Genomic DNA, 72,089 nt, shown 5'->3' on the forward strand with positions numbered 1-72,089 from the left:
ACTCCCACTGTCCACTCACTTCTCAGATAGTTATAGAGGAACACCCTGTGGAGCACCCATGATTAGAGTAACACTGCAGACTCCACTCTCTTTCTCACAGAGGCAACAGGCCACAAGGGTGGAAAAGGGAGAGGCATTTCAGGCTTCCTGCAGAGAGGAGGACAGGTGGTTACAGCACTGTCTAGGGACCTCGGACAGCAATTGAGGGCTGATTATGGTTAGCGCACAGGATACCCTGGGAGGACAGTTTGGGAGGGAGGACAGACCTGTAGTGCTGCTTACACTTGTCCTCTTTGGGATCAGAGTTTCCTTTCTTCGCTCCTGGCAGGTGCTGCTGAGCAAGGTGTGAAAAACAGCCCAGCCTAATCTGATTGAGTTGGGCCAAGCGTAGCTCACTGAAAATGAGAACTACAGTGAGAAGGAATTGGTCTGGGTCTGTTGGTTTCTGAGGAGGACATGGAGCACTTTAAAGGGAGAAAGACTCTCAGACTTGGGGACTCCTGCAACCCAGAGGCATGCAGAAGAGTGGGGTGAGGGAGAATGGGAAGCTTTCCTGGGGTGCATTGTGCACAGAGCTGTCCCTGACAGGCCCTGGGAGGTTTTGCGGCCTGCAAGGAGCAAGGATGGTTGGTGATTTTTCTAAAGCAGGGCTGGTACTGAACTGAGCTCAAGGTCTACTTAGAGATCTTGTGCCACCTCCACCTCCAATGACCTCACCAGCTCTGGGATCAACCTGAAAATCAAGGGCAGATACCCTCTCTGGTGGAATTCTAAGGCAGGCCTGTTTCTGGCTCATGGAAGGTGTCCTTAGCTCCACTTAGGGCTCCAGTCCTGCAAAGCACCTGCCCTTCACTTCCCCTTCCCTTTACCTCTTCTATTTCTCTCAGTTTTCATTTCTACTCTTAAATCTATAGTTCTTTGAAACATTAATTTCTAAGATAATTTTAATTTTAAGTTAAGATTTCATTAGTTTCCACATGTTCAGTTGAGTCACATGTAAGCACATCATCAACTGGTACAGTCTTCACATCTGTCGAGTTCCAGCTTTCTGCTCAGTGTTGGACCCATCCATACCCCTGTTCTCTCCTGCTAGTCACCACCCAATGCTCACCTTTCTCTCACTGTGATTTACTACCCTGGGTCTTTCATATCAGTGCATCAGATTCTGTTTGGCCAAACATTCCTGGAGGAGACTGCCTGCTATTGCTCTTTGATAGAAGAGAAAATCCTAGAGAAACAAAGTCTACAGGGAAAACTTAGAGACCATTGTGTATGTATTCATCTTTTCATGTCAGAAAAAGTTTTCCATGATTTCAGTGATACAAAGGGAGCTACCAAGGGCTGATTCATTGCATTTGAAAAACAACAATAATGCAAAAACCACAACAGGAAACTTTTCTTTACAACCAATAGTCACATAAATGGTTTCTATTACAAGTGTGAAAGAGGTCTCATGAGTCCATTTTGTGAGGGAAATGACAAATTTTTCTAACTCAGAGAATCACCAGACATGACTAACAAGCACAGAAAACACTGAGCCTCCCAAACTTGATTCATGCAGACACACATCCCTGAGATGTGCTGTTTCCCCATCCACTGGAATCTTTTAAGGCAGGTGCTGAACAAAAATGGGGAGAACATGGGGGGCTGAACACAGTCCTGTCCTGCAGCTCCCATCAGAGCTCTACACAGACTTCTCTAGAACACCTAGGAGGAAGAATAGAGTTTCCGGCCACAGAATGCTGCAAAATATTCAAGTGTTTGATTCACAGTCCTGTCTGAAGCAGGAAGGAACTGGGACCCTCCCTAGACTCCATTTAAAGCATGCCCAGGAGAGCTGTCTGGAGGATGCTGTTCACTGCAGCTGGGTGAAACCCTGCCCTGGCCCCAGACCCACAGAGGTGCAGGGCTAAGAATGACAAACTCATGGCACAACAACTTTTCCCCAGGGCCAGCCAGTGCTCTGGGCATCTCCAATCTGGCACCTCCCAAAGCCAGGGACAACACTGGGAAAGGGCATTTGGATGCCTGGGTGGCCAGTCAGGTGAGGGGCCGCCCTACCTGGCACAGCTGTTCAAAGTGTGTCCCTCTGCAGCTAAATCTCCAGCAGATCCCACTCATTGCCTTTGTCAGCTCTGGCATCAAGGACGTCACACAGAAGCACAGCAACACACTTTAAGTTTACTCAAACTAAATCATTTAGCTTCCCTTCTAGAAATGACTGAAAATGCACACATCTGGAAAATCAAGGCCAAGAACTTTACTCTGCATTTTGTAGAAATAAACTGACCCTTTACAAGACATGGTGGTAATTCCCCTTGGTGGGTCTGCTATAGCAGAAATGTGGACTCTCATGAATACAGATTTCATAGCTGCAATAGAAAAATTGCAAATAAATGATGCATGTATGTGACTTTCTGTTTGAATTGCACTGAAGGAAGGGGGATCCAGGCAGCAACTAGGTTTACTGAGCTTCTTCAGTAAACCCAGGGCAAAATCCACCACATGATTCCATCACGCAATTGTGAAAGCTCAACAACTTGGTTCTTGCTTTTTGCTGTTATTGTTTGACAACTTTGAGGTGTTTCTATCTGTGCCAGCCATCTGTGCTTCTCTTAGATTCTGCCCCCAGGGTGTAGATCAGACTATGTGTTTACAAGAAAGTTCCATCATGATTTCAGGACCAGTGGCAGCCTCTCATGTACTGGAAAGAATTTTTCAAGTTTGGCCATAAGAAACCTGATACAATGTGCTTGAGAGGAATTGAGATTGTTTGATATAAATGCAGGAAATTCATTTTGTCTGTGACAGCCTCAGCTGGTCCTGAAGCCCATAATTTTGAGGTAAAAAAAGATATGAGTTGGGGTATTGGAAGGCACAGTAATGTCCCCAAGTTCAGTTTCTCCTTTGGTTCACTCTTTCTACTAAGCTGCAAAATGGATTCTGAGTGTTCAAACACATAGGGTATGAACTGCAGTAGAAATCTGTAAAAACTTCAGTTAACTGGGGAATGAAAAGACAAGGAAAGTTTTTTGGCAAAATACACCTCTAAATATATCCTTAAAGCATCAAAGAAACCAAGAAGAAGACAAAGATGAAGAGGAAGAAGAAGAAGAAGAAGAAGAAGAAGAAGAAGAAGAAGAAGAAGAAGAAGAAGAAGAAGAAGAAGAAGAAGAAGAAGAAGAAGAAGAAGAACAAGAAGAAGAACAAGAACAAGAACAAGAACAAGAAGAACAAGAACAAGAAGAACAAGGAGAAGCAGAAGGAGAAGAAGAAGAAGGAGAAGAGGAAGAAGAAGAAGAAGAAGAAGAAGAAGAAGAAGAAGAAGAAGAAGAAGAAGAAGAAGAAGAAGAAGAAGAAGAAAAGGAGAAGAAAAGGAGAAGGAGAAGGAGTAGAAAAAGAAGAAGGAAAAGAAAGAAAAACAAAAAGTAATGCCAATGTGTGGGGTTTTGTCTCCAATGTCTCAGCCTCATTTACAAAGGAAAGAATCAAAATTTGCAGAATGGAAGTGTCGCTGTGGAAAATGGACTTTGCCCAAAGGCACTGAAGGAGTGTCTGGTCCACTATGAATGTCCAATCCATGGCAGAGCCTGGAACCTGGTGGAGGCTGAGGCCATGACCCAGGAGTTGAGGCCCCTGGGGCTGAGGTGGCAGAGTCTTTGCTGCACCCTCATGGTTCTGCCTTATTGGGCCTTCAGGGCTGCAGCATGGATGCGGTAGTGGAAAAGGGTGTAAGGGAGGAAGTGTTGGGCTCCTCTGCATGCTGCACACTCCCTGCTTGGCCTGAGCACAGGAAGATTTCAGTCCTCCTTGATGGAAAAAGAGACTCTGAAGAAGATTCTGGGTGTCCTGTACAAGACACAGATGGGCACAGTGACTTCTTAGGTAGGGAGGGCAGGACACCCACCACAGCAGGATTCAAATGGCTTTATGTGTTGGGGGTTTAAAAGTTAGTCATGAATGATGTGTTGCTTTTCTGAATAAAAAGACTCCTTATTTTATATATCTATAAAGTGAAGCTTGAATGTGCTTCTATATGCTTATCCTACATTACACATAAAAGAAAATTAAATCATCCATTTCCACTCACCTATTCAAGAAAATACCAACTATTTATTCTGAACTGAATTGAACAGAAGAGAAGCAATATTGAATGGAGCACCATAAACAATGCAATGGAAAATAAAATGGAAAAACCATAAAGGCATCCCTCCCAGGAGGAGAGGTCTGCCATTGACCAGCTCCTCTCTCCTGTCCTCACCTGCTGTGCAGGCCTGTGTCTCTTCACTGCTGGGTGGAGAGAAAGCCAGGACAAAAGCTCTCTTCCATCTCAGGAAAGATCAGGGACATGGCCTAGGACATGGCCTTCTTTTAGCATTTTCAGTGGCTGTAATTTATAATTAACTCAGCAGCTGTGCTGTGGAACATTCATGGTATCTAATTGTCCACATTTTACCTGATTAAGAAGAGAATATGGTGTCTGTAAATCTCATTTTTATAATGACCCTTAGGAGTGGAATTTCCAGGTTAAATATATATAAGATGAAATTGAGGGTCACAGATTTTTCACCTGAAGCCTCAGCATAGAGTTAGAGCCTGGTAGAAGATGACTGAGTCTGCTCACATCTCTGTGGAAATCTGAAGTCAGAGAGATGGTCCAGGCAGAGGTTCAGGGCACCGTGGCTCCTAGCAGGAACCATGGCTAAAAAATGCCCAGGTCCAGGCTGCCTCCTCCATCAGTGAGTTCTCAGGAAAGCATCACACACTGCACACTGGACAGGGGAGAGCTGGAATGGTTCCAGAGCTCCTTCCTACATGCCTGTCTCACTCAGGGGAGCTCTGGATAAGAAGGCCAGTCTGTTACAGACCCCAACATGACTGAATGTTTTCCACCCAGGTGCAGATGTGAACTGCCACATGTGGACTCACCATAGCTATGGAGCAGGACAGATGTTTACAGGGAGCAGATCAGGAGATGGGGACACTGCAGGCAGGTCAGGGTATGAAGCCTTAAATAAGAGACCAGGCCCTCACCAGCCCCAGTTTCCTCCAGCAGTAACCAAACCCTGCAAGAGTGTGCATTAAAAACTGAGTAACTGAAAGGAGTTACTCACAAAATTTCATATTATAGAGATAGTTTGAAGATACAAAAGTAAATGTTAGCATCCGTAAGTAAAATGAAATGTGACCCTTAATGGATATGTGGTGAGAATTGATGTCCCGGAGCCACACGCATCAGAATGAAATAGTCTGATGAACAGAGCAATAAGGAGTACAGGCAACATGTAAACATCACAGCTGCTTAATAACAACAACAAAGAGCCGGTATAATAAGTGCGCTGGTGAATTTTATCCAGTATATAATAAAGAATAAATACTGATCATTTTTCAATTCTTTCATCAAGTTGAAGGAAAAACCACCACCAACTTCTTTTAAGTGCCAAGTCATGCTGAGAATGAAGCCACACAATAATATGTTAAAAATAAATGAAAACACTCTGTTGGCTACTATTCCTAACAAATATACACAAAAGTGTTCAGCTAAATATTTGCCATGTTAACTCACTAGCATATTCAAAATTAACCAACATGATCAACACTGGGCTCAACCTCAGTAGGGGAAGAATGGTCCATCTCACAAAAACTATTAAGTGTCACTTGTCACCTTCACAGCATAAGGTACAGCTAACCCCTGAAGAGATTTGGAAAAATAGCTTTGAGAACCACAAAAGTTCTTTCATGATAAAAATCATTCATAGACTATATGTAGAAGGAATGGACCTCAGCACAGCACGACAAGCCCATCATTGACATGGGGCTCAGAGGCTGACAAGCTGCAAGCTTAGCTTCTAGGGTCAGGATGAAGACAAGGCTTGCAATTCTTTTTAACATACAGTACTCAAAGTCCTGGCCATAGAACTTAACCCAGAAAGAGAAAGCAAAGCCTTCCAAATCAGAAAGGAAGAATTAAGTGTTGTCTCAGTTTTCCTGAGGGTGCAGCATTCTATATAAGAATTTAAACTCCATTGACAGCCTTATAGAACAAATTCATAAATCACTTAAATTTCAGGATACTTGAGCAACATGCCCTAATCAATTCATTAGTATGTACTACAAACAAATTGTAGCCTCAAATACAAAGAACACAATTCATTTCACAAATAATCAAAAATAACTAATGATTAGGTTTAATTTAAGCAAACTCACCTCTTCTTGGAAAATTGTAGAAATTAATGCAATAAGTAGAAGAACATTAACAGAAGAAAAGCCATACTGTGATGAGGGATGGGAAGAATTCATGTTATAATGTACATGCTATCCAGAGCAACCAGGTGTTTCAGTGCCATTCCTGTCAAAGTATCAGTGCCATTTTCCTAGAAACATAAAAATAAAATATGAAAATTCACAAGGAATTACAAAGAGTCTTCCTATAGCCATAGAAAGAACATTAAAAGTAGAGGCATCAAAAATACTAGTTGCCAGGTATTATAAAGTAACAGTAGTCAAAAGGGTTTTACACTGGAAGAAAAGGACACAGACTAAAACTGCTAGCCCAGATGCATAGCAAGTGACAAAGTCACTAGGAATTTTATTTTATTTCTTCTTTCCATTCCTTTCCTTTCCTTTCCTTTCCTTTCCTTTCCTTCCTTTACTTTCCTTATCTTTCCTTTTCTTTCCTTTCTTTTTGTTCCCTATTTTTTCATTTTCTTTTTATAGGCAGGGTCTCCCTGTGTCATTGTAGCCTGAGCCAAACTCAGAGTGTGTTGCAGGCTTGTGTGGAACTCCCAGGAAACCTGCTGCCTCAGCCACTTGAGTACAGGCACTACAGGCATATTTGCAATTCCTTGCTCAGCCAATAAGGTTTTAAAAATATTATGATGCGACCGGGTCTGGTGGTGTGGCTTGTAATCCTAGCAGTCTGGAAGGCTGAGTCAGGAGCATCGCAAATTTAAGGTGAGCGCCAGCAATTTAGCCATTTATTAAGGACCTGGCTCAAAACAAGAAAAGTGTTAAAAGGTGAAGACAAAGAAGCCAATGCAAAGCTCTGTATTCAAGTCCTAGAATTTGCACAACAACAACAAAAAAAACCTTGCAATTGACACCAGGAGGGTAAATAAATTTTTACACTGGCCTGGCCTTCTGGAGGGGAGTGTGCCCCAAGTAGCTTTAACTTTCACAGCTTTCCTGGGGTTTGACTTCAAACAATCATCAAATTCCATGAGGGATCAAAGAAAAAGAGAATGTGCTTCAAAGACACCAAGCCTCAATCCTAGTGCAGAAGGCATTTGGAGTAATCTTGTGAAGTGCCTGCTGACCACAGCTAGAAAAGCAGAGAATCTACTAACAGTGTTAATGGGATTTTAAGTCTTACTCACTGTGAAAGAAGCTGCAGGCTAGGAAGGTGGAAGACAGCTTAACTAGAGTGACTCCTTCTAAAAAGTGTCTGAAGACCAAAGCCAAACATTTTATTGCATGGATACACAACATTGCTACTAATTGCCAACTCAGGATAATATACACCTGTAATGCCAGCACCCTGGGAGGGTGAGGAATGATGAGGAAAGGTTTAAGCCTAGCCTGGGACATTTAGAAAATTAGTGAGACCATGTCTTAAAATTTGTACCAAACCAAAGCTTTTACAAATGTATGAAAATATTGATCTTTAAGAAATCTCAGAAGTGACTGAACAAGGTACATTAATCACTATTAATCTATACTTATTTTATCTCTTTATAGACTTAAAAAGTGTATCTTTATATGATTCTTACTATTATTTCAAAATAAAATAGAAGTCCTTTGCTCAAATTTTGGTACTAAATATAAATTTAGGACATAAAAAAAAACCCCAGAATGATCAAAATCTCTTCATACTGAACTATCTAAATCCTAAAAGGATATATTTAGCAGCATATCTGCAGTCATCTAAGTAAAAAGCATTTAAAAATTTAAAGAGTACAAACACCAGGAAGCACATCAATGTCTCCATGATGGTAAACCTTATGCTAGGTGTGCTGACTAAAGTACACATGCAAGAGAACCTCACAAAGATTTCTGACTATAAAGTCCATTTTTGACTTTTCATTTTTATCATTTTTTTGTTCTGTTTCTTCTTTCCTTTTTTCTTCAGACAGGGTTTTGCTATGCAGTTCAGTCTGGCCTTGATCTTCCCTTGTGGCCCAGGATGATCTAAAACTCACCACAAACTTCCTGCCTCAGCCTTCGGAGGCCTGGAATGACAGGTGTGCAACAACATTCCTGACTGTGTTTTCTGCTTTAAATTTTCTCCAAAACAAAACTCCTCAAAGTTTTTGATATTTTCAAAGTTAATCTGGTTGGTTATACAAAACCAAATCAGAAAGTACTGAAAACACCCTGAAGGACTTCCAAAATCCTCACCAACATATAACATAATATAACATAACAGAGCATAATATAGTATAGCAAAATAACACAAAACAAAATAAAAAAGGAACCACATAACTCTGCCTTAAACATCTGCTTCCAAAGATACAGCAAGAATTTCTAAGTTATCCATACACCAGCAATATGATGCATTTTCTTTGAAGTAAATGTCGGTATCCACTCAAATGCTTGTGTAAGAATGAGTGTGGCAGCTTCCTTTTGAAGTCCAACCCAAAACCATAAAAAATGGCCATCACAAGATAGGTGACAGGTGCATGTGCTTGGTTCAGCCACATAATAATGGGTGGTGGCAGCACAGAGAGAGCCCAGTATGGAAACACTGCTTCAAGGAGACCAACCAAAGAGTATTACAACTGAAAAGGCTCAGCACCATCACCTCTAGGAAAGGGAAACTACCCATCAGGGACAAAAAACCCATGGTCTGATTGGGATGTGAAGAAAGGAAGTGACAGCAGCAGCTAGGAGACAAGTTCCCAAGGAGTGATGCACATGTGTCCTTCAGCAGTACGGGGTGATGATGTCATCTCCCCTTTTACTCACCACCTGCTGTCCCCCCTCCCTGGAGGTCAGAGTTTGGAGCACTACAGTGTATAGCTGAGTTGAACATCTAAGGATGAATAAATAATCATTCCTAAGCACGTGAGAGTAAAACTGGCTATGAATCCTCCTCCCCTGGATATATGGGGTTTATAACATGAGACCTTCACATTGTTTGGTAAAATTATTATGAGTATTCTGCTTCCTAATGGAAGTAAAATGCAACTAACATAAGCCCAAGAAAGGAAGTCATCCTAACATTTGACAAATCATTAACAGAAGACAATGAGTCTTTCATCCTCCAAAACAATGGATCCTTTGGATGGACATTTGTGTTTGGCACCCAGCCTGACACATCTGAAGCATCTACATGTTTGCTGCATTAAAATCTTCGAAGTGCAGCAAAGTCTAAATGTATACACAGTTTTCTAGCATTCTAACTTCTTGTTTCTAAGGAGGACATAGATTTGTTCCACAACAAAAAGAAAGGTGATATCACAGAGGAAGGCCAAACTGTGGACCCCAGTGCATAACCTCACTTCCTTGGCGATAGGTCCAAACAGAACTCTGAAGGCTCAGGTCACCAGGCACCTTGGTCTGGTGACAGTTGGTCTTTACAGACAGTTGGCTCAAGACAGTGAGCAGGGAAATGTTATGCTGCTTTCCCAGGACACAAGATCCCAGTCTCAGGATCATGCATAGGTAGACAATGTGGGAATGGCTGAAAAAATGGGTCACTCATCCCAGAGCCTTCAGGTTGATTGCGGGCAAATGCCAAATGACAAGGGTTTAAAGAACAGGGCTCACTGTCCCCAGCCTTCTGGCACCCAGAGGCAGGAGAGAGACCAGGACAGGTGTCACTAGACTCAGCCACAAGCCACTCAGACTCACTGAGTCCAGCAGAGTAACATTAAGGCCTGACCACCACTGTGAATCCCACTACACAATTCCTGCCCTAAGTCAAGTGTGACTGGGTCTGACATGCCCTGAGGGCAGATCCTCATGGGCAGGTGCAAGTGCTGGGAGGATGCAAGTCTGGACCACTGTCAGGTTCCCACCCAAGACCGGGCTGGCGGAGCACAAGGGCAGCACCCCTGTTTAACCCACAGTCTCCAGATTCATCTTCTGTCTTCCTGAGTAGAAATATGGGACATAGTGGTCTGTCTTACAGAAATATAAGATTATCTGTGTTCACAAAGCAAAACCGGTGTTGTCTCAGAAACTCAGAGCCTCTGGCTTCCTGCCAGAAGCTGTGCTCTGCCTCATCAGAGTGGCATATAGGACACTGGTCTAGAGGCAGTCACAAAGCTATGTGTTCCATGGCCTTGCAGCAGACTCTGGGAGCCACGACAGGTGCTGGCTCAAGCACAAAGTGTGTGTACAGAAAGGACTATAGAGACTCTCAGATGACAGAGAGTATCTTCGGGTCAGTGCTACACTGTACTTAACTGTCAGCATTTGCATGAAACTGTAGCAGGGTTACTGACCATCTGATTATCCATGGAAATTTTAAAAACGTTTTCTAAGGAAAGTAGAAAAAGAAACAGTTATGTACAGCTATGTTTCACTGCAGTACACTGACAGCTCTGAACCCAGCAGACAATGTCATGAGGCTGGTGATATGCACATCACCACCTCAATAAGGCCAAAGTTTCTACAAATGCTGGAGGTAAAATATGGAAATACTTTAACAACAAAAACAGTTGAAATAAAATATCCTGAATATGCACTTAATATACCAAATATAAACTAGGCCGGTGGCTCTTGTGTGGAGCCCAGTACCTGAGACACTAAGGAAGGAGAATTGTTTGAGACCACTCTGGGTTATAATGTGACCTCAAACCCAGCCTGAACTTCATAGCAACATGCGCCCTCAAAAAGATAAATACATCAAATCTAATGAACACAATAGTGTACTAGTGATGGCCTTGTGACATCAGCATCACTATCATATTTATACTGACCTGTAGTCTACTGGGAAAACTAAGTCACAGCCAACTTCACAATAAAATATAACACAGTTTATCAAATGGAGTACACTAGTGAGTATTTGTTGTTCGTCATTGGTATTTGGTGGTGATGGAGCAGTGCTTGCTGCTGCTCTTCACAGAAAAGTGAATATTGCTGCAGTTACAGGAATCTGCATGAATCACTGCAATATGTCCTTAACTCTTTGGGGAAGAGACCCACTGAAGGAGGCACTGCACTAATGAGAATTACTGATTTTAGTCTTTTGAATACTTTAAAAACTGACTTCAGTAGTAGTTGACCCACTTACCTACATTTCCACCCACAAGATTAAATAATTCCTTTTCTCCTGTAGTCTCCTGAATGTTCTTTAGATCTTATGGTGATTAGTTCTCTCTGCAATGAAATGATGTCCCTATTTGAATTTCTCTATTGGGCAAAAATGCTCAATAGTTCTTCAGGTATTTCTCGCAACTTGTACATATGCTGAAAAATGTGTGTTCCTTTCACGTTCCTATTGGTTTTACATGTAAGCTGTCAGGGAGTAACAGGCAAAATTTCTCTCATTCTGTAGTTTATTTCTTCATCCTTTTGGTTTGACTTTTTGTGGCACCTATGGTTATGCAGGAGGATTAAAATTTTACAAAGTCCTTTTTACTTGTTTTGTCACCCTATCTTATTTTCTACACAAAACAGCAGCAGTAGCATTAAGAAAAAATGTTTTTAATACTTCTACATTCTGAACATGGAATTTCTGGGTCTTTCATGTTTCACTATGTTTTACTCAAATAGAGGCATATTTGAGATTGCTGCACAAAATTACCAAAAAAGTACACTTCCTGAGTAAAAGAAAAATCACAATTTGCAGTAGTGATTCTTTTATCCTATCATACATTTATATTCTTGACCTCAACTTACTTGTTACCTTAAACTTCAAATGCAGGCATAAAAAAACTGTTTTACACTCTGCTAAACCATCTAGCAATTGCCTCCCAAAGTCAGCTTCAAAGCCATGATCATCCCATCTCATTCTCTCCTGATTCTTGAACTAAAGAAATCATCTTTAGCCTAATCTTTATAGTAACTCCTTACCAATGTAATTTTTTAAATACAAAATGATCAAAAATTGCATACTTTTTGTTAGGTTTTATAAAATAACAAGGAATATAAAAGTGACAATTCTACTGTATTCAATACAAGAATGAAGGGGTTAAATTGACAACTGCCCAAATGATGCTCAGGATGGTCACTGCATAAACAAATGTGTTTCCCAAGTGATTCTCCGGGATAACCGCTAGGTAGCCAACCGATAAAAGGACAACTACTGATGTGCAATTGTGAGTATTAAAAAATATTGATGTTGGGGAAGAAAGGGAGGAGATCTAAAGCATTGAGCTGCATCTGCAGAACTTGAAGATATATTTTGGGTCAAGGTCACACTAATTGTGTAGGTTGGACTCAACTTCCTCTTCCACTAATTCGAGCCCCCTGAGGTGTTAGGATTACAAGCATGCATCAACTGGACCAGCAAGATTTACTTTCATGGTAAAATGAGAAAGTGCATGTACTCAGGATATATTCTTATAGATTCAGTATTCTATTACTAGCTGTAATACAAACTCCAAATATTCCCCATTGATGGTATGCAGAAATATGCTTCAGGGGATCTGGCCACATGCTGTAGTGCATAGAGGCTGACAATGTACTTCACAGTGTCTTTTACTTTGTGAAGTATATCAGGTTCTTCAGGTACAAAATAGATATAGTTTTAGTGGTGATTACATAAGAGGTGAGTAATTTATTTTCCCAAGAATAATTGAGACTTGAGCAAGCTATTTTCACTGGATTAGGGGTATTTACTGCAATGTTCACTTGTGTTTTCATGACACCACATTTTTTAACAACATAATTCCTAAGCAGATTTTGTATTCAACAACACTGCGTTAAACACGTTACAAATTACATAAATGTTAAAATGGAAGTGAAAACCACAGGCCACAGGAAACCAACTGGGACTCATGGCCCAGTGTATGTGTTTAAAGATAATCACTACACACCACAAACGTCGTACACTGGTCCTTATAAATGAAGTGATATGCCATTATATAAATTCACAACTCAGTAAAACAGAACACAATCTGAATCTTAATTTAGCAAATTTACTTTTTACTGTGTTGACAGCTCAAAATTTAGGTTTCCCTTCATGCCATTACTTCAGTATTTTAGGAAAAAACTGTAATAATTACAAAATATATAATGCATTCACAGCATCAAGGAATAAAATAAAGGCATTTGCATGATATATCCAATAACAACATTTTCCCCCAAAACAACTCCATATTTAAGAAAAATTGATTTCAAAGTATGGTTACTCATAAATAATGCCAAATTTTATAATTTCTTGAGATATTGATATATATATTGTGATGTGATATTGGAGACAAGTTATCATTCTGTCAGTATGGAACAATCAGAAATTCACAATAGTATGGATTACATTTGGTACTTGTGGGGAAACCTTACTAGCAAATAAAGATGTAATATAAACATAACAAGTAAAATTCTGATGGGTAGAAAAACAAAGGTTTACTTAAATGACAAATATTGGCTCCACTGAGAAACAAAATCAGGCAAAATAATTTACATGGTATGATATCCAGTGATGTTAGGAAATCAGCAGATGTCTTGTCACAACTTGGAAAACATAACATTCATTAATGTACAAGTTATGTGAAAAGAACACAACTTTGTCAAAAACACATACTCCAAGCCTCTACAAATGTATGTCTTAATGCCAAATATTGCATCAACTTCAGAAACATCATTTATGAAAGAGAAAATGAAGCATGTGCATCAAAAGATTAAAACAATGCCATGTTAAAATTACAATTCCGAAAAAAAAATAAGAGACTAGACTAATATCACTCTGAACAGTGAATAATAGTATTGCTCAATTTTATATCATAGTGCTACAGAATTAGCATTGGGTTTCTTAGTGTCACTTCTTCTGCAGAGTATGTGGACATTTCATTATGCATTATATTATTTGTTATAATAAATAAGTTAGAAATTCTTCCCATATGTGAATCTCTATGTGTATAGCTATACTTTCTGTGTTATGGGGGAAAACAGATCAAAATAAGACAACAAAACAAATTCCTAGAAAGTCATGATATGAAAGAGACATATAAGACCACAATATTAGGTGATATACAGTACTTACTATGCTTTCTCTTGTTATTTTCAATAGAATTCTCCACATCATCAGGGACTATATAATTAATCATAGCATTATATAGCTATTTTTATAAAAACACAACTTTGAAGACGTTTTAGGATGTGACAGCAGTTAATAATCAAACCTGATGTAGAACCCGTGGTTTCTACCAGGACCAGCAAGTCAGGCCAAGGCACAGAATATCATCCAAGTCTGGAGGAACTCCCTTCCTCACCTGGGGACCAGATGGTTGCCGACTGTGACCAGTGAGTTCGGACCAGCGAGTCAGAACCAGGGAGTCGGGCCAAGGCACAGAATCCTTTTTCAGTCTGGGGAAACTCTCTTCCTCACCTGGGGATGAGCCCGCAGATTCCTGCCGGGACCAACGAGTGGGGCCGAGGAACAGATTCCAATTCCAGTCTGGGGGAACTCCCTACCTTGCCAACAAGTTCAACCGAGGCATGGAATCCCATCCAAATCTGGGTGAACTCGCTCCCTCATTTGGAACAAAATTTGAAGCTTGAAAATACAGCAAAATGACAAAATGAAAGACCAAAATGCAATTTCAAACATCCATCCCATCCCAAAAAAGCCTAGAAGCCATGTGCATAGAAGAAAACACATTCCACATAACTGAAATACCTGAAATAATAGTAACTGAAATAAAGAAGCAACTTTGGGAAGCATTAAAGAAATTCAAACTAGAAATAATCTCGTAGGTAAAAAAACAAATGTTAAAAGAAATGAAGGAGATTCTGAACACATCTAAGGAAGACACAGTTAAAAAATTGGAGGAACTAAACAAAAAGATAGAATCCCTGGATGAACTCTATAAGAAACAAAGAGAATACATAAAGCAGATGCAAAGTGATATACAGGAAATCAAAAACTCCACTCAAAGTTGTAAAAACTGCCTCAATGAATATGAAGATAGAATATCAGACCTTGAAGACAAGATTGTAGCCAGTGAACAAGAAAGGAAAGATCTTTTAAAAATGACAAGAAACCAGGAAATAACTATTGAACACCTGCAAAATGATGCAAAGTGGGACAACATAAGGTTGATAGGGATAAATGAAAAAGAAGGGGACAACGTAAAGGATGTCAAGAGGATATTTAGAGAAGTAATAGCTGAAAATTTCCCAAACACGAGATTGGAAACTGATATCAAGATCAATGAAGCATATAGAAATCCAAATAGCCATAACCAGAATAAATCTACACCCAGACATATAATAATGACCATCCCAGAAATTGAGCAAATGAATAGAATATTAAAAACTGTCAGAGAGAAGAGACAGATCACCCATAAGGGAAAATGTATCAGAATCACAGTAGACTTCTCAAAACAAACAATAAAGTCAAGAAGAGCATGCAGTGAAGTATTTCAGATCCTAAAGGAAAATGATTTCCAACCTAGACTGATGTACCCTGCAAAACTGTCCTTCAAAATCAATGGAGAAATAAGATACTTGTATGACAAAGAAAAGCTGAAAAACTTCATGATCACCAAGCCAACCTGGCAAAGAATACTGAAAGACAGCCTAGATACATTTAGGAAAAAACCACTAAACAAAACAGACAGTTAAAAAGAACAGAAAGATAAAGATGCAACAGCAGAAAGATAACATGTCAACAATAAACCAATATATAACAGTTCTAAACATTAATGTAAATGGTCTCAACGGGCCAGTTAAAAGAAATCAACTGGCCGAGTGGATTAAGAAACACAATCCAACCATATGCTGTCTACAAGAAACCCATCTAAACCCAAAAGTATATTCACAGACTGAAAGTCAAAGGATGGAAAACAATACTTCATGCAACAGGAACCAAAAAAAAGGGGGGGGGTAGCTATTCTGCTTGCAGACTATGTGAACTTCAAGCCAATAATGATCTGAAGGGATAAAGATGGTCACTACATACTGGTTAGGGGAAAACTCAAAGAGGAAGAGAAAACTATCTTAAATTTATATGCACCAAACTCCAGAGCATCCAGTTATATAAAACAAGTACTAACAAAAATGAAAAATCAAATTAGCATTAACACAATTCTAAAAGGAGATCTTAACAAACCATTGACACCAATGGACCCCCCACATCCAGACAGAAAATGACAAAGAAATGAAAGAACTGAATCGCACCTGTGAACAAATGGAATTAATACACATATACAGAGTATTCCACCCAACAACAAGAGCATACACATTCTTCTCAGTATTACATGGGTCATTCTCTAAAATAGACCATATATTAATTCACAGAGCATATTTAAATCAATGCAAAAGGGTTGAAATTATCCCTTACATGCTATCAGACCATAGCACTATAAAATTAGAAATTAATGATAAAAGATACTGCAAAAATACCACAAACACATGGAAACTGAATAACACTCTTGAGTAATCAGTGAGTCACAGAGGAGATTAAAGAAGAAATTAAACAATACCTACAAACAAATGGAAACACAAATACAACGTACCAGAATCTGTGTCATGCAATGAAAGCTGTCCTCTGAGGAAAATTTATTGCATGAATTCCCACATTAGGAAAACAGAACGAATGCAAATAAATAACCTTATTTTATACCTCAAACATCTAGAAAAAAGAAGAACAAGTCAAACCCAAAGCTAAAAGAAGAGAAGAAATTATAAAAATCAGAGCAGAAATCAATGCAATAAAGACTAAAAAAACAATCCAACAAATCAATGAATCAAAGACCTGGTTCTTTCAAAGAATAAATAAAATCGAAAAGCCCCTAGCCAACCTTATTTAAAAAATGGAATAAAAAGTTCAAATCCATTAAAATAAGGAATAAAAGATGTGAAATTACTACAGACCCTATTGAAATACAGAAGATCATCAACACCTATTTCGAAAACCTCTACCCTCAAAGGTTTTATAACACAGAAGAACTATACAGATTCCTAAAGCATATGAAGTACCAAAGCTAGGTCATGAAGATGTAAAACTACTGAATAACACAAATTCTATTAATGAAACTGAATACAAAATAAAATCATTACCTACAAAGAAGAGCCCAGGCCCAGACAGATTTACTAAAGAATTCTACAAGAAATACAAAGAAGACCTAATGCCAACACTCCTCAAAAAATCTTCACTGAAATGGAAAGGGAAGCAATCCTTCATAATTGTTCCTAGACGCAAATATTACTCTAGTACCAAAACCAGAGGAGGACCCAACTGAAAAAGAGAACTAGAGACCAATCTCCCTAATGAACATAGATGCAAAAATCCTCAATAAAATATTGGCAAATAGGATGCAGCAAATCAACGAGAAGATCATATACCATGACCAAGTGGGATTCATCCCAGGCATGCAGAGATTGTTTAATATATGTAAATCAATAAATGTAATACACCATATCAATAAAGCCAAAAGTTATAATCACATGATCATTACTACAGATGCAGAAAAAGCTTTTGATAGGGTCCAGCATACATTTATGATAAGAGCCTTGCAGAAAATTGGAATAGATGGTCCTTACCTCAATATAATAAATGCCGGCAATGACAAAACAACAGCCAGTACCATACTAAAAGGTGAAAAACTGAAGGCCTTTACTTTAAAATCGGGCAGAAGACAAGGATGTCCCTTATCACAGCTCCTATTTAATATAATACTGGAAATACTGGGCAGAGCAATTAGAAAAGAGAGAGAAATAACAGGTGTAAAGATATGAAAAGAAGAAGTTATATTATCATTACTTGCAGATGACATGATACTTTGTATAGAAGATCCCTGAAGCTCCATTGAAAGACTCCTAGATATAATAAATAAATTCAGTAATGTAGCTGGATACAGAATCAATACTCAAAAATCAATAGCATTCCTATGCACTAACACAAAATCACAGAGACAGAAATAAGACGCCACACCCTTCACGCTAGCAACCAAAAAAATGAAATATTTAGGAATTACTCTCATGAAAGAAGTGAAAGACCTATACAGGGAAAATTATAACACAATGAAAAATGAAATTGAAGATAATCTCAGAAAATGGAAAGACATCCCTTGCTCATGGATAGGAAGAATAAATATTGCGAAAATGGCCATTCTCCCAAAACTTTTATACAGATGCAATGCAATCCCGATAAAAATACCATCAACATACCTCATAGAACTTGAGAAACCACCCCTAAAATTCATCTGGAATGAGAAGAAACCTAGAATAGCAAAGACAGAGGCAGCAAAAGCAAGGCAGGAGGCACCATAATCCCTGACTTGAAGTTATACTACAAAGCAACTGTAGTGAAATCAGCATGGTACTGGAACCAAAACAGAGCCGAAGATCAGTGGAAGAGATGAGAAGATACAACCACCACTACAAACACACTAAACTACCTTATCTTTGATAAATGGGCCAAACATGTTCACTGGAAGAATGACATTCTCTTTAATAAATGGTGGTGAAAAACTGGCTCTCCATATGCCTAAAACTAAAACTAGACCCATGCCTATCACCAAGTACTAAAATAAAATCTAAATGGATCAAAGATCTAAATATTAAAACAGAAACACTAAATCTATTGGAAGACAAATTGGGTAAAAACCTTGAAGACATAGGAGTAGGTAGAGAATTGATGAACAGGACTCAAACTGCATGGGAAATTCTTCCCAGAATCAATAATTGGGATCACTTCTTATTAAAAAGTTTCTGCACATCAAAATAAATCTCCAGTATAGTTAAAAGAAAACCCACAAACTGGGAAAAGTCTTAGTGAACTGCCCCTCAGACAGAGGACTTCTGTCTAAAACATATAAAGAATTTTTTAAAATGAGACCACCAAAATTCAAAGACCCAATCCAAAAATGAGCATCTGAGATGAATAAACAATTTTGAGATAAAGAAATATAAATGAAAAATAAATACATGAAAAAATGTTCACCATCAATGGTCATTAGAGAAATGCAAATTAAAACCACACTGAGATTACATCTCACTCCTGAAAGAATGGCCAAGATAAAGAAAACCATCAACAACAAATGTTGGAGATGCTGTTGGGACAAAGGAACTCTCCTGCACTGTTGATGGGAGTGACTGGTACAACCATTGTGTAGGTCAGTCTAGAGATTTCTCAGAATGCTGTGACTGGAAGTACCTTTTGACCCAGCTATTCTACTTCTAGGCATATTCACAGAAGAACTGAAAGCATCATTCCACAGCGATATATGTGCACCCATTTTTATAGCAGCGCAGTTTGTAATAGCCAGATTTGGAAACAACCTAAGTGTCCATCAACTGAAGAATGGATAAAAAAGTTATGGTGTTTTTATACAATGGAGTACTACTTAGCTATAAAGAATGATCACATTGACATATGAATAAATGGATGCATACTGAGACCATACTCATAAGTGAAATAAATCAAACTTACATGTATAAATACCAAATATATTCCCTAGTATAAGAAATGATAATACATAGAAGTATGTGGTAATCATGATACCCAATCATGTTGGTGTGAATGCACATAATGTTTTCACTCATTAAGTTCAATGGTTTTATTCTGGGTTTTTCAATTTTAGTATCTGTGATGGTACAAATAGCTATTCTGAAGAAAATAACACATCATAAAAGCTAGTGCTGATTTAATATCACCTTCTTTGGAATTCCCATCAAGTTGTTGTACAAGTTTCCACTGATTTTAACATGTTGTATCTTACTATATTTTAGTGTGATAGTATAAATAAAAATTTTTACAGGCAAAGAGATAATATAGAAATCGTTGTTCATTTTCTGTTAACTGGCTCTAAATACCCTATAATTCTTTCATTCTCTTGAATGGCTTCACACTGTCTTGATTTGATTGATTCTGTAGTATACGAAGTTATACTCAAATAATTCAAGGAAAGAGGCACTATGGTGACTACTAGTATGTTAGATTACCTGGTGGTGAAACAAAATGATGCTTTAATTTTTCAGTTCTGACCTGTGTTGTTCTATTACAATGTCTCTTTTATCTCAATCTCCACCCTTTTAAAAATTATTCAATTTTTTCTTATTCTTTTTCAATTAAAGGAAAACTAAATTTAAAAATAGCGGGATATATTATAGTAACTTTTTTTGTTTTCCTATTAACCTGATTTTAACCCCAGTATTGCTCTCCCCATCTTGTTCTGCCTGATTTTACTGTATTCTATTTTGTTTGATAGTATCAAGTTTGAGGGTATAGGCAATCACTTTGTAGGCAATAAGATGTACTATGATGCCCATTATGGTTTGACTATTACCTTCTTTAGAAATTCTGTAAGGTCTCCAATGTAGATTTTATTGGTCTTGTTCTGTACTGTTTCTAATCAGTTCTATTATACCTGAAGATATAGGGAACTCTTTTTAAAAATAGCAAGAGGCAGTGGTAACCATTTTTGATCACCTGATATTCTATTTTTGCTTCAAGTACTATGCCCATCCTTACGTTCAAACCAACTCCGTTTTGTTAACTCACTTGAGGTTTAATTCTCTTCAAAAAAAGTAATAAGAACTATGGTAGTAAAAAAAACCCCAAAGGTGTAATTGTTATTGTGAAGAAGAGAGGAAAGGAAGGTGGTCTAAGGGATATAAGTGCCTGTTTGAGTGTGTAGGAAGGAAAACCATATTACTGAGCTTTTGTTGGATCACTGAACAGAACTGTCTGCACTCTTGCTGTAGGAATGTTCACTTTATATGCTTTAATTTTATAATTTGGACAACTGTTTCTAAGAAGACAATATGTAACCTATTAACTAGTGATTTCTTACTGTATTTTTTTCTTGAAATTCTGTATTATTTGTACCCTTTTACTGCTTTGGTTTTTTATGTTCTTTTTTTCCTCCTTAAATAAAAAAAATTAAACCTGGAATTTATATCTTTTATTTATTTATTTTTTGGTACTGGTGATCAAACTGACAACCTCACACTTGCCAGGCAGGGGCTTAAGCCACTGAGCTAAATCCCCAGCCCCCCAATATATATCTTTGACATCTTATCATCTTCAGAGTAGTTGCCTCTACTCTTGGACTTGATACCAGCAAGCATACCAAATGTGAATAAAATCAGTCAAGGCCAAATAACATTCAAACAAACCAGCTTCAAATAAGATCAGTCATAGTAAAACAATGTAAGTAATACAGGGTTTCAGTTTTAGTTAATAGGAAATTAAGGACAATTACCATCATGGTATAACCTGCCATGTTTGGGTTATCTCTCTGTGCCCTCAAATCTAATATGAGTAGACAGACCAGAACAAAATATAATCAAACTAAACAGAGCAACAGAACTACTGTAGCATTTAAATCCTGATACACTTTTAACAATGTGCTCTGCCTTCTTTATTTAGGCAATTCCTCACCTTTCTCCTTCTCAGGATACTATTATTCACTATTCAGAGTGATATTAGTTTAGTCTCTTATGTTCAATTTCAGCATACATAAAAGTAAGAAGTGGAGCTCTACTCAAGTACATATTGTACTTGAGTATACGTAGTAGTATACATTGATGTATTTTAAAAATCCATGTGTGGTGAAAGCTTTCCCACATTCTTCACATAAACAGGGTTTCTCAACAGTGTAAATTTTTTCATGTATTGGACAACAATGAGCATTTCTGCTGAAACCATTCTCTACTACGAAGAGAATGAGACACATTATGGTAATCATTATCAACTTCCCCAAAATCAGTCTTGAAGATCACAAAAGCCTGCATCATCCTGTAATTATTTGATTAGTTCTATAATGTTCAGTATATATTCAATGCATGTGAAGTTGGCAACAACTATTTGGAAGAAAACTAGAGACAGTAAGATAGAAAATGAACATCTCAGGGGACATGCTTTGAAACCTGTGTTTCCTTAACTTGTTTCCTTATGAACTGTCCTGTTTTGTCATGTTTAATCTTACCGTCTTTAAGATAAAAAACAAGTTTGTAGAACAGATAAGCATATTAATATGTTTTTGTTGGATCACTGAGGTGAACTGTTTGCAGTGTTATTATTTGACTATCACTTTGTATGTTTTAATTTTGTAACTTGAACAATTACTTCTAAGATGACAATATGTAACTAATCAACTAGTGATGTCTTATTGTTTATTTTTCAGAACTTCTGTATTATTTCTACATTTTTTGCTTTTTTCTTTAACTAATAATAATTCACCAAAAATATAAAAATTAAGGTTTGAAGACAAAATATTAAGTACATGGACACTATCCATACTTAAAAGTGAAAAGCCCATTTCAGTTTATCATGTTTAATTACAAGATGCCATTTTGAAGCACAAAGACACTTTAAAAAATCTAAACAGGTATAAGTGATTAACTGAAAACCATAAAAATATGTACTTGAGTAGAGCTCCACTTCAGATTTGTCATTTCTGGAAAATTTGTGAAGAAATATTGACATCAAACTTCTGTATTGATTATTTCTTCAGGTCTACTTGGAATGTTTAAAGTAAACTTAGATGTAAACTGTCTGAAGAGTGCTGTTTTATCTATGTATTTAACAACAAACATGGATTGCCGTATTTCTCACACTGTTAATACACATAGGATCAAGTGATATCTTTCAGATATGTAACAATGATCAAGTCTGCTGAGAGTATTCCCATAACACATAGGATTTACCTCTTGTGTGAGCTTTTTCACGTATTTCACTTACAATCTGGCTGCTGAAAGTGTCTCCACTTGCTTACGTAGCCAGTGGTTCATCCCAGTGTGAATTGTTTCATGTGTTTTGCAATGACTGTATGTGGTAAAAGCTTTGCCACATTGTTATATACATAGGGTTTTTCATCAGTGTGGAGTCATTGATGTATTTTACAAAATCCATGTGTGGTGAAAGCTTTCCCACATTCTTCACATAAACAGGGTTTCTCAACAGTGTAAATTTTTTCATGTATTGGACAATGAGCATTTCTGCTGAAACCTTTCCCACATTCCTTACATATACAAGTTTTCTGCCTGTGTGAAGTTTTTCACACATTATGCAATATGTACTTGTGCTTAAAAAATTTTCATGATGCTTATATACACTGGTTTTATCTTGAGTGTGAACTTTCATGTCGCTTACAGTGTCCATGTCGGGTAAAAGCTTTCCCACATTGCTTACATACATATGGTTTCTCACCAGTGTGAATTCTTTCATGTTGTTTACAATGTACATGTTGGGTAAAAGCTTTCCCACATTGCTTACATACATATGGTTTCTCACCAGTGTGAATCCTTTCATGTTGCTTACAAAGTCCATGTCGGGTAAAAGGTTTTCCACATTGCTTACATATATATGGTTTCTCGCCAGTGTGAATACTTTCATGTTGTTTACAATGTACATGTTGGGTAAAAGCTTTCCCACATTGCTTACATACATAGGGTTTCTCTCCAGTGTGAATCCTTTCATGATTTTTACAACCTGCCCATGTGTTAAAAGCTTTTCCACATTGCTTACATATATATGGTTTCTCACCAGTGTGAATACTTTCATGTTGCTTACAATGTCCATGTTGGGTAAAACCTTTACCACATTGCTTACATACATAGGGTTTCTCTCCAGTGTGAATTCTTTCATGTTCCTTACAACATCTATGTGTGGTAAAAGCTTTCCCACATTGCTTACATACATAGGGTTTCTCTCCAGTGTGAATCCTTTCATGATCTTTACAACCTGCCCGTGTGTTAAAAGCTTTCCCACATTGCTTACATACATATGGTTTCTCTCCAGTGTGAATTCTTCCATGTTTCTTACAATCTCCCTGTGTTTTAAAAGCTTTCCCACATTGCTTACATACATATGGTTTCTCTCCAGTGTGAATTCTTTCATGTTGCTTAAAATGTTCAGATTTGGTGAACCCTTTTCCACATTGCTGACATACATAGGATTTCTCTCCACTGCAATATTTTTCATGGATCTGAACATTGTGGTGTGTTTCTGATTCTTTCATATTCACATTACCTTCTGCAGTACAAGGGAATACTTCTTTACACTGATTCCAAAATGTATGTCCATAGGATTTCCCTAGCTTTTCATTTCTGTAAAAAAATCACATATAGGATTGATAACCGTATTACAAAGATTTTATTGAAGAGTTGAGCAAAACTGCAGTCTCACTGTTTGAATCCCCACTTCATATGTTTCACTTTTTTGTTTCATTAAGTATTTCTAAGAGCAGCATATGTAATCATTGACTTTAGATTTCTTACTGTTTATTTTCACTTTGAAAGTGGTATTATTTCTACTTATTTTGTCTTTTTTTAGTCTTTCCTTACATTAAATAAAAAAAGAAAAATTCACAGTGAAATGGGTCTCAGTTTAATGACTGCATTAATGTCAAGTTCTGTTTTTAATGCCTAAGAAATTCTGACCATGAAGTAACAGAATGGCCTTGTAAGACATGTTGAAAACAACCATCCCCAAAAGACTGGTTCACGTTTGGAAATCTTAAAATTTGGTACCTTTTGTAATGCAGAATCTTTAGCTTCACTTTGGGCATGGGTACATATGTGCATCACATACAGAACATTCTGATATGTTTCCCTATCACTATCTCCCTTCTGTCCTTAACCTGTAGGTCCCTTTTCCATATGGTCAGTCTTACTTTTCTTTATTAACTCTCTTTCATTTCATTCCACAATTTATATTTTGGTTTCTCATCTAAAAGAAACCCTGTGAAATTTTAGGTTTTATAGCTGAGCTATTTCACCGAATTGATGGGAGAAAGAATCACCTATTGCTTATGGCAAATGACATTATATTCTTTATTTTTTGACATTATATAACACATTTTTTTTTCTTTTCCATGCTGGGAATGAAGAACAGCTATTAGCATAAAATCTATAGCTTTTAAAATCTGTTTTAAGACATTTTCGCTGATCATTAAGTTGTGAAGTTTGAACTTGAATTTGCCATTCTGCAAAATCTGATTCCTAGTGTGCTGGATGTACAAGAATGCCCAATCACAGAGAGTCTATTAACATTTTCCTTCTCCACAAATCCAGTGATTGATAAGTAAGCTTCTTCAAGGCATGATCTATTATAACTTGATCTGCTTTGTATATGAGTAAGCATGTATCAGTATTTTATGTGGATTTTGAATTTTTAAAAATATATCCAAGACAAGTATGAGGGGATCAATTTCTAGAGACAAATGCACACTGATAATCAGAATGAGTGCACTTAACATTCTACCAGCCTTCTAAGAATTTTACTCAGAATGGCTGATTCTTTAGAGCATGGCTTGGAAACACAAGCACTCTGTTTTATTTCAAATTCTATTGCAATCATAGAAATTTTTAGATAATGAATGTGTTGTATTCACATGTATATATGGGTAGAAAAACTGAAGGGAGAATGTCATAACTCAAAGTGTATGCCTTTCATACACATCTATATGCAATGTCATACATTTTCATGATTTAATTCCCTCATTATACATACCCTAGCTTATACGACTTCAGAGAATATTAGTGACAATAAATTGAATGGTGCCTTATTTGTTTGGTTGTCATTTTTCTGCTGACTAACTAATTACTCAGGAACATTCCTTCTCCTTGTGAGTGCAAATTACCTTAAGTATCTCCAGTAAATTTTGCATCGTTTTTCAGCTTCCTGGATATCCCCAAGTCCTCCTGAATTGTAGAAATAGAAATACGAGCACTCATTAGAATAATACATACAAATTAATAGATTTTGTTTAGAGTTATGATATAATGTGTCCAGGTCTGAGCTATTTTTAAAAATATTTTCACATTGTTTTTAACAAACAGCACTAATGAGTGACATAAAACATTCTGACAGCATGAGTGACAAAATTATTTTGTCCTTACCAATTGCAGTCATGTTCCTAAAGGTTTCGCCCATCACATCTCTGTAGAGGTTCTTTTGGGATGGACTCAGCAAAGTCCACTCCTCATTGCTGAACTTCACCACCACATCCTCAAAGGTCACCAACTCCTAATGGATCATACATATATTTCTCACACAAAGGTTGAGACACCAGGTTTGTGATATCTTAAATTCTCTCCTACAAATCTGAATCAAAAGAAAAGTGTGGTGGTGCATATCTATAATCCCAGCACTCAAATGCTAAGACAGGATGGCTTCGGTGAGTTCGGGCAATTCTAGGCTCCATAGGGTGTTCAAATCCAGCTGATATACATACAGAAAGCTTGTTTCAATAAAACAAAACAAAACGAAACTAATAAAACCAAACAAAACAGCTGAATGAAGACTGATTTCTTCAAATTTAAATCCATGTTTTGTTCATTAATTTTGTGTATATACACATTTTTGAAGACAGCAAATTTGATGATAGATTGCAAGTCACTGCTGATGTAACAGTGAAATAGGAGCACTGATTCTTGTGCTGAGTCATGGCAAGATTCTCTGTGTACTGTCTCTAAAGCAGAGCTCATAGTGAGAAGCCTGCAGACCAGCATCCACAAAGCACAGAGGCACATAAATATCCCATCAATCAACTGGGAAGCCAAGCAAGGACCTCCCTTCCCTGATAAGTGATGGCAATGTGGCAGACTGTGGCCCATCCAGGGGGCAAACCAGCAGCTCCTTAGATCCACGCTATGTGGGAACTTAGGATGCTGTGAAACCAAACAAGCAGCCTGTTTCCCTACTAAGCAATAGTGAACCTACTGATGAACAGCCTAGAATCAAACATCCCTCTTCCCCACCCCTCTTCTCCTGTCACCCCCCCCCATTAGCAAAGGAAACCAGAAATCTGAGAATCTCCTGGGAAGCAAACCATAACAAATAAAGGGGACTTCCTTGTAGTATCTCTTTGAAGGCAAATATTTTTATTACTGTTTTGCCCTATTCTGATTAATGGTATTGCTCTATTCAATATTCTGTTTTGATAAGTACTATAATGTTCTCTATTTCATCTCATTTTGATATACATGTTTGAAAGAACAACTATTATAAAGATAATAAAATATGTTGTGATACCTATTACTGTTATCCCAGTAACCTGTTGTAAAGTTGTGTACCAATTTCACTGTATGATCTTAGTTGGCCTTATTCTGCCTTGTTGTGTTGTAATATACCACTTTCAAAATTTAAAAAAAGAAAGAAAATCTCATCAATCACTTTGATAGGCTACAGATAATGTCTCTTCAAAACTCATTTAGGCCAGTTAGTACTTTGTTCTTAATATACTTCAGCAGCATTTTGAAACATGAATTTGGTTTCATAGAACAAAACATAAATAACATCCAATATGGTACACAAATAATAACTCAAATGTTAGTGGAAAATACTGTTTTTAAAAAATAAGTATATAAAATGGAACCAGGCCCAAGCTGTAATTTACAGCTCACTGTCACCAAGCGATCACTTTCAATTCAGATATAAGAAATATATCTTGGGAGGCTGGGGAAGGAATTCTTCCTTGAATTTGGGGCTATCCTAAATTACAGAGCTGTATAAAATAGAGAAACCCTGACTGTGACACCCCACAGACAAAGTGAAACTTGAAAAGAGAATGCATAAGACACCTTTGGTTTGTTTTTAAAAATTATAGCCATACAATCCCGAAAAATGCCAATAGTGTTCAACACTTTCTGAGAAACAATGTGGATATCTTCCATACTACACAGAAAACACTTTCATAGTTGGGTATTTAGCTCAGTGGCATGACTGTCTTCCGAGAAAGCATAGGTAATGAGTTTGATCCTTGGTACAAAAAAAATCCCAATTTTACCTTCATGAACTGGAGCATTAGAGATAATCCAAATTAAATCTCAAGTATGGAACAAAAAATACATGGGTTGACAAGGATGTGAAATACTGATTGTTGCCAGAGCTGGTGTTGATCACATCAAGGAAGCAATCAGAACTCAACTTTAACTTCATACTTACTCTAAGAACTACCTGAATTTCAGTGAAGACCCTCTCTGTTGTATGTCCTGCTATTGGCTTCCTGCATCTTGTCAGTCACTTGCACATCCTTTCCATGCTCCTCTGATCCATCCTCAGCAGGAAACCCTTCATGCCAAACTATTGATATCACTGCAAAATTTCTATTTAGAGCATCTCCTTTATACCACTTAGTAAAGTCCATTGCAGAGCATTTCCATATTTAAATTGTGCATGAACAAACAAACGACTAAATCAGCACTTAGTAAAGACCATTGCATAGCATTTCCATATTTAAACTGTCTATGAACAACCAAACTACTAAATCAGCTCTTAATTCAGATGACACCCCAATTCCTTTCCATTTAGAACAATATGATGTGTATATGTCCCTGCAAATGCCTATATTTTGGCATTTTTTGATGAGAATTTAACAGGTAGCCCTTTCTGGAATTTGCCCTTAACAAATTTTTACCCTGTCCTTGATAACACTTTCATATTTGCTTCATTGTTCTCAAACTTCAAAACTCTATGGCTGTGCTCACAAATGTGAGCAGGGGTGCCACATAAATAATTAAGTATGTTCAGAAATTATTTTGCACTGTTCTGTATAATACACAGGAGTTTACCAGGTGTTTGGGAAGCCTTCCTCTACTGAAGCACATTACTACACATCTCTGTATTCTTAGGACCTTTGCCACTACCTGTCATGAGGATGGAAATATGAGAACATACTATAAATATAGGAGACCACTATAAATACAAAAAAGCCAAAGTTTAATTTGAGCCATTGTGACTATAAAGCCCTGCATTACAGGCATTAATGAACTTTGGACATTCCAGAACAGCTACTCTGAGGAAAGAGAGCAAAGACCTAGCTCATTACTGCTCTACAAGCTACAAAAAGCATCATAGTCAGGGTCTTCCCAAACTCCTTCCAATGCCTAAGATTGTGGAGTTACCAGGCCAGCAGTCAATTTCAAAGATTATACTTGAGTCTGCTGCTGTCATAGTGGAGCCAGGGTTCTGGGGACCCCAAATCACCCTTGCCAACAGCAAGAGGCAAAAGGGACAGTGAATGACCCATGGCCAATGCTTGAGGACCTCAGGAGCTGAAGCAACTAAATACCTGAGGCTCCAGACACCAGAACTACTCCTAAATACTTGTAACTGGTTTCACCCAATCCACCCTATCTCTGGGCTCCCATCCACAACCTCACCCTTCCATTGCTCCAAGATCTCTCAGGTTCTTTGCTAATCAGGCCACAGGACATCAAAAGTACTAAATGAGATCCAGAAAGCATTTTGCTACCAGTATTATACTCAGAACAGGGAAATCATGATGAGACATCAGAAGAGACAGAAGTCACAGCCAGCAATGGCCCATTGGATTGGACAGTTCATAGAGCCTGCCCCTTCATCACTGATTGACTCCTGCTCTACTGCCCTCCTTCTGAGTCAAGAATAAACAGGGAAAGGAACCCTAACCCTGCAAGAGAGGATCCCAAATGATAGACTGTAGTGCAGAAGCTTCTTGAGCTGCCATTCTTCTCCAGTGGTGAACTCAGCTGGATAGAGGAGTATTTCTACAGAAGAGCTTTACCTCAGGCTTTTAATTTTCAAATCCATTTGATTTCAAGGAAAAAAGAACACATCAACTAAAATTAAACTTCAAAACATGTTAATCAGGGGGCAACACTGGTATATACATTGCACATTGTCATCCCCAGGTCATTCACATAGAGCACAAGACATCTCTAATCAATTTTCCAAACAGTACTGTTACAGGGAACCTGAGTTATTTAAATAGTATTGGCAGGAGACAGGGCTAGGTCCCCCAAGCAGCCCATGCAGGAGACCAGATAGCTTGCAACTATGGGGAAGACTGACACCTCATGCTATGGGCCAAGGCTGAAGACAAATGACAAGCAAATTCATCCATATCCTAAGGATTGATATTCTAAATAGTTCCCTAGCACTCTGAGGAAGTCAGGAGTCACCATTTAAAGAAAGGTATCCTTATCCTAAAGACTGACATTCTAAATAGTTCCTATCATCCTGAGGAACTCAGGAGTCACCCTCCCAAACCCCTAAGGGAAGTCACAGCTACCTAAGAATGCCTGCTTTCTATGTGACTCCCTTCCCTCTTTGTTCCCAATTTAATCAACTTTACCTGAACTTATAATCTTATTGGTTACCTTAGCTCTGTCCCATCTTATGCCCATCTGCATTGTGAGTTCCTAGTTTTCCCCTCCTTAAACTAATTTCACCACATGATTTTACTCTATAAAGATCCCTAGAAAGGACAGTGTTTGGCAACCTGCTCAGGACCCCTTCTCTGTCTCAGGCAGCTTTCTTTCTCTCAATAAGTATATTCTTCTGTTAATTTCTGTTGTTCCTAAAATTCAGTCTTTGACTTTACAGAACAAAAACTTCATATCAGACATAGCATACCTGGAGACTGATTTTGCTATAGCAATATCAGTATAAACTTTTCTCTTTCTGGAAGTCAGAGAAATCAGTTGTAGTTTATATTACACAATGTTGAACTCACCTTGCCAGGGATACTTGCATTGAAGGCCTTTATCCCTGCCTTTAAGTGCTGCTTCTTTTTTGAAAGTGAACTGATCTGTAATTTTGGTTATGGTATCCACAATGTATTAAGGAATTGAATCAAAATATTTCTTATGAATGGCTTATCTCCAGCCATGGTAGAAGACAGATAGCAAAAATTCTTTGTTTTGATTTCTTCATTCAGTCCAAAGGATGTACTTGAAAGAGTTTTGCCCTAGAAAAATTATAGGACCTCATAGTGGTAGTTCAAGGTGGAAGAAGGTAAACTCAGGGATGCTTACTCACATGGCTACTTCCTCTTTTCTCCTTGATTACAACATCCTCTTTCTTTCCCAGGGGCCTAAAGAAAATTCCCATTAGCTCCTAGCATGACATCACTGTCCCCTCCAAGCACCACATCCAGTCAAAAGTCACATATACCCCATAACCCCATAGTCAGTCAGAAAAAAATAAAAGCCAAGCCCTTAATGGCTGTGGGCTTGTCTCCACATTCTTTAAATAAAAGGCCACTTTTACATTCTTATATTCAGCTTCTCTATGGTGCTAAGCTACCTCCTCAGTAATATCAGTAATCTAACCCACTTTAAAACATTTTCACCACATGAGTTTATTCTATAAAGTCCCTATAAAAGACAGAGTCCTTTGCTATCTGCTCAGAATCCCTCCTGTTTCTCTCAGACAGAAGCTTTCTGATAGGATTTTTGGTGTAATAAAGAAGAGAATATAAAGTCAAAATGGCCTTTATTCTAAATATATGGAGAGAACCCCATGACCACTGGGGGTCTCACTTTTTCTTTTGGAAGTGTGTGGGTGGCATACATATAGTTTTTGACTTGGGTGGTGCTTAAAGGTGGCATTGCTGATATGCAAGTAGCTGATTGAGATTCTTTTCTGGCCACAGGTAAGTTGAATAGGGAAAAGGAAAGTGACTTCCAGGTAAAAGTCCCTTGGTTCCACCTCCCACTCCCAAAATATCCTATTTAGAGCAAAATACTTTCACTTTCTCTCTTTCAATAAATATATTCTGCTCTTCAACTCTGTTGTTCCTAAAATTCATTCTTGCACTATAGAGAACACAAACTCATACCAGACATAGAAGGTCAGGAATTGCATTCCACTGTATCATGGTATGGTTGCCTGTATTTCTAACTCAGCTGTCTGTAACTTTAAGAATTGTTTATCAATTTGACTTGGAGTAATTGTAGCAAATAAATGTTCTTAATGGATATAGGGAAATATATCATTAAATTGAAAAAAATGTTTATCACAGTTTTTCTAGCTAGCATCAGCCAACATTTTCAACTTTCAAATATGTGGGAAAACAAAAACTAAAAACAACTCAGAAAATAGCAATCCTTTAGGGGACAGTACATCATTCACTGTAATTGCCATGTTATCTGCAGGTATTTCATAGACCAAAAAAGAAACATTGAGCCTGTTAGTTAACAAGCATAAGTTTCAATAAATGTGCTCATAGCACTGCATCGTTGACAACTGTGAATTTTTTTTTTGTATGAGGGATTGAACTCATGACTTTGTGCTCTCCAGGCAGCTCCTTGTATCACTGAGCTCAATCCCCAGCCCAAACAACTTTTGATACTAAATATAACTATTAACAATGTTTAATTTGCCATTGACATATTTAATTATAAATTTTGTAAACCTACATTTTCACGAATGAAATTATTTTCTTTCCTTGCAGTTTAAATTACATTTTTTTTAGGTACCAAGGATCAAAGTTACAACCTAGCACTTTCCAGGCAGGCATTTCTGTCTGCTGAGCTAAATACCTGGCCTGTATTAATATTTTTAAATGTATAAACATCAGTTAATTCACTCAAATACTATTGTGATTTTAGCACAGGATGTCAATGTAGAAAGAAATTGATATACAATGAGAGAGGAACTGGAACCTCAAAGAGTCAATGCAAAAAACTAAATACAACAATCACTGCTACAGGCACAGCTGAAGAAAGCCAGAACTGAAGATGAAGATGCAGTGACCAGGTCTCCATGCTCCTGCAGAGAAAAACAACAGCTTGAAATGTACTACAGTTACCTCAGCCTCCTCCAGGAAGTCCTGCTAGGCATCAATTAGGATACTCAATGACCAGAACAACTGGACTATTGTTCCCACAAAATGCCTTGGCTCTTTCCACATAACTTTTCTGGCTGATTTGTTCCCCTGATGAATAATATTAGTTAAGCAGCTATAATCTTATAGGTTGATTGTAGTCTGAGACACACATTGTACTCACATTGTGACTTTCCTGTATAAATGACCCCTGATAATAGGTCTGTGGCCAAAACACTGAAGACCACTCCTGAAAATCAAGGGATATTCTTCTGTCTTTTTTTCTAAGAAAATTTTTGATCTTCTTTTGGTTTGTAACTTCTTCACTTCTCAATGTTGTGAGCCATTAAATTTGGTGCATTTGCCATCAAACAGGGCAGGATTATATTTCTCTTATTTCAATCTAAATATGAAATGTCTGTTAAAGGCCATGTTCCAAAGCCTGGATTTCAAGCTGCTTGTTTGCCTTGAGCTTAACATTTCCATGAGCTTTTATAAGTCCTCCATTTAGTGAATTGCAAATGTATTGGAGGAAGGAGGGCACTGTTGTGCTGTAGCACTATAGGTGTCATTCCTAAATCTGTGTTTGTCACTGCCTCCTGCATGCCACTACATGGCCTTTCTTCTTCTGCATCATCATTCAATAATTCCCATTTTGCATAAGTCAACTTTCACTCAGCTCTATTATTGATCTTTTTAAATAGTCTTCCTATCACCTTGGTTGTTTATTATTTTCATTTTAGTTTTTGCTTTAAAGACATAGTCTCACTTTGGAGTTCTGGCCAGTCTTGCCCTCACTATGTAGGTTAGGCTGTCTTTGAATACATGGCCATTCTCCTGTTCCAGCCTCTTCATTGCTGGGGAAAAGAGGTGGGCATCATAGCACATGGCATTTGTCTTTTTCTCCTCTCCTTTAAACTACTATTCTTTCATTTCAGTGGCACTGTCATTTAATCCTGAGGTTTGCTTGTGTCAGTAAAGGTTTCTGAAGCTTGCATTGAGTTTGTGAACAACAATACAGCAATCCAAGCAACCCAATTGAGAAATGTGGAATTTCATTAGGTGGTCTCAGGACTACTTGTACACAGAACCCCCACACCTATTTCAAGATCTAAACAAGAGGCTTTGAACTGGAAAGTTACAGATGTTTTAAAAGATAGAATCACAAAAAGATCCTGTTGGAAATCATTTAGCTAGAATCTTATAATAATTTTTGGATCACAACTGTATTCTGCTTATTCTGTTGAGCAGGTCAGTTTTTTTCTTTGGGTATAGCTCATTTTTCTTTTCTCCTGGGACTTCTACCCTGAGTGATTTTCCATTTTTCAGGGTAAAATACAGGGCACTAGTTAAACACAAAGCTCAAGATGGCATCTATTATGACAAGGTACAACACAGCTAAATTACAAGCCTCAATATTTTCTAGGGTAAAAACACACATATCTATAATCCCAGCACTCAAGAGGCTGACACAGGACTGCTGCTTTGAGGTTAGGGCAATTCTGCACTCCATAAGGGGTTCAAATCTAGCTGACATACATAGAGAAAACCTGTCTCAATAAAACAATACTAAACTAAACAAATAAAACCAAACAAAACACCTGAATGGAGACTGATTTCTTCAAATCTTAATTCCATATCTTGGGGATTCATTTTTTGTATATACACATTTTTGAGACAGCAAATTTGATACTATATTGCAACTCACAGCTAATGTAACAGCCAAATAGGAGCACTGATTCTTGTGCTGAGTCACTGCAAGAGTCCCTGTGCACTGTCTCTAATGCAGAGCATATAATGAGAACCTATAGGCCCAGCATCCATAAAGCACAGAGGCAGACAAATATCTCATCAACCACTCTGATGTACTACCAATGATATCTCTTCAAATCTCAATTAGGCCACTAAGTCCTTTGTTCTTAATATGCTTAAGCAGCATTTTGATATTTGAATTTGGTTTCACAGAACAAAACATAAATAACATCAAATATGGTACATGAATAATAACTCAAATGTTCACGGAAAACTGCTGTATGTAAAAAACATATAAACAATGAAACCAAGTGCAAGCTTCAAATTATACCTCAGTGTCACCAAGTGATCACTTTCCACTCAGATAGAAGAAATATATCTTGGGAGGCTGATGCAGGAGAACTTCCTTGAGTTTGGGGCTAGCCTAAGTTACAGAGCTGTCTTAAATAGATAAACCCTGACTGAGACACCCCACAGACAATGTGAAACTTGAAAAGTGACTGCATAAGACACTTTTGGTTTGCTTTAAAAATTTAGCCATACAATATAGAAAAATTCCACAATGTTCAACATTTTCTGAGAAAAAAGGTTTATATCATCCATAATATACAGAAAACACTTTCAGAGCTCGGTATTTAACTAGCAGCATGAAAACCTAACTTGCAAGCTTGAGATCATGAGTTCCATCCTTGGTACAAAAAAAAAAATTGAAATTTCACCTTCATGATACTGGGTCATAATTTGAGATAATCAAAACTAGATCTCAAGTGAACAACACAGAATTCATGGGTTGACAGGGATGTGGAATACTGATTGTTAGCAGAGCTGGTGTTATTCACCTCAAGGAAGATATCATAATTCAACTTTAACTGCATGCTTACCATAAGAACTACCTGACTTTCAGTCAAGACCCTCTCTGTTGTATGTCCTGCTATTTGCACACTGTGTCCTGCTGGTCACTTCCACATCCTTTCCATGCTCGTCTGATCCACCCTAAGCAGAAAACCCTTCATGCCTAAACTATTGATATCCCTGGACAATTTCAATTCAGGGCATCTCCTTTACAGGAATTAGTAAAGTCCATTACAGAGCATTTCCATATTTAAACAATGTATATGATCAACCAAGCTATTAAATCAGCTCTTAATTCAGAGATAACACTCATATTCCTTTCCATTCAGAAGGATATCATGTATTTATATGTTCATGCAAATGACTACATTTAGGCATTTTTCAGTGAGAATTTAACAGGCACCCCTTTCTGAAATTTGTCCTTAGCAAGCACACTTTACCCTGCCCTTGATGACACTTTTATATCTGAATTTTTTTCCTCAAAATTCAAACCTCTATGGCTGTTCTCACAAACATAGTCTATGAGCACATGTGTCACATGAAGTATGTTCAGAGATTCTTTGCACTGTTATTTATAATACACAGGAGTTCACCAGGTGTTTGGAAAGGCTTTCTCCACTGAAGCACATCACTACTCATCTCTGAATTCTCTTGATTTTGCCAACACCTGTCATGAGGTTGGAAATGCGAGAACGTACCATAAATTTAGGCTTTCCCTATAAATACAAAAAAGTACAGGTTTAAGGAGTGCCTTTGTGGATATGAGGCCCTGCATTACATACATTTATAAACTTTAGAACATCAAGATTGCTTATCCCTGGAATGAGAGCAGAGACCAAGCTCAGTAATGCTGCCCCAGCTACAAAATGCATCAGAGTCAGGGGCTTCCCAAGCTGCTTCCTCTGCTCCTTATGATGGAGGTGCCAGGACAGTAGAAAATTTCAAAGATGATACTCCAGTCTGGTGCTATCATAGTTAATTCAGGGTTCTGGGGACACAGAATCATCCTTGTTTCCAGCAGGAGAAAAAGGGAAAGTGGACGACCCAAGGCCAATGCTAGAAGAGCTCAGGAGCTGAAGCTAACTAAATACCTGAGTCTACACACACCAGAACTGCTTCTAACCACTTGTAACTGGTTTCTCCCAATTCCACCCTATTTATGGGCTCCCATCCAAGGCCTCACCATTCCGTGGCTAGAAGGTCTCCCAGATTCTTTGCTAATCAGGCCACAGGACTTCGAAACCAGTAAATGAGATCCAGCAAGCATTCTGCTCCCAGTTTTGTAGTCCAAACAGGTAAAAAATGTCTACACACCGGAAAAGACGCAAGAGACCTCCTGCCACAGCTCGCCTGATTGGACATTTCATATAGCCCGCCTCTTCATCACTGATTGACTGCTGCACTACTGTCTTCTTTCTGAGTCCAAAATAAACAGGGAAAGGAACTCCTTCCTGCAAGAGAGGATCCCAAATGTTAGAAAGTAGTCAGAGACTTCTGAAGCTGGTTGTCTTCAACAGTGTTGATCTCAACTACACAGAGGAATATGTGTACCAAAGTGCCTTACCTCAGGATTTTCATTTCCAAATCCATTTCATTTCAAGGATAAAAAGAAAAAATAAAACTAAATTTCAAAACATATGAATTGTGGGGCAACACTGGTATATACGTTGCACACTGTCATCCCAGATCATTCACCCAGAGCACAAGACATCTGTATTCAATTTTCCTAAAAGTACTGTTAGGTGGAGCTGAGTTAGTTAATTATGATTAGCAATGAGACAGGGCTGAGTCCTCTGAGGAGCCCACCCAGAAACCCAGATACCTTGCAACTATGGAGAAGATGGACAACTCCTGCTATGGGCTAAGCCTCAAGACAGAATATCAACAACTTCATCCATATCCTAAGGACTGATATTCTAAATAGTTCCTTAGCACAATGAGGAAGTCAGGAGTCACCATTCAAAGAAATGTATCCTCATAAAGACGGACATTTTAAATAGTTCCTATTATCCTGATGACCTCAGTAGTCATCCTCCCCAACCCCTAAGGGAAGATTCACTGTTGCCTAACAATGCCTGCTTCCTGTGTGACTCCCTTCCCCTTTTGCTATCAATTTAATCATCTTTACCTGAACTATTTATCTTGTTGGCTACCATAGCTCTGTCCCATCTTATGCCCATCTGCATTGTGAGTTCCCAGTTTTCCCACCCTTCAACCCATCTCACCACATGATTTTACTTTATAAAAGTCCTTGGAAAATACAGTCTTTGCCCACCCAGTCAGGACATATTTGCTCTCTTTCTCACACAGCTTTCTTTCTTCCAATAATTATATTATCTTGACTTCTGTTTTTTCTAAAATTCATTTTTTTACTTCAGAGAACACAAACTCATACCACACATAGTAGACCTGGAGTTTCATTACCCTATAGCAATAACAGTGTAAATTTTTCTCTTTCTTGAAGTCAGAGAAATCAGTAAATGATTGTATTCTTAAATGTTGATCTCACCTCTTAAGGGACATTTGCATTTAAAGGCTTTATCCCTGCCTTTTAGTTCTGCTTTTGTTTTCTGAATGTGAACTGATCTGTAGTTTTGTTTATGCTATCTACAGTGCATTAAGGAAATGACTGGAAATTTTCCTTATGAATTGTTTACCACTAACCATGGGAGAAGACACAGCAAAAATTCTTTATTTTCATTTCTTAATTTAAACTGAAGGATGTCCTTTAAAGAGTTTTGCCCTAGAATAAATTACAGAACATCATGGTGGTAGTTCAGTGTGAAAGGTCAAATCAGGGATGCTTACCCATATGGCTACTTCCTCGCTTTTCCCTGAATACAACTTCCTCATTCCTTTCCCAGGGGCCAAAAAAAATTCCAATCAGCTCCTTACATAATATCAATGTCAGTGCCAGCACTACCAAATTTCAGATAAACCCTATAATCCCATAATCCATCAGAAAATAAGGCAAACGCTTGTTGGCTTTAGGCTCCTCTCCACATTCTTTAAATAGAAAGGACACTGCTACTTTTTCTTATATTCTGTGAAGGGGTTTTGGCCCAGACAGGACTCTGTAGCTGGGAAAGCCTCAACCAGAAGCAGGAAGACCCTATCTCCCCCACCCCTAGGAATTTAGCTGTGACACCGTCTTCCTGCACCTGGAAATTTACCTATGGTGCCCAATCTATGACCAGTGGGCTACCTGTGCATCACTAATGCTCTCCTTAGGTTCCAACCAAAACCGAGGCTGCTTACACACCCCCATCCCACGTATCCACCAGAAAGATCACTGGACTCCAGTAGTGGGGGGGGGGGTGCCAGACGTCTCTCTCTATGTTCTCAGAATAAAGGCCTCTTTTTGTTTTATACTTCTCATCTTTTGGAAATAATCCTATCATTGGGTTTCTCTATTGGGCCACAAAATTCTAACAGTACTGGTTCTTGTCTATGTATGAAGCTAATTTACCTCCTCAGTAATTCACATGCTCTATGCCGTGAGTATCCAATGGAAATTAATGCAGTGGGGTTTTGCTTCACTGTACCAGTGTCAATGCAGTGAATTTAATCCTAAGATAAAAATAAATCTTCATACAAGTTTCAAAATAGAATTATTCATCAAAATATATATAGCCAAGGTCCAAGAGGCCTACAGACAGCTTTCAATAATATAATAGAAGCCTTCTAGAAACTGAAAGAATACACAGTTTATCTAATTAAAAGTTGTTCAATCAGCCAATAATGTAGAAATTTTTTCTGAACAATTATAGGTGAACCTTCTCTTTTGTAAGATATAAACTAATGCCATGGCAAAGTCTATCTCTTGCTAAATAATACAATCAAAGCAAGTATTTTACACTTATAATGATTGTTGTATATAATTTTAGATATTGCCACCACTATAATCACTGTGAATTGTATTAATCACTTGAAACTGCACGAAAAGAAATAAATTTCAGACATTATAAAAGTATAGTCATGTTAATTTGGCTCATGTTAATGGTCGAGGGGAATGAAACTCCTTACCTACTATATATCTGGTATAAGTTTGTGTTCCCTAAAATTGAAGAATGAATTTTAGGAATGATGGAGTTTAAGAGTGGAATATATTTATTGGGAGAAGGAAAGCTTCTGTCTGAGAGACAGGAAAGTTCTGAGTGGTTTGCTAAAGACTCTGTCTTTTTGAGAAACTTGTATAGAGTTAAACCATGGGGTTAGATGGGTCCAGGGGAGGGGAAAAATGGGAATCTGAAAGTTAAGCATAAGGCGGGATAGAAATGTGGTCAACCAATAAGGCTAATTGCTCAGGTAAAATTGATTAAATTGGGAGCAAATGGGAGAGCAAGTCATAGTAAGTGGGCAGGTTTAAGAGCAGAGACTCTTCTTTTAGAGGGTTGGGATGGGGGCTCTTGAGTTCCTCAGGGTGATCAGAGAACTATTTGGACTGTTGCTCCTTAGCACTTGGTTGTATTTAGTTTACCTTTTGTTTTGAGATTTGGCCCACAGCAGGAGGTGATTGTCTCTTCCAATCCTGCAAGCAATCTGAACTTATTTTCTGGCTCCTTTGAGGGGCAAGCCTTGTTTTTACAGGCAGCTGAGTTAGTTAGAAATATATAGTCAGGGAGACAGGATCAGGTCCTAGATGTAGCCAGCTCAGAAGCCCACATACCTTGCAGCTATGTGAAGACAGATACCTCCTATTATGGGACAGGCCTCAAGAGAAAATACCAAGCAAATGCATCCATGTTCTAATAATTGATTTTCTAAATAGTTCCCTGTCACCCTGCTGAAGTCAGGAGTCATCCTTGCAATCCTATAGAGGAGAGTTACTGCTTTGTAAAATGCCTGATTTCTATGACCTCGCTTCCCCATTTGTCTGCAGTGTAAATGATTTTGCCCGAACTATTAATTATACTGGCTAAACGTAGCTCTGTCCAAAGTTATGCCCATCTGCCTTGTGAGTTCCCAATTTCCCCCACATTAAACCCATCTCACCCCATGATTTTATTCTATAAAGTCCTTAGAAGATACAAAGTCCTTGACAAGCCACTTATGACCCCTCCTGTTCTCTCAGACAGAAGCTTTCTGATAGGGTTTTCACTGTGGTAAAGGAGAGAATATAAAGCAAAAATGGCCTTTATTCTAAGAAGGTGGATCACATGACCACTAGATGTCTGCCTTTTTCTGCTGGATACATGGTGAGGGGGCTTATATCTACTTTTTAAAAAAATTTTATTTAAGGAGAAAAAAAGCAGAGAAAGGGTACAAGTTATATAGATTTACAGAAAAAAAAACAGTAGGAAATCACTAGTTAATGGATTACATATTGTCATGTTAGAAATAATTGTTCAAGTCACAAAATTAAAGCTTATAAAGTGGACATTCCAACAATGATACTGCAAACAATTCTGTTCAATGATCCAATAAAACTCTGTGATATCATTTTCTATCTTATACACTTAAATATACATGCAGTTATATAGTTTAGAGCACTTTCTTTTCCTCTCTTTTGTATAATGACTATTACACCTTTTGGGTTTCATTGCTCCCACGGTTCTAATTACTTTTTTGGAAGAGAGTAAAACCAAATGTGACATAACAGAACAGAATCGGTCAAATCAAAAGGGTGGACATAATAGATAATGTAAAAACATAATACAAGGTAATCAACAATGGTTACCATAATGCCTCCTGCTATCTCTAATAGAATTTCCTATATCATTAGTTATAATACAATTGAACAAAACAGTAAAGAATAAAACCGACAAAACCAAAACATTGGAGACATTGTAGGTCTTCAAAAGTAGATAAAAGTCAATGAGAATGGGCATTATAATGAATCTCATTATGTTCACAGCTGATGCCTAAACTTTCGAACCTGATACTATCCAGTAAAACAGAATAGGGCAATATCAGTCAAAAACAAGATGTTGAGAGTAATACAGGGCTTTAAATCGAGATAATGGAAAGTCAAAGTGGGTTACTGTAATATATCCTGCTATTTTTATTTATTTTTCCCTTAATTAAAAGGATAAAAATAAAAAAGTAAATAATGGAGTGGAGCTTGAGATAAAAGAGGGCATAACAGCAAAGCAGCGCAGATCAAAACAACCATTTAAGCAGAATAGTGTTTCACCATCAGATAATCCTGACATAAAAGTAGTTACCATATTGTCTCTTTCCTTGAAATCCTTGAGTACAACTTCGTATACTGTAGTTTGACTGTGGTGGTGCTTAAAGGTGTCATTGCTGATGTGCCAGTATTTGATTGGGACTCTTTTCCTGCCACAAGTAAGTTGCCTAAGGGAGAGGTAAGTGACCTCAGGGTAAATGTCCCCTGGCCTGCTTCCCACTGTGGTAATATCCTGTCTAGAGCAAAAACCTTTCATTTTTTTCTCTCAGTAGTATATTATGTTCTTTACCTCCTTTGTTCCTAAAATTCATTCTTCTATTTTATAGAACACAAACTCCTACCAGACATAGTAGGTCAGGAGTTTCATTCCATTATATAACTATCTGACTGCCTATATTTCTGACTAACACAGCCTACTGTAACATTAAGAATTATTTATTTATTTCACTTAGCATAATTGTAGCAAATAAAATGTACTTAGTGGATGTAGTGAAATATCCAATAAAATTGAAAAAAAAATATTATCACAGTTTCTCTATCATCACCAGTCATTTTCATCTTTCAACTATATGGGGAAAAATAAAAGCAGCTCTTAGCAAATAGCAGTGGTATAGTGCACAGTGTATTATTCACTGTAGTTACCATGTTATTTGTAGGTGTATGACCGGTGTCACAAAGCAGACTCTAAGGGCTCCGTCCTCATGTAAGAACAAAGGGGTCTTTATTATTCCATGCTCATGGGGTCCTCTAAACAGGTGGAAATGGAGAACCCCGAGTTGGGGCAAGGCTGGTGCTTTTAAGGGGGAAAAAAACGCAATGTAAGTGTTTTTTTGTACAGAAGCCAATCACAGCAGTTAGAGCGGGATAGTTGGCAGTCTGTCCATTTGTGGTTGGTTAGCTCATCAGGGATGACCAGCAGGTCAGAGTTAATTAACTGTCTTGTTCTGCACAACTTATCTTTAGGACACCTGGTTTCTGTATGGTTCGAGTTTGACATGTTTCACAACCCTGATTAGCATAATCGGCAGGCTCTATCTCTGAGTTCCCTGGCACAGCACAGCCCGAGCATATCACAGCTGCAGATGTTTTCTTTGATCTTCCTGCAGGGCTGAGTTAGGACTGAGTCATGAGGCCCAGTGCTGTTTCTAGCTGAGAAACAGCATCTTGTTTTTAACCTGTAAATTTCTGGTCCTTCATAGGTACTTCATAGACAACAAAAGAAACATTGAGCTTTTTAATGAACAACTATCAATTTCAATAGTTGTGCTCATAGCAATACAGGGTTGATAACTATAGATTTTTCTTTGGTACCAGGGATTGAACTCCTGACCTTGTGCTTGCCAGGCAGGTGCTTTGACCACTGAGCTCAATATGCAGCCTAACATCTTTAGATTCCAAATATGATTATTACCAATGTTTAATTTGCCATTGACATATTTAATTAAAAATCTTGTTAATCTACATCTTCAATGAAATTATTTTCTTTCACTGCAGTTTAAAACACTTTTTTTTTAGGTACCAGGGATGAAACTCACAACCTAGCACTTCTCAGGCAGGTGCTTCTGCTGGCTGAGTTAAATCCCAGGCACACATCAAATAATATTTCATTAAACGTTTAAATGTTACTTTATCCATTCAAATAGTATTGTTATTTTACTAGAGGAGGTCAAAGTAGAGAGGAATTGATATACAGTCAGAGGGAAAATGGAAACTCAAAGGAGTCAGTGTAAAAACCTAAACACAACCATCCCTGCTAGAGGTACAACTGAAGAAAGCCAGAAGGTGAAGATGCAGTGACCATGTCTACATGCCTCCTGGAGAGAAAAACAACAGCTTGAAATGTACTACAGTTACCACCACCTCATCCAGGAAGTCCAGAGAGGCATCAGTTACCATACTCAATGACAAGAACAACTGGATTATTTTTCCCACAAAATGCCTTGGATCTTTCAACATACTTTTTCTGGGTGACTTCTTCCAAGGGTTGAATAATATTAGTTAAGCCACCACAAGTTTATAGGTTGATTGTAGTTAGAGACTCACAATGTACCCGCATTGTAACTTTCCTGTAAAATGACCCCTGACAATAGGTCTGTGCCTTAAACACTGAAGAACATTCCTGAAAATCCAGGGCTATTCTTCTCTCTTTTTCCCAGAAAACTTTCTGAACTTCTTTTGATTTGTGACTTCATTCCTCAATGTTGTGAATCAACCAACTTGGTGCATTTGACATCAAACAGGGCAGCATTATATTTGTCCTATTTCAATTTGAACATGAAATATCTGCTAAAGGCCATGTTCCAAAGCCTTTGTGTGAAGTTACTTGCTTGCTGTGAGTTTAAGATTTCCATGAGCTTTTGGACCTCTTCATTCTAGCAAATTGCACATTTATTGGAGGAAGGAGGTCACTGTTGTGCTGTGGCAGCAGAGGCACCATTTCTAACTCTGTATTTGTCACTGCTGCCCAGATGCTACTACATGGCCAGCTTTCTTCCACAACATCATTCCATAATTGCCAATTTAGGTCAGCTTTCATTCAGCTCTATTGTTTTTGTTTTCCTTTAATAGTCTTTCTCTCTCTGTTGTTTTTTACATTTTTCATTTTTATTTTTGTTTTTAAAGACATAGTCTCACCTTGTAGTTTGGCTGGCCTTTCACTCTCACTGTGTAGGTTAGATTGTCTTGCACACATGACCATTCTCCTGTTTCTGCCTCTTTAATGCTGTGGAAAAGATTGGGCATCATAACACATGGTGTTTGTGATTTTTTCCCTCCTTTTCACTATTATTGTTTCATTTCAGGGGCACTGACATTTAATCCTGATGTTTGCTTGTGTCAGTAAATCTTTCTACATCTTGAGGTGAGTTTGTGAACAACAGTATAGGAATTCAAGCATCCAAAGTATAAATTTGGAATTTAAATAGCTGAACCACTTATATAGAGACCACCCTCCCCATTTCAGAATCAAAACAAGTGGGCCTGAACTGGAAAGTTAAGCATTTTTAAAAGACAGAATCACAAAAGACATCCTTTTTGGAAACAATCTAGCTAGAATCTTAAATGAATTTTTATTTGACACCTGTATCCTGCTTCTTTTTTTAGCAGGTTACTTTTTTTCTTTGGGTACAGCTCCTTTTGCTTTTCTCATGGAACTTATATCATGAGTGATTTTTAGTTTTCCTGGGTCAAATACAGAGCACGAGATAAATGCAGGGCACAAGATGGCATCTTTTGTGCCAAGTTACAAAACTGCTGAGCTACAGTGCCAAGCCTCAATATTTTCAAGGGTACAAAGTACATAGTTTGAATATTTCAAAATTTGTGATATTCATTCTTATAATAAAGAATTATCTATAGTCAGGACAAGCTAAGCCCACCAGGTCTCTCAGTGCTTTCCACTGGTCTTTTCCTCATCATCATTAAATAAAATACTCTCTGAGCTCTTAATACTAATGCTCACATTTGATTCATATTCCTACCTGTGACATCTCCTGTTTCTGCTGGTAGTCTGGTCTGGCATCACCAGCCCATAAGAGATAGAAACATATCTTGTGATTCCCTACACCCCAATGATATTATGTGTTAAATTAAACAATTTTCCTTAAAGGGAATAGCAGTTGATGAATACATGTGTATCTCATGACTGTTTCTTCATGTTTCAAAAAACACCAGTAATTCTTTCAAGTGTTAGGTTCACACCTGTAATCCCAGGACTTAAGAGGCTGAAGTAGGACAATCAGTTTGAATTTACTGGACTAAGAAATGAGTCCACAGTCAGCCTGAACTGCATAGGGAAATCCTGCCTCAAAGAAACAAAAAAATATCATATTATTGTTGATATCCTTGGGAAGAAGAACTCAACAGTTTGAAACTCTTAGGATTATGCATATTAGGTTTCATCTGGTGAGTATAAGAGACCAGTGAAACTACTTTCAAGGTTATGGAGAAAACTCAAAAAATCTTGTTGCAAACTGTCATATAGATGTAATGCATTGCCCACCAAAATACCATTAGGATAGCTCAAAAATGTAAAGAAAATATTTCTGAAATTCATTTGGAAACAGAAATGCTCTAGATCGCCAAACTAATTGCTGGGCAACATAGGCAATTCAAGAAGCATCATAATTCCTGACTTGCTATAATACTAGAAAGCTACTATCAGAAAATTAGCATTGTTCTGGCAGAAAAACAGACCTAAGAATCATCCAAAAAACTAGGAAAGGCAAATAGAACTACAAATACATTATGCTACCTTGTCTTTGACAAAAGAGCCAAATACTTTCAGTGGAAGACAAATAGCCTCTTCCATAAATTGTGCTGAAGAAAATGACTTTCCTCATACTAAAGACTTAAACTGGACACGTCTATCACCATGAAATAAATATAAGTCAAAGTAAATGAAAGATCTAAATATTAGAACAGATACACTAATGAGACTTCATGAACAAAATACACATTTTAAAGAATCAACTACTGGGACCCCATCTTATTAAAAATATTTGTACATCAAAAGAAATTACTAACAGAGTGAAAACACAATGCACAGAATGGGCAAGGGATATTTTTCTATTTTCTGATAATCTCTTCAATATCCTTTTCCAATGTACTATAAATTTCAATATGTAAGTCCTTTACTTTCTTTGTTAGGTTCTTTCCAAGTATTTCATTTTCTTTGAGGCTGTTGCAAAGGGTCTGGTTTGTGTAACTTCTCTCTTGGTGAGTATGTTGATTGTATACAGAAATGCTATTGATTTTTGATTGTCAACTTTGTCTCCAGGTACATTATTGAATTTGGTTATTAATTCTAGGACAGTTTTGGTGGAGTTTTTGGCATCTTCTATTTAGAATGTCATATCATCTGTAAACAATGATAATTTAACTAATTTCTATTATATACTTATTCTTATTTCTCTCCTTTGTCTAAATGTTTCCAGAGCTATATTGAATAGGAGTGGTCATAGTAGTCATCCATGTCCTTTTCATAACTGTAGAATGAAAGTTTTCAGTTATTCTACATTTAGTATGATGCTGGATTTTCATTGTCATTGTCTGATTTTGTTGTTGTTGTTGTTGTTTTCTTTTTATCGGTACTGGTGATCCTACTCATGACCACACAATTGCAAGGCAGGTGCTTATTCCTCTGAGCTAAATCCCCAACCCTGTCATTTTTTGATTTTATCAGCTTGAGATAAAAGTCATCTGTTGTTATTTAGTGTAGGGTTTTTATCACAAATCAGTGCTTGACTTTATCAAAAGCTTATTGTGCATTTATTGAGATGATCACCATGTGACTTTTGCTTTCCCTGAGTTGATATGACATTTAAATTTGTTGATTTGCGTGTACTGAAACATCCCTGCCTTCCTGGGATGAATCTAAGTTGTTCAGGTTTTAAAATCTTCTTGATGATTTGCTACATTCACTTTGCTAGTATCTTGTTAAGGATTTTGCATCTATGTTTATTAGGAAAACTGTCCTATAGTTTTCTTTTTCTGGTTGGGTCTTTCTCTGGTGTTAGTATCAGGGTAATACTTGCCTCCAGGAATGTGTTAGGGAGAACAGCTTCTCTTTCAAAATCATTAAACAGCAGTGGCCTTAAATTTTTTTCTACACTTATTGTAGAATTCAGCAGTAAATCCATCAGGAACTAGACTTTTTTTTAATGTTGGTCATTTGCTTTTCTGTTGACATTGTTTTTCTTTTTTTTAATGTGCTCATGAGAGAGGCTCTCATTATTCAGGTCAGGCTGGCCATGAGCTCACTTTGTAGACTTGTTTAGTCTCAAACACAACAATCCTTGTACCTCAGCCTCCAAAGTTCTGGGATTAGAGCAGTGCACCACCATGCCCAACAGCTGATACATTTGTAATTAGATCTTCATTCTCATTAACTGATACTTTGTTTTCTAGAATTTTTTATCTTCTTGAATCAGATTTGGCATTTCATATGTATCAAGGAATCAGTGCATTTCTATATTTTCTAACCTATGAAAGTATAAGCTTTTCAAGTAGATATTGATGCTCTTCTGAATTTTCACAGGATCTGTAGTTATTTTATTCTTCTGATTCATCAATGCATGGTTTCAGTCTTTATTTTTTTCTTTTATGATATGATTGTCTGAGGGTTTATGAATTTTGTTTATTCTTTCAGTGAACCACCTCTTTGATTCATTAATTCTTTGAATTGTTTTCTTTGCATGAATTTCTTGCCTGGGCTTATAATTTCCTCCCTTGTATGGGATTTGTGTTTGTCTTGCCATTCTTCTTCTGGAAGATTGAGATGCATCATTTCATTATTTGTTTGTGTTCTTTCTATTTCCTGATGTGAGATTTGACTACTATAAATTTCCCTATTTGGACTGCTTTTATTGAATCCCATAAGGTACAGATTTTGCATCTATATTCTTGTTAGGTTGTAGGTATTTTTAAGTTTCTTCCTTTATTTCACCTGACACCCATTGGTTGTTTAGGAGTTTTTTATTTAATTTCCATATACTTATGAAGTTTTTGTAACTTCTTTTACCATTATTTCCCAATTTAAATACATGCTTAAGAATACTAGCCTTAGGCTGAAAACTCAATCAAGTAATACAAGGATTAAGATGTTTTTATATCTCTATTGCTATTAACTCAGCATGTCCTCTAAGCCAGTCAGATGGTTGATGGTGGAAGGAGGTGATTGTGGTGCTCCTCTCCCAGCCAATGCAGTGGTTCACAGGAAGTGTAAGTTATTTTCTTGCTTTTCTTCTGAGAACAAGAACAGCTTCCACAGAATCACAACATGGACACATTGGCTAGTTTCCCCTACTATTCCCCACATGACTTCCACCAGCTCACAGGAAGGGCAGATTAGCTGTCTATTTTTCCTCTCAGGCCTGGAATGGCACAGGATTGTTAATTTTGTCATCAGCATGACTTAGTGGAGACATATCATAAAACATGCATATTTATGTGTGTGTGGTACAGAAAATAATTCATATGTAGGTCATTGATTGGAGTGGAAATGTCTTGAGGAAAGTTGTGTCATGTAAAAGGATTTGGCATTGGTGAACCAAAAAAATACAATGGAATAGAACAGCGTCTGTATACTTAAATTGTCTTAAACAGGTTTGATACCTGGTCCTGTCATCAATACCATATTTCAGTGGTGAGTCTTTAAAACAGATACATTTTATGATTTATGTTTGGGTTTTTTCCTAGAAACCAAGACACCAAAATGGTGTACCAAAAAGGCTCTAAGAAATGAGAAACACAGCATGTTCTTCAGGGTTGCAGGATGAGAGAGATCCGTTGGCAGATCTCATCACTCTGCTAGCCAGCTGGCCAACTCAGGCTGGCAGGAGTTGAGTGGACAGTGGAGGAAACCTGATCAGGATCTTGGGAGAGGTTCAAGACCCCCTCAGAGCAACACATGATGGTAACTGTAGAGAACTATCCCACAGAAAGTGTCTAGGTGGCCTCAGCTGTGGCCTATCATGCCCCCTGAGGCATCTCTTCATTCTCAGTTCAATCATGCCTGTGCCACATCACAGCCCTGTTTGAGTATTCAGCTTCAATGGCTCCAACATATTCCTCCTTTTTGTTTGGTTGATACACAGATGGGTCACCAGCAGAAGATGGAGAGGCTGTGTTAGAGCTCCCACCACTGCACAGTCCATATGTTCATAATGGTAGTCAGTTACCAGCATAGCCAGCAATTGTAAGAGGATGTGGGTGATCCGAGATTCATGCACAGACAATATTTTACATTGCACTGTACCTCCAGAGGCCAGACTTTTCTGCAGAAGGTTCAAGACCAAGCTAACATAAGGACTGCACTAAGGACAATTGGTTCATTACTTCCTATCAAGGCCAGTTAGGTCTACTCAAGAACAATCTTATAACCACGCATAGCTCCTCATATATCTTCTGTCAGTGTCAGCTACCTGCAAGAATTAGGGTCATTGCTTAATCACATTGATTTCTGGGAAAGCTTAGGAGATTTTTCTGGTGACTCATGACTCTCTTTAGGCACACCTTGCATGAAAGTTCACTTTCCCCTGTGGTCTCATCATCTTCCTGATCAGAATACTAGGTACTCACTGAGTATCTTTTGATAGGGCAAGCAGGACAAGCAGAATTTCTTTTACATCTTGGGTCTCCTCTAAGCTTTAAGCTCTGGGGCCAAAATATTTGCTATCCATTTAGCCCATCTGTGTCTCTCATTTTTGGTCTCTAAACCTTAGCTGTTGGACATCCAGAAGAAAAGATTGATAACAACACAGTATATTAGAGGCAGTAAGCTTATTTGAGAGTAAAATGAGCTTGTTCAATGATTGCTTGTCCAGTGGCATTATAGGGGATACAAATTACATGAGAAACGTTCCATGTGGAACAAAAGGAAGCCAAAGCCTGTGAGGTATATGCTGGACCATTGACAGTTTTAAGGAAGGAAGATACACCCATGACTGCAAATGTAGTCAGGATATGTTGAACTACATGTTGAGCAGATGCACCGTGCAGTGGTGAAGCCCAAATAAAATCAGAAATTGTATCAACAGAAACATGAAGAAATGAAAAAGAAATCAAGAAACAGTGTGTGGCATGTTTACCATGGGTCATTGGAACAGAGGCCATGAGAGTTGATAGCATTACAGGGAAAATGGTGAGGCATGGCAGCACAATGGAAACCAGTGGAAATAAAAGCTTTATCTTCAGAAATTGGAATGTGAAACATTTTATGCAAGGAACAAGCTTATTGTTGAAAAAAGGCATGGCTTTGCTTAGTGTTATCAAAAAGAGTGTAGACTACGGAGTAAGCCCGAGGCCAGACTGAACTGCATAGAGAGAACCTGCCTCAAAAAGGCCAAAAAAAAAGAGTGGGGGCTGTATAGTATATGCAATCCTTGATCAGAAATAGCATTATCTTGTAAAAAGCCAGGTAGGTGTAAATGACTACACATATGTAAAGGAAAAAGAGCAGCATTGTGAGGGCAAAGAAGAATCTGTAAATGTAAAAAAAGACACTAGGTGTGAGTCCATTGCCACAGAAGAGATAAAAACAGAAGATAACTTAGATGAAAACAGAAGAAAACTAGCTCACTTCTTAAAATCCGTGCCAGTGCTGGAACACCTGTTCACCTCCAGCACTCCATGCCCTCAGGACATTTCCCAGATGTTCTGTGCACCTTGAGCACTCCTGTATGGGCATTTTTGCTTTCTGTTTACATGTATGAACAATCACAAGCTCAGCAACTTTCAGCACCTTCTTACAAGCTGACTGGACAAACAGGCAACTGATATGTGGACAGACTGACAAATATAAAATCAGAGTAAACTTGAGCATATTATTAATCAAGCCAAATTATAATACCATCTTACAAATTTAGAATTTACAACTACAAATAAACCAGTTGGATTTGTTATACACCAACTAGCAAAGATCTGGTATAAAAGGATCCAAGGCTTGATTCAGGGAGAGGTGAAATGGTGGAATTATGTTGAGTAGCCTGTGGTACCAACTCATTCCATGCAGGGAAAACACAACAAGCAGAAATCCACACAAGGCAATAACATAGAAGCATCCCATCTTACCCAGCTCAGTAGGGGCAGCTGACCCTGCCTACGTGGCGCTTGGGGTGTTTTATATAATATAAAATGCTTTGTTAGAGGTATACCCTCGTGAAAATGTATTTGAATCAGAGAAGAAGAAAGGAGGGAAAGACAAGTAACTGAAAGGAAAAAGTACCATGGACAGAATAGTAAAACTTGTGCAGGAAGAGCATTTTTCTCCTTTAATTGTTTCAAGAGAAGAGATTTGAGTGAATAAGGGGCTTGTTCAATGATAGTGTGGCCACTGGGATTAGAGGGGATACAAGTGACATAACAAATTTGCTATGTGGAACAACAGGAAACAAAAGGCTGTGAGGTGTAGGCTGGACCATTGTCAGTTTAAAAGGGGAAGATACACCCTTGACAGCTAATGCAGCCAGGAGATGTTGAGTTACATGCCAGGCAGATTCACCAAGCAGTGTTGAAGCACAAATAAAAACAGAAAATGTATCAACAAAAACTTGAAGAAATGAAAAAGTTTTAAGGAGGAACACTGTGTGTAGCATGTTACCATGAGTCATTAGAGCAGAAGCCACGAGAGTTGACAGCATCACAGGGAAAAGGGTGAGACATGGCAGCACAATGGAAACCAGTGGAAATAAAAGCTCTAGCTGCAAAAGGTGGAATGTGAAACAATTTGTGCAAGGAACATGCTGATTGGTGATAAAAGGCAAGGCTTTCTTTAGTGTTATCAAATGAGGGTAGACTACAAATTAATCTCAAGAGCAGCCTGAGCTGCATATAGAGACACTGTGTTAAAAAGACTTTGCCCAAAAACAGAGGTAACAGAATATTCAGTGCTTGATAATAAGTAATAGAATTATCATATCAAACAACAGGTAGGGCTTAATGACTACCTATATGTCAAAGAAAAAGAGGGGCATGGGGAAGGCAAAGGGGAGCCTGTAGATGCAAAAATGAGACATTAAGTGTGAGTCTATTGCTACAGGAGAGATAACAAGAGAAGATCAGTGTGGGATAGCATTATGTACACAAAAAGAGGCAGTAACTAAGTTAAGAACTTGGTATGAAAAAAATTTGCAAAGCAAGGATAACACAGAGAGCTCACTGCATTGACAAGAGGTTTGTGGTAGTGAACACAGGTGTTTCCAAGCATTATAAAAACATATGTTACAGCTTCATGATGGAGGGTCCCATCAGTGAAGACAGTGAGGGCCCTATTTAAAGTGGTGCTAACCAAAAAAGTTTGAAGAGAAAAGGGAAGAAGGGTAAATAGAGACAAAAAGTGGTCATGGGTCATATCAATAAAAATGGAACCAACATAGACAGCCAAAGTCACTTGCAGAGGATTTTTTTTTTGGTCCCAGGGATCAAACTCATGACACTGCATTGTAAGGCAGGCACTCATGCCACTGAGCTAAATTCCCAGGCCTGCGTCTTGCTGAGTAAACAGCAGAGGACAGCAAAAAGGAAAAGTCAGCTTTGGTAAGTGGTAAGACAGTGTTGATTAAATCAATTCCAAGGACTATAGGCATCCCAGTATATCCTCAAGAGATGAGAGGGAATAGCATTGGCAATGAGAAATAAAGTATTGCCAGGTGAGTGCAGTAAAACAAAACCATCATCTCCAGTGTGTAACAAACCTGAAAAGGAAAGGTTGTCAATAGTTACAGAGAGGCTTCAGCATTCATCTACCAGGGGAACAGCAGTAGCCACCACAGTAGAGCCAAATGCTTGATTTCCATGAATAGCATCACAAGTTTTAGAGGAGACAAGGCAAGACAATTAGTTGGGCTACAGATTCAAAAAAATTAGTTGAATGGGTAAGACAGATCACAATTGAAACAACAATATGCCCATATAACCAGCATCAATGAGGCCAAGTATAACAAAAGTACCTCTTTTTTGATGCAGGTGAACAGGAAAGAACTGGCCAGCTTTCCCAGGAAGTAAAGGATCATGAAAATTAATAGGAAGCTTCTAAAACATACCAAGGAATTCCAAGCTAGTGTCAGGTATCATAGAAACATCTTTTAAAGCATTTTTGTAGCCTTGGTTTGCATTTTTGTATGTTAATAGCTTTAACAAAATAGAGGCTACTGGGGCTGTGGATTTAGCTCAGCGGCATAGGCACCTGCCTTGCAAGCAGGCAGTCGTGAGTTCGATCCCTGGTATTGATAAAAAGGCAAAAGACAAAAAAATAAATAAATAAAAAGATAGAGGCTCCTGTATTGTTGTCCACCTGGCATTCAATAACTTTATTTAAACTTCTATAAAGGCAAGGCAAGGTTTTGTGTCCTCCTGTTTGATAGTACTAAAAACCTTGTGTGTCCACTGCTTCAGGGATTCTTTTTCAAGCTTTTAAAGCAATTTGAGGATAATAGCCTGAGGGTGGCAATGCACTTGTTGACAAATGTCTGAAAAATCTCTCTCACCTCATAATTCAGCAGCTCCTATAGGAATATAGCAATCAAAATTAATAATAGCTTGCATGTCCTCAGCACCAGTATGTTCTTAAGCCACACCTGATGTTGGGCTGGAGTGATAACAGTACACACTGAGACTTTCCAATCCAAAGGTGTCATTTCACAACCATGAACGATACCTTCAATAATGTCAATTACAAAAGTACTTTTAAATCCATATTCCATGACAGCCATTTTAAACTCTTGATCTTTCTTGTTTTTGTTTTTTTGAAACATGGGATTGAATTCACAAACTTGAGTGTGTCAGGCAGCTACTTAGGCCACTGAGATTACCCCCTGCTCCTTTTAACGCTTTAAATTGAGTACTGCAAACTTTCAAAGTGGGGCTGTTTTCCTATTGATAAAAAACAGGTCAAGCAACTAATTTGCCATGTTGTTTACCTTCTTGCACAATCTGTTGCCTGGGAGGTCCAAGAGGTGAAGAGTTGCCCAGAGGTTTTACAGGGTTTGCATATTTTGGAGGTAGCAGCAAGAGGAGGTGAGAAGCAGAACAAGTGAGGCATCCAGGAAAACTGGGAAGCCAACCATGTGTTGTTCCATGTGCCTGTCTGCCAAATGTCACTGCATCCCAGCAAAGATACCAAGTGTGCAAGACAGAGAACAGACCTCAAGGTTCCTCAATGCAACAGTTTATGTATCTTTCTCCCAATCTGCCACAGTGACCACACCATCCTCAGAATAACAAGGAGAATGATCATGAATTTCCCACAAGAGGTGCACCAAACTATCCTTGGAAGTAACATGGCCCGCCATCCTAAGGAAATGCACTTCTGCATTTTGTTCCTGTTGCACTTCAGACATAGAATTCTCCATGATTTAATGGGTGAAGTGATTTTTTTCAAATAAAAGAAAGGATTTTCCAAAGAAAGTGAAATAGACATGCTTTGGGGGCTGTATTCCACTCCCGAAATTCAGCAAAAGTAAGTTACACTCTTCATCAGACTTCTCCACTCTAGAGTCCCTGTTGAGGCACCAATATTTTGGGTTCCATTCCTGGATCCCAGCTCCTCAAACAGGTTCATGGCAAAGGCCCATAACAATGAAACAAGTGACACAATCTTTAGGGCTGCAGAAGTAAAATTCTTGGCAGAGCTCATAAGTCTGCTAGCCACCTGGGTGAATGATGCTGGGTAGCAAGTATTTAATGAGAAACAGAAAGGAGTTTAGTGGACAATGGAGGAAACCTGAGCAGGATCTTGGGAGGGGTTCAAGGATCCCTCAGAGCAACAAACGATGGTAATTTAGGTGAACTATCTTGCCCTTTCTGTCCCGCTGTGATGTCTCCTCATTCTCAGTTCAGTCAAGCCCAGGCCATGCCACAGGCTTGCATATGTATTCAGCTTCATTGGCTCCAACATTTTCCATATAATTACATCAATCACAAGTGCAAATCACTCAGGTCTCATTCATCAGTGCCACTTTCTCTCACTCATAGATGTGGCCTTTCAGTTTTACTGCATACTGATAGACATTTGCCCTATCTCATCACATTTATGCATAGTCACCATGCTCAACAGGAGAGAATTTGTCAGTCTGAGCCATGAGATGCTGAGGACAGAGTAACACTTTTTTTGATCAATACTATTTCTCAGCGTGCATAATACTTTTAGACCAAGTGAGTATGAAACTCACAGTGGTGATAAGGAAAAATTAAAAGTGCAAGATGCTGTAAGAAAATGAGAAAAAGCAGTGTGAAACTCACTAGCGCAAATGAAGAGTAAAATTGCATTTTACCTAGAGTTGCTTGAATAACACAAATAGGTTACCCAGACAATGTAAAAATAGCATTGATGGCAGAAACAGTAGTTTGAAGCAAAGACATGAGGGTCTGCTGACCATAGAGACATGGTATTGTTACACACTGTATAAATGTAAACTAAAAAGGAGAAATGAGGCTCTGAGAAACTTATCCCTCTTGTGTTTGTAAAAGTTAGTAACATGTTGCAGAACCACTTAGGTTCAAGGTTGATTCTAGATGGAATAAGGGGAGCCTATATTTGAATTTCCATGAGTTCAGATAGGTCTATAGAGTTGTAATAATTGATTATTGGGAACTCAGATTGTGCATCCTACATTTTTTTCCACATCAAGAAAACCAGTAAAAGATATGGGAGACTTCAAATTATATTTTTTTCAGAACAGAACAATTTAAGCAACACAGTATTTCACCACAAGACAATCCCATATATCAGTAGCTACCATAATTTCCCTTTCCTTGAAATAGTTGAGTATACCTTCATATACAATAATATCAAACATAACAAAATGGTATAAAATAATTAAAGAGAATGAAATTATTACAGGACATTCAAAACCAAATAACAGAAAATGGAAAATTGTTACCATGTTATTTCTATACTTATAAAATATTTTATACTATCACACATAATAAAATCCAATTAGATAAAACATGATGTAACCAATGGAAACAGAACAAAACATGGTAGCACTTCAAAGCAAGATGATATTAAATTAGCATTGGTTATTATAATGTCTTATGTTCTTAAATATAGCTGTTCATACCATCACAAATAACAAAATCCAACAACCCAGCATAAAATCATTACAACTAATCAATGGAACATTATAAGTGTCCAAAGCAATGTAATGGGGAATCATGATTACCATAAACTCTTATGTACTCTTATCTGTTCTTACACTAGGGTGAGTATACAGTATTTGTTCATGTGAGTTTGATTTATTTCACGTATGAGTAAGGTTTCAAGTTGAATCCACTTATTTATAAATATCTCAATGTGATCATTCTTTATAGCTGAGTAGTACTCCATTGAATTAAAATACCACAGATTTTTATCCATTCCTCAGTTTACAAACACTTAGGCTGTTTCCAAGATCTGGCTGCTATAAAATTTGTGCTGCTATAAAAATAGATGTACATATATCACTGAGGTATGATGCTTTCAGTTCTTCTGGGAATATGCCTAGAAGTGGAATAGGTGGATCAAGTATGACTTCCTGTCTCTTTTTGAGAAATCTCCATACTGACCCAAAATGGTTTCACCAGTTTAAACTCCCATGAACAGTGCAGGAGAGTTCCATTTTCCCCACAGCCTCTCCAGCATTTGTTGTTGGTAATTTTCTTGATTCTGACCATTCTTTCTGGAGTGAGATGGAGTCACAGTGTGGTTTTAATTTGCGTTTCTCTAATGAGTAATCATGATGAACATTTTTTCATGTATTTATTTGCCAATTGTATTTCTTCATCTGAGAATTGTGTATTCATCTCAAATGCTATTTTTGGATTAGATCTTTGAATTTTGGGAGTCTTATTTTTTTTAATTCTTTATATGTTTTAGACAGAAATCCTTTGTCTGAGGGATGGTTCACTAAGATGTTTTCCCAGTTTTTGTTTTTTTTTTTCACTATGCTGGAGATTTCTTTTGACATGCACAAACGTTTTAATAAGATGTGATCCCAGTTGTTGATTCTGGGAAATATTACCCATGTGGTTTGATTACCGTTCATGAATTCTCTACCTACTCCTATGTCTTCAAGAACTGTACCCTATTTATCTTCCAACAGATTTAGTGTTTCTGTTATACTATTCATATCTTGGATCTATTTATATTTTAGTTTAGTACATGGTGATAGGCATGGGTCTATTTTTAGTTTTTGGCATATGGTGAGCCAGTTTTTCAAGCACAATTGATTAAAGAGACTGTCGTTCTTCCAGTGAACATGTTTGGCCCCTTTATCAAATATAGGATGGTTGAGTTTGTTTCTAGTTGTGGTCGTATTTTCTAATTTTTTCCATTGATCTTCAGAACTGTTTTTATTCCAATACCATGCTGATTTTATTATAATTGCTTAGCAGCATAAGTTCCACTCAGGGATTGTGATGCCTCCTGGCTTTTCATTGCTGTTTAGAATTATCTTTGTTATTCTAGGTTTCTTGTGGTTCCAGAATAATTTTAAGATTGATTTCTCTAGATCTGTGAGGTATGTTGATGCTATGTTCTTTGGGATTGCAGTGAATCTCTATAACAGTTTTGAGAGAAAGGCCATTTTCAAAATATATATTCTTAACATGCATTGAACAAGCAATGTCTTTCCATTTTCTGAGATTCTCTTTGATGTATTTTTCAGGATATTAATTTTCCTTATATAGATTTTTTTACTTCTTTTGTGAGATTAATTTCAAAGTATTTCATTTTTTGGAGTGGTAGTGTGAAGAATGTGGCTTCTCCTATTTCTCTCTCAATAATTTTCTTGTTAGTGTATAGGAATGCTATTGATTTTTGAGTATTGACCTTGTATCCAGCTACTTCGCTGAATTTATTGTATCTAGGAGACTTCCAATGGAATTTTGAGGGTCTTCTATGTAGAGTATCATGTAATCTGCAAACAATAATAATTTATCTTCCTCTTTTCCTGTCTTGACCCCTTTTATTTCTGTCTATTATCTCACTGCTCTGGCTAGTATTTCCAGTACTATTTTGAATAGGATCAGTAATGAGGGCCATCCTTGTCTTTTGCCTTATTTTAAGGTAAAGGCCTTCAGCTTTTGACCATTTAATATGATGCTGGCTGTTGGTTTGTCATAGATGACCTTTATCATATTGAGGTAAAGATCATTTATTCCAATTTTCTGTAAAGTTCTTTTCATGAATGGACATTGCACCTTATGAAAAGCTTCTTCTGCATCAATAGAAATGCTCACGTGATTCTTACCTTTGGTTTTATTGATATGGTGGATTACATTGATTGATTTACCTATGGTGAAACATCCCAGCATACCGTGATGAATCACACTTGGTTGTGGTGTATCATCTTGAGGATTTGCTGCATCCTGTTTGCCAATATTTTATTGAGGATTTTTGCATCTGTGTTCATTAGGGAAGTTGGCCTGTAGTTCTCTTTTTTTGTTAGATCTTTCTCAGGTTTTGGAACTAGAATAATATTTGCTTCCAGGAATTTTTAAGGAAGAATTGCTTTCCTTTCGATTTCATTGAAGTGTTTGAGGAGTGCTGGCATTAAACTTCTTTGTATTTTTTATAGAATTCCACAGTGCATCCAGCTGGGCCTGGGCTCTTTTTTGTTCCTAAGGAGAATTATTATATTTTCATTTTCATTAACAGAGATTGAGTTATTCAGTAGTTTTACATCTTCTTGATTAAGCTTTGGTACTTCATATGTTTCTAGCAATCTGTCCATTGCTTCTGTGTTATTAAACCAATGAAAATAAACAATTTAAAAATAGGTGTTGATGATCTTCTGTATTTCACAAGAGTCTTTTGTGATTTTGTCATTTGCATTCCTTATTTCATGAATTTGAGCTTTTTCTTTCCTTTTTTAAATAGGGTAGGTGAGGTGCTTATCAATTTTATTTATTCATTCACAGAACCAACTATTTCATTCATTGATTCTTTGGATTGTGGTCTTAGTCTGTATAGCATTAATTTCTGCTCTGATTTTATAATTTCCTCCCTTCTTTTGACTTTGGGCTTCACTTGCTCTTGTCATTCTAGATATTTGAGGTGTACCATCAGGTTGTTTATTTGTACTCTTTCTGTTTTCCTGATGTGGGAAGTCAGTGCAATAAATTTTCCTCTGAGGACTGTTTTATTGCATTCCACACATACCAGTAAGTTGTATCTGTATTTTTGTTTGCTTTTAGGTATTGTTTAATTTGTTCTTTAATTTTCACTGTGACACATGGATTGCTCAAGAGTGTGTTATTCAATTTCCATGTGTTTGCGTGAATTTTTCAGTTTTTTTATAATTAGTTCTTAGATTTATGGCACTATGATCTTATAATATGCATGAGATAATTTCAACATTTTGCATTTATTTAAAAATGTTCTGTGGCTTACTATATGATCTATTTTAGAGAATATCCCATATAATGCTGAGAAGAATATGTATTCTGATATTGTTGTGAGGAACACTCTGTATATGTCCATCAGATCCATTAGTTTACAGGCGTGATTCAGTTCTGTCATTTCTTTGCTGACTTATGTCTGGTTGATCTGTCTCTTGGTGTCCATGGTGTGTTACATTCTCCTGTTAGAATTGTGTTATTACTTATTTGATTTTTCCTTTCTATATATACTTCCTTTGGATAACTTTGTGTTCTGGAATTTGGTGCATATATATTTAAGATAGTTAACTCTTCCCCTTGAATTCTTCCCCAAACCAGTATGCAGTGTCTTCTTTATGTCTTAGAATCATTCCTGATTTGAAATTCACATTGTCTGCAAACAAAATAGCTACCCTTGTTTTTTTTTTTTTTTCAGTTTCTGTTGCATGATGCATTGTTTTCCATCCTTTGATTTTCTGTCTGTGAGTTTCATTTTGGGTTAGATAGGTTTCTTATAGACAGCATGTGATTGGCCATTGTTTCTTGATCCATTCTACCAGTCTGTTTCTTTTAATGGGTGAATTGAGCTCATTCACATTAATGTTTATAACTGTTATATATTGGTTTACTGTTGACATGTTATCTTTCCATACTGGTTAATTGCCTGACTTGCTTAGTAGTTTTATTCTATGAGTATCTAAACTGTCTTTCAGTATTATTTGCAGGGTTGGCTTGGTGGTCATAAATTTCTTTAGATGTTCTTTGTCATGAAAGTTAAAGATGCAAAAGCAGGATATAACATTTCAATAGACTCGCAAGTTAATTGTCAATATAAAATGACTGCGTCTGTGGGTGGATCCTTTTTGGCAATTAAGGTACACAGAGGCCAGACAGCATGGGCTACAAAGGCTAGGTTCAGGTGACAAGAAGCACCATGTAGGTTCCTAACCCATGTGCTTCTTGATCATGCAACACAGAATGTAATGGCTTAATATCCATAGAGAATCTCTCAACAGTCTTCAAAACCAAGCTATTGATATAGCTGGGCTTCTCCACATGAGAAAAGTCGCATGGGACATTAGCTAACTAAAGAACTTTGTCATGTCTGAAAAATGTCACCTCTTACCCTTTCCCATCTGTTGTAATCAGGGTTTGCAAGGAAAGAAATTTAATATGCAACTTACAATTGATAAGATTATATTAAAATATTTACTCCCAAAAAGTAAGATTTAGAGAGGTGTGATCTGTCCACATACTAGATACCTAAAGAATCCAGCTGAGAATCTGAGTCCAATGACAATATACTTCTTAAGTCCTGCTGAACACCTAGAGCCCATGGCAAGGACCACAACAAGTTTACCTGGAGACCTAGAGGCACTGCCAATATCTAATGCAAGCCTCTATCAAGGTTGTGTACTAGGAAGAGTCAAAGCTCAGTGTTGGAAGCTACAAAGCCTGTGCACTTGGGCACAGCATGTGTGCCATCAGGCTGAATGATCAGTACTGGAGCCAAGACAAAAAGGTCAAGTTGAGGGCCAGAGATCTGCAAAAGAAAACAGTAGCGATGCACAGTATTAATGATGTCTTGAGATCCTACTCCTCTGATGATGATGATGATGTCTGTGTTCATATCTGGAAAACTGTGATACCAGCTTCTCCATGAGAATCAACAGCCCAGCACATTCCCCTCCATTTCTCCTTTGATGGTGTTTGCAAAACCTTTCAATGGATGCTCTATGACCAAAACCATGGTGCCACAGTTCACTGGGTGATCCAAGTTGACATTCCTAAGTGGGCCACATCACCAAAGCAGATCTTTAGGTACTGAAATTTCAAAACAGACTTTATAGGGTGCTGAGGATTGATCTCAGTGGCATAAGCATCTGCTTAGCAAGGTCAAGGTCATGAGTTTGATCCTCTGTACAAAAAAAGGACATTATATAACTCCATATCTTAAAGTAGTCATCGGGTCTCCCTCACATAAACAACAGTGAGAAAACCTGAGGATCACTCAAATGTAATAATCAGGAACAAATACCTCCAGAGAGTGGTATCCTCATTTGCCTTGACAAACCTCTCATGGGAATTATGTGATCCCTTTCCTGTGTGTGTGTGTGCTACACTCTGCTTAACTGTGGGCATTTGCATCAAACTGTAGACAAGGTTATTGATTGTATAAGGCAATTTTAAAATATTTTTGAAGGGAAGTAGAAAAACAAGCAGTTATATACATTTGTACACATAAGTCTCACTGCAGTACACTGAAAGCACTGAACCCAGGAGACAATGTCATGAGGCTTGTCATATGCACATCACCACCTCAATAAGGTCACAGTGGTTATAGATGCTTGAGGTAAAAAGTGGAAATACTTTAACAACCAAAACAGTTGAAAAAATACTGAATATGCATTGAACATACCAAATCTAAACTGGGCCTGATGGCATGTGTGTGTAAGCCACGTACTTGAGAGGCTGAGGCAGGTGAATTGTTTGAGAACCCTCTGGGTTATAAAGTGATCTGAAAGCCAACCTGAACTTCATGGCAAGATGTTGCCTCCAAAAGAAAAACAGAGACATGACCCTTAATGGGAATGTGGTCTCCTATGGTGTCACTGACCCACACGCATAAGAAACAAACACACTGATGAACAGAGCAAAAATGAATATAGGCAATGGGTCAACAATCAAAACTCATTAATAACAACAACAAAAACCATGATAAGATAAATGACCCAGTGAATTTTTTCAAGTGTATAATAAAGAATAAATAGTAATCACTTTTGGATTCTTCCTAGAAATTAAAGGGAAAGAACCAACACCAACTTCTTTTAGATGACAAAGTCACCCTGATAATGAAGCCAGACAATAATGTATTGAAAAATAAAATAAAAACAATTGAAAACACCCTACTGACCAATATTCCAAATGAACATAAGCAAGATTATTCAGCTAAATGCTTGTCAGCTAAATTTGCAAGCACATGCAAAATTTAAGCACCATGATCAACACTCAGTTCAATCTCAGTGATGCAACTACCATCTCACTATAAAAACCATTGAGCATCACTTGCCACTTTCACAGAATGAGACAGAGCTAACCCTTCAATAGATTGGGAAAAATAGCTTTGAGAAATTCCAAAGTTCAATGTTTTGTCATGGTAAGAACTACTCACACACCATGTATAGGAAGAATGGACCTCAGCACAACAAAGATCATACATGAGAAGCCCATCCCTGACATCATGCTCAGAGGCTGACAAGCTGCAAGATTTTCTTCTCAGATCAGGAACCAGACAAGACTTGCAGCAACTTTCAACACAGTACTCCAAGTTTTGGCCCTAGAATTTACTTAAGAATAAGAAATGAAAGGCTTCCAAACCAGAAAGAATTAAGCACTGCTTCTGTTTCCTGAGGACACAACCTTTCACATAAGAAACTTACATATCCACTGAAAACCTTTAAGAACAAATTCAAAAATCACATAAGGTGCAGGGTACAAGATTCACATGTCCTAAACAATTCATATCTATGTGCTTCAAACAAACTGCAGCCTCAAATACAAAGAATACAATTCACTTCACAATTCATCAAAAAGAATTAATGCTTAGGAAAAATTTAACCAAACTCACATGTTCTTTCAAATTTGTAGAAATTGATGCAAGCAGTGCAATAGCACTAACAGAATGAAACACATACCATGATGGCAGATGGGAAGAATTCATGTTGTTATAATGTACATGCTACCCAGATCAAAAAGCCCTTTCAAAGCATTCTTGTCAAAATACCACTGATATTTTCCTAGAAATCAAAATACCATTGGTATTTTCCTAGAAATCGAAAACACAATATGAAAATTCACAAGGAAGTACAAAGTGTCATCCGCTAGCCATGTAAAGTACGTTAAACATAGAAGCACAAAATACCTGGTTTCCAAATATATTATAAAGTGACAGCAGTCAAAAGGGTCTTATACTGAAAGAATAGGACCGCAGATTAAAGTGACTAGCCCAGAGACAAACCAACTCATAGAGTCACCAGGAATTTGGATTTGTTTCTTCCTTCCATTCCTGTCCTTTCCTATATTTTCCTTTGCTTTTTCTTTTTAGGTTCTCCCTCTGTTGATCTGTCGTGAGCTGAAATCAGAGTGTGTTGCAGGCTTGTTTGGAACTCCCAGTAATCTTGCTGCCTCAGCGGCCTGAATGCTGACATTGCAGGTATTTTCACCATTCCTTGCTCAGCCAATGAGTTTTTAATAACACCATAATGAAACCACGTCTCTTGGTGTGTTTTGTAATCCTATCACTCTGGAAGGCTGAGGCAGGAACATCTTAAATTCAAGGACAGACTCACCAACTCAGCAACTTATTGAGAAACTCCTCAAAAAAGGAAGACTTTTGGGGCTGGGGATTTAGCTCAGTGGCATAAGCACTTGCCTTGCAAGCAGACCATCATGAGTTTGATCCCTGTTACCGATAAAAACCAAAAAGACCAAAAGGAAGACTTTTAAAAGTGGAATGTAATGGAGCTAAATGCAAAAGCTCTGTATTCAGTCTCTAGAAACTGAATGGAAAACCTAAACCATACCCAAAACAAAACCTTGAAAAGTAGAAGGGAAGGCAACAATGTTTTATCCTGGCCTGGCCTTCTGGAGGGCAGTGTGCCCCAAGTAGCTTTAACCTTCACATCTTTCTTGGGATTTGACACCAATCATCAATTTCCATGAGTGATCAGAGAAAAAGAGAAAGTGCTTCGGGGATACCAAGCCTCAGTCCCCCAGAAGAAGGCATTTGGAGTGATCTTCTAAAGTGCATGGTGACCACAGTTACAGTTAAAAAGCAGTGACCCTACCAATATTGTTAATAGGATTTTCAGTCCTACTCATTGTAAAAGAAACTACAGATTAGGAAGTTGGCAAATAGCTTAACTAGATGGATTCTTTCTACAGAGAGTTTAAAGATCAAATTCAAATATTTTATTCCATGAATACACAAAATTACTGCCAATTGCTGACTCAGGATAATATGTACACCTGTAATCCCAGCCCTCTGAGAGGGTGAAGAAGGATGATGAAGGATTTATGCCTTGCATGGGAAATGGAGAAAATTGGTGAGACCATGTCATAAAATCTGTAAAAATAAATTACAAATATATGAATTTATTGATCATTAAGTAATCCTAGATATCACGGTGCAAGGTACATTAACCACTGTTATTCTACAATTATTTTAATCTTTCCATAGACTTAAGAAGATTATCTTTTGTATGGTCCTTATAATTATTTTTAAAATAATAGTAGTCTCTTGATCAACACTAAATATAAATATAGGAGAGGTAAAAAAAAAAAAGCAATGATCACATTTTTTTCATACTGAACTACCCAAATCCTAAGAAGGTATATTCAGTAGCATATCTGCAGTCATCTCGGTAAAACATTTGAAAAAAATGAAACAATGCAAACCTGGCAGCACATCAATGTCTACATGATGGTAAACCTTATGCTAGGTGTGCTGACTAAAGTACACTTGCAAGAAAAACTCACATATGTTTTTATTCTGAATTCACAGATGATATTTGACTTTGTATTTTTAATCCTTTTTCTTTTTCTCTTCTTTTCTTTCTCTCTTTCTTTCATTCTTTTTTTCTTGAGATTGGGTTCTGCTATGCAGTTAAGGCTTGCCTTGATCTTCCCTTGCAGCCCAGGATGACCTCAAACTTACAACAATACCTTGCCTCAACCTCTGAGTACTGAAATGACAGGTGTGTAGCAACACTGCTGACTGTGTTTTTCTTTTTAAATTTTCTCCAAAAAAACTTACTCAGAGTTATGTGATATTCTTATATTTTCTCAGGTTGAATATACAAAATCAAATCAGAAACCACAGAAAGTACAGTTTCAAAATTCTCACCAACATATATCACAATGTAACATAACATAGCATAGCACAGTATACCATAATAAAACAAAACAAAAAGCAACCACCTAACTCTGCTTTAAACAACTGCTTCCATAGATACTTTAAGAATTTCTAAGTTATCCATAAACCAGTAATATGATCCAGTCATTTCACATTTAAGTACATTTTCTTTAAAATGAAAGTCTGCATCCACTCAAGCCCATGTAAAAGAATGGCTGTGACAGCTTGCTTTCAAGGGTTGACCCAGAAACAGAAGAAATGGCCATCAGCAGATGGGTGAGGGGTGCATGAACAAGTCACAATTGATTTCATTCAGGCCCCAGTTGCATGTGGTGGCAGCACACTGGGAGCCCAGCATGGAGACTCTGCTTGAAGGAGACCAACCAAAGAGCATTTTACCTGATCAGCCTCAGGCCATCACCTCTAGGAAAGGCAAACTACCCAGCAGGGACACAAAGCCCATGGTCTATTTGGGATGAGAGGACAGGAAGTGATAGCAATGGCTATGAGACAAGTTCCCCAGGAGTGATGTGTGTCCTTCCTCAGCATGGGGTGATGATGTCCATGGCCTTGGAAAGCCTCCCCTTGCAATCACGACCTGCTCTCCCCTCCACAGGATGTCAGAGTATGGAGCTACAGTATCTGGCTGAGTTAAACATCTAAGGATGAATAAGTAATCACTCATAGGCCCATGAGAGTACAACTTGTTAGGAAGCCTCATTCCCAGACCATGAGGAGGTTATAAAATGAAACATTCACATCCTTCAAGGAAAATTATTATGGGTATTATGGGAACATCTCCATACTTCCTAATGGAATTGAAACGAAACTACCATAAGACCAGGAAAGAAACTCATCCTAAGATTTGACACATCTCTAAGTAAAGATGACATATCTCTAAGTAATTCTCAATGAAAAGAACTTTTTGGATGGAAATGTTCACTTGACCACCAGCCTGCCACTTCTAGTTTTTCACTTGCTATTTCTTTGTGTGTGTGTGTGTGTGTGTGTGTGCATGTGTGTGTGTGTGTGTGTGTGTGTGTGTGTGTGTGTGTGTGTCTTTTTCATTTTTATCGCTACCAGGGATCAAATTCATGACCGCCTGCTTGCAAGGCAGGTGCTTATGCCGCTGACCTAAATCCCCAGCCCCCCACTTGACATTTCTTAGGAATACAAATTTGTTCCACAATAAAAAGGGGGCATCAGAGGGGGAAGTCCAGCCATGGACCCCAGCACATGACACAACTTCCTTGGCAACAGGTCTAAACAGAACTTTGATGAAGGTTCTGGTCACCAGGCACCTTTGTCTGGTAACAGTTGATCTTCACAGGCACTTGGCTCATGAGAGTGAGCAGTGAATATGCTGTGCTGCTTTCTGAGGCCTTGAAGCCCCCACCTCAAGATCCTGTATGGGAAAACCACGTGGGAATGATTGAAAGGAATGTTCACTGGGTCAAGATGCTTCAGGATGCTCACAAGGAACCACTTAAAGTCAAGGGCAGCACAGGGCAGGGCTCATGAGCCCCAACCCCCAAGATACCAGAAACAAGAGGGAGCCCAAGACAGGTGTCCCTATGCTCAGCCACCAGCCACTCAGAGACACCAACTAGAGGATAGTACATTAAGGCCTGGCCACCTCTGTAAGTTCTCCTAAACAAATCCCATCCTAAATCATCAGTGTAAGGGCTCTGAGGACAGGCAGTGAGGGCAGATGCTCTGGGGCCAGGGCAGGTGCTGAGAAGGGTGAGCCTATGCTCCTGTCATGTTCCCACTGAGTACAGGGCTGGCAGGAGGAGAAGGGCAGTGCTCATGTGTAACCAAAGCCTCCAGAGTCATCTCCTTTCCTCCTGGGTAGAAGTCTGGGACAGAGCTGTTAGTCTTTGAGGAACATAAGGTTATCTGAGTTCATAAAGGGAAACCTGTGGTGCCTCAGAGTCTCAGGCTTCCTGTTGGCTGCTGGGCACTGCCCCAACCATGCTGCACACAGGACATTGGTGTGGAGGTGGATGCTGGGCCCTGTGTACCACATCCCTGCTCCAGGTAATGGACACACAATAACAATAGGTATTGGCTCTGTTGCATGGTGTGTCAGCAGAAGGGACTGTATGGAGGCCCACACATGACTGAGAGGAACTTTGGGTCTGATTAACCCTTCCAACACCTCCCTCCAGGGCTTGTCAGACACTGATCCCATGGTCTTACTTCAAAAGTATCTGGACTGCAAGTGCTAAACTACCATATTCTCTACTAAGCCTCTACCTTGTCATAGGTGAGATCACTATACACATATTGGTGGGAGAAGGGGAAAGGGAACAGACACAAAGTCATTTCATTTCTTGTCATGATTGAAATCCTCCATTGTACCTCATTGTGAGTACTGGGCCTTGTGTCTAGGACCATTGGCAAGCTATCTTCCCCCGCTGTCCCCAGCTACTACACAACATCACCTCACCAGAGATGTGCTCACCTCAAATGTCAGTCCACTCGGTCCATTTCTCTGGTACTTGTCTCACAGGAGTTTTTCAGGTACTGCAGTTCCTATTGCAGGAGCTGATGGGGTAGCTGAGCACAAGAAGAGAGCAATGAATACCGTGGCTCAGCCTTCCATGGCTATGGAAGAGGAACTTAATTCCTTCCAAGGACTTTTCATCAGAAGCCTGGGAATATTCTGCGGTGCCTCATTAATGGACCTGGACAGCCAGAATGAGCCCCCTTTTCTCATCTCTAAAATGGGGGGCCGTCTTAGGACTAATAGGTTTTGTTCATGAATAGATTTCTATTCAATCTCTCTATTGAGGATATCTGAGCGTGCTAGTATTCCTAAGTGTCCCTTGTGAAATGTAACTTTTAGTATGAGAATTCATTTTCTGCAGGGGGCCTCCTGTGAGCCCATTACCATGAGCCTCTGTGGGCCAATTGGAGTGTGGGCTTTGCTTCAGCCCCAAAACCCTCCTGAGAAGCCATGTGAAGGACACCAATTCCATGTCTACACACAGTCTCAGAAGTCAGGCAGCAGAGAGCCTGGCAGAGGTCTATACAGGAAGCACGGTACAGGCAGATGGACCACACAGCCTGAAAGAGCCTATGGAGCCAGCCTTCTGGATAGCTCCCCCAGGCACACCACTAATCCTGGACTCCTCCAGGGCTGACATCTCTACTCTATAGGCACCATAGCTGAGAAGGGGGGTTTTACCTTAGCCCAGTGGGACTTGGCCACCTGTGTATTCAGGTCCTGGCCATATACAAGGGCCTCACTCAACCCTAGTTTACATTGCTGAATGGGTTGGCACTGAGTGGATTGAGAACTTATGATCATTGAGGATGAAATGGAGGTTCCATGCCAAATGGTTAGCTGTGCCCTTGGCCCCATGAAGACCTACTGTAGAGGCCTGGATGATTCTGATGGATGATCTTCGATCCTGCTCACTGACCAACACTTGGTGAAAGCAGTTCTGTTCATTGGAAAGGAGATGGGAGAGTCACTTTGTGGAATTCAGGGTTTGTTCAACACAGAAAATCTGCAGAATAGCAAATTGTCCATGGCTGTCAGATGTCATGGAAGAGCAGATAGGTGTCATAAACCCACAAACATACATGAAGACACACTGTGTGCAGATACTTTACTGGGTATTGACCATGATCCTGTAAGCAGAGCCAGTGCAACCACTGCCCTTTTGAGTTTCAATATTCTTTGGAGGCAACAGTGTCACCCTTGGCAGAAGAAAAAATATAGCTCACCTCAAGGCCATTGTTGTGGTCCTAATCCCTCCCTAGATGTGGGGACAGACCATGCACAAGGAGTTATGCAGAGGCAAAGAGGACTGTGCAATGCATCATTGCCTGACCTAGAGACTGCACAGACACAGGACAGACACTGATTGATCCCTTACTTCTCAGATATTCATGGAGTGGCAGCCCTGAGCCCTTGAGTACAAAGACAGGGCAGATTCCAGTCTCTGCCTTCTCCAAGCTGACTTGCACTGGGGAGGGGCAGGGAAATACTGTGCCAGGATTCCCTGAAGAAGGCAGAGGTGTGATACAACTAAGCAAGGTCTCCCTCCCACTGAGACTTCTTTCAGCCTATAAGGGCTCCTTGGGCCCTCATTGCCCAATTGTGGTGGGTGAGGTTGGCCCTGGACATTGTACAGAGTGGGAAGGAGGTCCAGGACACTCTCTCTACAAGTGAACAGTGAAGGCATTTTGGGAGACCTCACTCTTCTGTCTCCCTTTCTACCCCAGGTCTTCTGTGCTTGGTGCCACATTGGAAATTTATGCCCATGTGGATCCCCAGGATGAGCTTCTTCTGGACCAGCTGGAGCCCCAGAGACTGAGCCCCAGGGTAAGTATCCCTGGAGTATGTGATGTGCTCTTGTGGGGAGGTGATTGACTTGGTATTCAGCAACGTGCCCAAATGCTGGGTGACCCAGAAGAATGAGACCCCCAGCAGTTAGTGTGGGGATGCACTCTGGGAGGCTTTTCTGGAGCTGTATTGGTGCACATAGCCACCTCTGACAGGCAGTGGGAAGGTTCTGCCCCAGAAGCCCATGGACAGCTGGCGATCTTTTCACTTACTACAACTTCAGGGCCAGGTTAAGCCCATGGAGAAGTTTTACCTGCAGACCTTGTGCCAGCTCCACCTGCAGCTCCATCACCATCTATGATCTCAGAGCAAGAGCCAGCACCTGGATTCCTTTGTCCAGCAGCTGGAGATCAGACCCTCCTGGTGTCTCCACCCAGGAGTCCTCTCTTGAGCTCTACCTGCAGGCAGCACTTGACCCACACCTGCCATTCCCCTCTCTTCCAGACTTACTTATTATTGTATTGACTGCTACACTTACTTACCAGAGATATGTTAGTGATAGAACAAATATAGATAAAATTTAAGATTTTAGTGTTGTTTAAAATAATCAGCTTGCTGGCATTCAGTGCATTCTTAATGTAGAGCAAATTTCCCCAAGTCCACTTCAAGAATATATTCCTCACATTTTTACACAACAGTGTTTTCTTTTCTTTCCTCTCTTGCTCCATCCCAGCAACCACTGATTGAATGTTCTCATAAGTAACCTATGTTACATTTTCCACATCAATGTCATAAAGTTTTCTTTGGCCAGAGAACGTTGGTAGTGACTTTTAGGATTAGAGTAGGTTTAGGGGTTAACGTTATTGTTAGGGTTAGGGTTGGGCTAAGCTCCCAAATATTGCATCATTATCCACTGTATTGGTCATAAAGAAAGGACAATCAGGACAATGCAGCACCTTGTGCTGGCAATGTCTTGGCCCTGATCTGTGTGCTCAATCCAGAAAACTTTGAGAACTGGTTGTTGGAATGCACCATTGTGCATGAGATAGGGCCCAGTTTCCATTCTATGCATCTCATGTGCCATGGACGTATCACCAACATAATCAGTATACAGTTATTAATAAATAGTAAACAGCTACTAATATAAAACATTCAATAATCTGTCAACCAAACACAAAGAAAGAAAACCTAATTCTAACATGTGGGGAGAGAAAAGGAAATGATTAAAAAACTCACACAGAAAGGACACACTCTACCTGGCCAGCAATGGGTCCTTCATGCAGACACAAACATTAAGAGCAAAGCATCAGCTGTCTTCAATCTAAGGCCTCTCTAATGGAATTTCTAGGGCCAGTCTTCCTATCAGAGGAACATCACTTTTATACTTTGCTCTACCCAATCCTAACAGAGACACAGGCAAATCTTCTGGAGGTGCCCTCAGTCTGGCTCCCAAGCCTTGCCTTTGTAGTTCTGCTCAGACCCCTGATTTCTAGCAAAGTGATCAAAAGTGCTGTCCCCTGTCTGGCCTCTGGATACAGACTCATAAGTGGATCTAACAGTGACAGCTGGACATGCTCTTTGCTCCTCTGTAACTGCTGTTTCAAGGAGAAAGCCTTTGTCTTTCTCCACTTTCCTCCCCTGCCTCTCCCACTAAGTTTCAAATGCTGAGCTGCTGTTCCATGGTCTCAATGAAGAAGCTCAGCAGGGCCTTCAACATACTTTAGTATGTAATATTCTGACTGCTTTCCAGAAAATGGTCATGAGATGGAAAGATGTAGTAAAATGTGACAACAAAGTGGAAGGAACCCTCCTCTATACATCAAGATGCCAACATCAATGTGGTGGGGAAGGAAATTTATGGGAGTCATGCCCCACTCCATAGCCACTCAAAACACTGCTGGCCCATTGCTGATCGCAAGGACTCTTGACTCACCCCATCACATTAGGCTAAAGCCTCACTGACACCAGGACCTGAACACTACGTATTTGCCTCTGGAGCCAATCGGCAGGAAAGTGAGAACACAGAGGCACCTGGCAACTAGCTGGCCAGACTTAAAAAGGAAATGACAGTGGCCATGATGACCTTACCTGCGGGTTGGTCACTGAGACAGTGGCACATTACGCACAGGTGAGCCTTGGTTCATTTCCTTTCCAGGTGCTTTCCACCCCTGAGGGGCCCAGAGACATACGAATAGCAGGGTGATGAAATTTCCAGGCCTTATAACACAGTCAGTTGGTCTTCGGACAGAGCAGAGGTGCATAGTAACAGTTGGGAAGAATTTGTCCCCAGACACAGTTGGCCTGAGGCACCCTTATTTCCCTTTCTTCCAATGTGTGGTCCAGATCTCAGGGCACTTCTTCAAAGTCCGGTGCACATAGCCTTTGTTCCCTCACCAGATCCAATTCTGCCCATCCCACAGAAGCCATTTCAAAGTTACTGTTTCTACTTGGATTGTGCCAGAAAGGAGCATCTGGATTTGTCTCCCCACATATCCACATACACATGCATCACTTGGTAACCCACAGCTTAGATCAGCTCCTTTAGATGCTCCACATATAGGGGTTTCCAGACTGACCTTGAGACCTCACTTTTAAGCACCATGTTCTGAGGGGAACTTCTAGAGCTGG

The 72,089-nt window shown here is 38.5% G+C and overlaps 1 protein-coding gene across 1 annotated transcript; it reads right to left on the minus strand.

Annotated features, from left to right (window-relative positions):
- Nucleotides 1–21,688: 21,688 nt before the first annotated feature.
- On the minus strand, nucleotides 21,689–27,857 carry LOC134475039 (zinc finger protein 709-like). Its single transcript, XM_063244405.1, has 4 exons — nucleotides 27,852–27,857; nucleotides 25,963–26,089; nucleotides 25,704–25,764; nucleotides 21,689–24,168 (listed from the first exon to the last, which is right to left on the minus strand). Exons 1-4 carry the CDS (start codon nucleotides 27,855–27,857, stop codon nucleotides 23,181–23,183), a joined length of 1,182 nt encoding a protein of 393 aa, XP_063100475.1. The 3' UTR covers nucleotides 21,689–23,180.
- Nucleotides 27,858–72,089: the final 44,232 nt, after the last annotated feature.

The sequence above is a fragment of the Cavia porcellus genome, unplaced genomic scaffold, assembly GCF_034190915.1.
Source record: "Cavia porcellus strain 051 isolate PalLab524CR breed Dunkin Hartley unplaced genomic scaffold, mCavPor4.1 scaffold_50, whole genome shotgun sequence".
In the NCBI taxonomy this organism is placed as follows: domain Eukaryota; kingdom Metazoa; phylum Chordata; class Mammalia; order Rodentia; family Caviidae; genus Cavia; species Cavia porcellus.

What these genes read in the sequence shown, in the direction of transcription:
- LOC134475039 (XM_063244405.1), bottom strand. An exon ending in TAGGAACATGACTGCAATTG is followed by an intron (nt 25,765 to 25,962) that starts GTAAGGACAAAA and finishes TCTACAATTCAG; the next exon opens with GAGGACTTGGGGATATCCAG. An exon ending in ATTTACTGGAGATACTTAAG is followed by an intron (nt 24,169 to 25,703) that starts GTAATTTGCACT and finishes ATTTTTTTACAG; the next exon opens with AAATGAAAAGCTAGGGAAAT.